Genomic DNA, 71,155 nt, shown 5'->3' with positions numbered 1-71,155 from the left:
AATACGCAAGTCATCAACTACTTCGTTAACAACACTTCTTCCTCATTTCTTTACACCTTAAGCGCGAACGAGTTGCTCGCCAGCGCGTGCAGTAAACTCGAAGCAGCCGGCGGAAGTGACGAACGGTGTCCGGAAGAAAACATCCCAGGTCAAAACTTGGGTTTGATCATCGGCTGTTCGGTCGGGGGAGTTGTGTTGTTGGCTTTAATAGCAGGGGGGGCGTGGTACTTTTCGCAAAAGTCAAGTTCGGCGGGAAAAGTGTTCCCGGGGGGTGGTGAGAGCAATGGTCGGGTCCACTCTGTAGCGAGTTCGCGCAGCAACGTGGAATCCAGACCAACGTCATCAACCCCGCCCACACCCCCAAGGGTTGCGTACGCATAGTTCGCGGCCCCTTTTTATCTTTTCACGCATTACGATTGCGCTTTGTGGCAGGGTCTTGAAACTTAAGGCGAGGTACAAGCTGTGACGTAATAATGTATCCATCGGAATAAAGCGTGAGCGACAAAATGCTTTTTGGGACCTCTGTTTATACACAGCAATGTATTTGATAACCCTGTCTCCCTTCGCGTTTATTGTTCCAAATTATAAGACGATAAGCACATACCCAGCAATTTTAAATACTTGCATTGCCAACCTTATCATTGTCATCTTCCTAAAAACATACAAATCAGAAACAACCAAGAAAATGCAGCGCCGTTAAAACCTTACTTTATTTCAACACAATATGTGCGTCTGTTTAAGCCTTTTTTCAAGGCACAAATAAAATACTTCAACGTTGAAGATATCAAGCAGACATCTTCCACACATTCTCCACTTTATTTTATTATTTATACGGTCTACTCAGTAACTGTCATCCTTACATACTATTTTTGTGTAAAATGTGTCTGTATTTGTTAAAAGTTTAGTCAGGACAAGCAAATAGACTGACTTTGGTTGTTGCAAACAAACACATATCATAATTTCTGAATCACGTGCTTATATGCTGCTTTTCCATTTATTTCCTTGTACTGTTAATGTGAAAGATATATTTTCTATGTTCGTGTGCAAATACACTGCTTTTGCGTTTATTGTATTGACGATGTGCCGATGTTGGTGCTTTCTTTGATGCTGTCGGCAATAAATGATATGTGGTGCTTCAAAGCTGATTAATAAATTCAATTGACAGAGCATCGAAAATTCAGCTAAGATTTCCCGAGCATATAGATTGTTGCCATTATCATTAACCACGATGTAACGGAAGACAAACGGACATTTGCGCAAAAGTGGATTCTTCAGTTGATCAGGATTTGGAAAACTTATATCGCGTGCGAGACCCGTTCGAAAGACAAGCACGAGTGGAAATTTGCCGACAGCATATCCATGTTATTATCTACTTTGCAGTATTACCCTCCCATAACCGTCCTAGCCCAGAAAAACTTGCCACTACAAAACAATGAGAGCATCCTTGAATTTATGGAATTTGCATATTCGATTTTAATGCCAATTTTGCACCAGACTGACGGCGAAATTAAAACCAGTCTCCGGATTTCCTGAAATCTTACGCGTTGCTGCCATCTTGCGGCTATACTTATATAACACGTTCTTTCAAATTATATGCGCAAAAGAGCCATAATAATCAATGAGAGCTGCAGACAGGGTGTATACACGCACAGTTTCGACCTGTAAGGTCTCATCAGTGCAGCTGTTGAAGTGGCACTGTGCTAGCTGGTAGACTAGCAGGCACACAGATTTCCACTTTGTGGTACCTTTCAGTCAATCGTCGATATGTTGGGTACCAAACTAGGTAACAATCAACACAGACAAACCACGTGGAGCGCAATATGGCCAAAACTACTGTTTGGGATCCAATAGCGCTATCGGCTCGGCTTTCACCCAAATCATATTATATGCGCAAAATACGTTATTTCAATGTTTCAAAAACTATAATCTGGCTTTGTTAAAATCCAGAGGTAGATGTCATGGTTTTAAAATTATCGTATAGTTTTCACTATTTTATTGTTGTAATGATAAAAATCCGATACAGTTAGAATTGAAATTGATTCGTGTTAATGCCAATAGTTTTAATTCTAATATAATTTAAAAACGACAAAAACAGTTGTCCAAGTATATGCCTTCTTATCAGTGCAGCTTGTGACCGACGATGATCATTTGGGCCAACTAGCAAGACAAAGATTATTCCACTTTGCAGTCAGCGTCGATCCGTTAGGTACCAAGGATTGAAGTGATGCATTGTGTTTTTGGTATTAATTATTTGTGTGGAAATATCTACTATAGACAAAACAGGATTTGAAGCTATTTCCGATAAGATTCAAATGTATCGAGCGCTGTTATCTCCCAGGTGACGAACTACTCCTCAGTCTTACGAGTGCCACCTTGCGGATGAATAAATTCACAGAAGAATGCACGTTGAAAACCAATTGATTTATTTCATTGTTGAAAAGCAGAAAAAACTGTGATAAACTACTTGCGACAAGGGTATTTTGGGTCGGTCAGTATCGAAATTTAAACACGTGAAACTCCTGTTTCTGCCAGGCATATTGCAATTTAAAATATACTAATCTTCTGGCATCAATTTACAAGCACTGAATGTTTTAGTGTGGTTTAAGTTTAAATTGGCGGTTATCAATACCTAATAAAGTCTCGCTGAATGGCAGACGAAACGTCGTAACAGTACAGCACGTACAATTTGTACCGGAAGAGCAGTACATTTTAAATTCAAATATGTGATTTTGCATTTGTTTTGGTTTGATTATTCGTCGGTTTATGTGTTTTTCATGTTGCCAAAAACTAATTTAAAAGTGCGATTTTTAGCGTAACGCGGAAAATTAATCGAAAAACAAATTTCAAATATATAATCTGCCAAGAAAAGGCGCTCCCCGTCGGGGAATCGAACCCCGGTCTCCCGCGTGACAGGCGGGGATACTCACCACTATACTAACGAGGACGGTGGCTAAGCGCGTCGAGATTCGGCAGTTATTTATTTATGTTAGGCGTAATTTCACAATTTTTCGCGCCCAATTCTAATAACCCGCTTTTTATTTAATAAGTAGAAGGCGTATATATATTTACTCCATGTACTGCAGTATACAGCGTGAAAGATAAACACATTTAATCGGAAATGAAATAATATTGAATTTAAAAATTAACAGCGCAAAAAATAGGTTGTAAATATATTTACATTGAGTAGAAAACATCATTGTAAACAAAATAACCGGAAATTGCATCTAATTACCCCAAAAGGTTAATTGTTCAGGTTTTCTGATCTCCGTGATATCATTCCCGCTGTCACGCGATCGAACCCACTTTACTACCAAAGCGAAACACGGTAGTCAACCGAGTTCCTCAAACAATAGCAATCATACACGACTACGAAAGCAAAGTGCCAATAAGCTAAGTGTAAATGACCTCCAGGACATCGGGCTCACTATTACGCCCATGTTGCGTGCCACTGGCTTGGCGTGGCCGCACCAGAAACTCAAACTAGCCGTGATAACAATGGCGTGGTCTGCAATTAGCTCCAGTCCGCATCCGCCTATGCGAAGGGCTGGACTTCATGGTTGTGGAGCGGACCCGGTCTGACTAGAACATCTGCATATCGTTATCAAGCCTTGGCACGCAAGGTCTGGCTAATAGTGCGTTTAATAGCCGCTAATAACCACCATAAGCGGGTTCCTTAAACAGGCATTGTCACGCTACACACTGGTGTGAGGACATCACCTTCTGACGTGATGGCTGGTTATCAGCAAACGTGGGAAAAATTAGAGGGCTCAAAGTCTAGCTCTTGGCTATATTTGGCGACAAGACTCGGAATGCAGTGTAAGGCTTAAGAGCTTAATCAAGCAAATTATGCTGCCGGCAAAGATTGATGTGGTTCTGTTTTGTGTGGTTTAATGACATCTGTAGCATGCAACACAAATGCAACTCGTATGTAGCCGTTGCATTGTTTACCATAGGTAAAGGCGTTATTGGAGTTGTGTTTTAAGGTCCTTTTATTTCTATTGTATTGTATCCCAAATAAACATTTTGCTGTAGCATGCAACTGTCAGCACAGTTAACATTCCTTGGCAAATTCGATGACAGCAATAAAGAATGAAGAGCTACAAAGATGAGTATCGCAACCACATTTCCCAATAACATTATTGGAACAAGAAAAGTCATTCCAAAGTCCACGAAGATACAAAATCTACAGGAACCGGTTTGGGCCGATTTCAAAACAACTTCACAAATGAAAGACAAGCGATCAGTTCATGAATCAGATATTTTGCCACTAATTCATGTCTACAATCTCATCCCGGATTCAATAAATGAAGTCAATCGTGTGACGTAATACCAAGAGTTATGCACACGGTACGAAAAGTCGGTTTGCACACGACCTTGCCACCAAAATATGGGAAACAGCTTCCCTAAGGAGGGGTAATTGATGAAACGATGTTTACGGCAAATTAAAGCAACGTGAACAATTAGTAATGAACTACGCAAACTATCGTCGTGTTGCGTTGGTTTCTCGGGGGGCAAAGTTTAGGAAATCACCGTGACTTTGCAATTTAACGTATCGAAACTTTATGTAATTTACTTACGTATCACCCAATAAACCAAAGCCACTGCAATAGCTGTCGAAACTAAAGCATGTGTGCTTGCTTTACTTACCTACTTACATCAGTGCTTTTAATTTCAAATTGCTGTTTGCGGACAATACTTGCAATAACTACGTCGCACAACAAAGATATTCAAAGGCAGAAGTCAATTGCACGACAATTTTTTTCTGTGACTACGGCATTATTGTCTTAAATTTGTTTAAAAATACTTTTTAAATGTTATATAAGAACGCTTAAAGTTCAACACAAGAAGAATCTCTATGCACACATGACGAGTCATCGCTATATCGGTCAGCATAAAAACTCCGAATCCAAAAACAAGGGAGATTCCAGCATTCGTGTGACTAAAGATAAATCCTCGTTCTCAATAGGATTTTAAGGTGATTTCCAACTCTTTACATGAGGTTAAAAGTGACCGAGAAGAGTTCGATATCGCATAAACCTGCCACCAACACGAGGTTGCAGCCAACCACCTAAGCACACAGGCATGCCAGAGAATTGCCACTGGCTCTTTCGTCTGTTCTGCGGTCAACGGAAAGAATGACAATCTCCGTAACATGATTCTCATTACTCGGTTTGGGGTAGGCTTACAACCGTACGAAGAGATATGCGGGTAAATAGATCCGCGATCATTCCAACTATTTTCATGAGCAATACGAATCTACTTCGGGACAAAATAAAAAAAAAGATTTTTAAACATGGTCTTTTTTCAAAAGGAATCTTGGAAATCCTTTTGGATAGAAAGTCAGATAATTCGGTTGATCATTGTGATAAGGTACAATAAAGAAACAAATAATGAAGTGCATTATTTTGCTTGACTGAAAAATAGAAAAATAGTAGCTTTGAAATAATGAGATCTTGCTCAGGGCTTTAATAGAGCCATATGATAGTTTTTGAAATTTTGGAATAATGTGCAGCCGCATGGCCGCAAGATGGCAGCAACGCGCAAAGTTTCGGGAAATCCGGAGACTAGTTTTAATTTCACCATCAGTCTGGTGCAAAATTGGCATTAAAAATCGACTATGCAAATTTCATAAATTCAAGGATGCTGTCATTGTTTTGTAGTGGCAAGTTTTTCTGGGCGAGGACGGTTATGGGACGGTAATGCTAAGTGCAAAGTAGATAATAACATGGATATGCTGTCGGCAAATTTCCACTCGTGCTTGTCTTTCGAACGGGTCTCGCACGCGATTTAAGTTTTCCAAATCCTGATCAACTGAAGAATCTACTTTTGCGCAAATGTCCGTTTGTCTTCGTTGCCATTGTCTTCCGCTTTACCGTGGCAGCTTCTCCAGTCGCGTGACAAACGCTCTCTATGCATCACTTGTGACATCACAATGCCCACTGTTCCATAACAATTGTGGCGGAAAGAATCTCGTTACTGAGGCTTTCAGCGGACGAACTACTTGTCCAAGTCAAGTGTTTTAATTGTCGAGTCTTTTTCTCGCATTGTTGCGTGACAATCGAGTGTATTACGTCACACAGGTGTATCCAACAGGGGGTGGAATTAATTGACAGGATAATTTAACTAATGATTTCAAATTTGTGATTTATAATTTAGCAATAAATTTATGCAGAATCGCTGGGTAACCAAAATATTGGATACGCCAGCAAACCCTGGCGTTATAAATATTTTTGCTTTTGCATTGTTTATTAACTTAAAAATTAAAGAAACTTTAATTAAACAAATTTCTTAAAAAACCACATATAGCTGACTATTTTAGGCGATTTTGTGTTTTTACATAAAGTCCGGTCAATTATCTATTATATTAAATACAAACAATTTCAGACAGGGTTGGTAGCGCATTGCGTAAAAATGAAGCCAAACAACTGGAACAAAAACATCTTTTCAAGAGAAAAGCGAGTGGTGTTACTTCACAACGGTTCGTGTCAGTTTTTAGCGTGTTTGTGTGCAATGGCTCGGGTACGAGTGAAGTTGGACACCGCAGTTGAGAACTGTGTGCGTGAGAATTCAGTTTAAAGAGGGCGATATCGGTAAATTGGAAAATCCTCGCGGAAGACGAAGAAATAATGACCGCCTTCGGCTAGCGAGCGCCGCACGCGATTCTCTGCGGCTTTGTTGTCGAATAAAGAAGTAGCAAGGCATCTTTGTACCGACTCAATTGCCCCGTGAAGCCATAACAGCGCAGGAGCTTGAGCCGTGAACATGTTCGGGGAATGGAAAAAGAGAGTGAATTACGCGGGGATTTTGTGCGTCTATTGCGGTGGAAGTTTATTAAGACTGTCGAAGTGTTTAACAAATGCGCAGAATGTGATTGAAAATTAGGTGTTTGGTTACTGGTTACGTTTAAACCACAAATATAAAAAGTTTATCAACAAAGTTTTGAGATGTAGAAGCAAAGTAGTCTCGCGAAATTTTTAGGTTAATTTAAATGCAGGATTTGGCGAAAAAATAGAAGACGTGCCTTCGATGTAGATAACAAATTTAACTATGTATTGCCCAACACGAAATTTCATATGTTGTTTTAATGGGAAAATTTGTGCTGCAATGACCAGCATAATACCTAATATATTAAAAATTATTAAATCGTCTTCAAAATTTCTCACTGAATTTGCTGCATTTTAAAATTTGTACAAAACCCGTGACTTTACTCAGCATGTTGTTGTTTCCTAAATCAAAAAAGCATTACCATAAATGAGCAGAAAACATAAACAAAATCGCAAATTTCCAGTTAGCTTTAACTCACGTAGGCGGAAAGCTATAGTGAAAGCATTGCGAACGCCTAACTTACTACGCCTACGTAGCAGGGCCAAGTTCGGTGAATGATAACCCGTAATTATATGACGAACACCAATAACTTAACCTTTCGGGCGGCGGGCAGCTTCGCACGCAACGGTGGGCTGAGTAAAAGGCTTATCTCTCGGATCTCGCCCGTCGTTTTTTGCTGTTTGTCAGTCGGGCGCGCTCGCCTTTTGAGACGACAAAGGCGATTGTTTTGTTGCACTTGCTGTTGTCTGCGGGTTGTTTAAGTCATTGACTTGAAAAGCGGATTTGTAAATGAGCAGTTTCGAATGTGATCTGATCAAGGGATTAAAATATAAGTTTCCGGAAAGAGTTTGCAAAGTTATTGTGAATTGTTCAAAAACTTTTATTGTGTTTTTATGTTTTAGAAGTCGGTCTTTCGTAAGAGTTACACAAAGAATTTGCTTGACCGCTTGTACACTAGTGAAACTCTGACGTCACTGTGCGTAAATTGTTACATCATCATCATCTCTCCATCACTAACTCCAACCAGTAACGACGAATCTTCAGCCAACGTGCAAGAAGAGCGAAAAATTTCTACCACTACGTCATCAACGACACCAATGACCATCATGGAGAGTCCTGACGTCACAAGGGAGCAAGAGACCCCCAGTCCGACCCCCTCGAACGAAGACAGCCTTATGACGAAACAAAGCATCGACGCAGGTCACGTGAAGCGACCGATGAACGCATTTATGGTTTGGTCCCGCGGCCAGAGACGAAAAATGGCCCAGGAGAACCCGAAAATGCACAACTCTGAAATTTCCAAGGTGAGGAAATGGTTTTACTTTTGCCTGTACAGTTGCGAGATGCGATGTAAACACATGTGTCAGCAAGCAAGCGCGTGTAATAGGATTAGATTTGACCGCTGAGTTTCGCAAATCGCATTATTTACAATCGACTAATGTCACATTTCTCTCTAACAGAGGCTCGGTGCTTCATGGAAACTTCTCACTGAGTTTGAGAAGCGCCCGTTTATCGACGAAGCAAAGCGACTTCGCGCTCTGCACATGAAGGAGCACCCAGACTACAAGTACAGACCCAGGAGAAAGCCAAAATCCCTGATCAAACCCAAGGATCGCTTTGCTTTTCCCATGTTTCCATCTTCTGGCCTTCCATCGCCAACTCACGACCATTCCGTTGTCATGGCAGCCCATCAAGCAGCCGGTAGGTGTCTTTGTATTCGCATTTTAGCATTGCATCAAAGCTGCATTTAGAAAATATTCGGAAACTGTTTGAAATAGTTGCATATTTCTATGGAAATCAACCCGCTGAGTTTTAAATGCAACCTTTCTGGTGGATTAAGTCGTTACATTGTCACTTCGTGGCGAAAAACAATAGGCGCTTTATTACGCAATAAGACAAATGACAGATTCAATGGATCGTCAATAAACAAATGGCCGCATCGCGCAGTTTCACAGTTTAGATAGATATCCCGAACAAACGAGTAATAACCGGTTGTATTGTTACGTAACAGCCGCACAATTGTCCATCGACTCAATCGTGGTGGAGAAAGCAAGAGCTGCTGCTGCCGCCGCGTTCTACTCGACGTCACAATCCCGAACGACGACTTCCTTTCCAAGTCTGAACCCACTCTCTATGACGTCACAGGCGGATGCGGCCAACCTAAATCTGGCGGCCGCCATCACCCAGAGTAGAATCGCAGCAGCCGTTGCAGCGCGCGACATGACATCATCATACCCCAACTCCCCAACATCTCTATACCCATCACCCACCCACGGTACAGGTGCGTTTACATCACTACTTATGACGTCCAAATTGTTTTACAAGTTAACGCCCATTGAATGTAAAGAATTTTTTTCAAATTATGCAATCAATGTTTTGACAAAGCAATTTCTTTTATAGCGCCCTCCAGCGGCAGTCCTTTTCTCCCATCTCCGTCTTCACCGACCGCAGCCGCTATGGCAGCAGCTGTGATGAACCCCTTCGTTCTGCCCCACTCAAGATCGGGCTCGTGGTCCCCAGCGATCACCCACAGCCCCACTCTACCCAGCCCATTCGCGTACATTTTTGTACCGGGAGCCACGTCGCCCATAGCAACGAGCCCCATCAAATCCGGACTCGACTACCTTTCGCCTCTTCCGCTTCCGGCGATGTGAGGTCGAAACAATCCAGAATTTAATCGAAAGACGACGTCACGAGGAGAGATACTGTGACGTAACCATGTGAGGAAAACATGCAAAGCGCGGAAGAACGCGAGAAAATTCGAGATACAGATTATTCAGAGATTTATTGTTTTTTGTTGTTTTTGCTTTTTCGCCTTACAGCTTATTGTGCGTGTCAGTTCTTAAAAGTTGCCATTAGTCGTAGAGCGAGGGACTTGTTAGCCCTCAAATATTTTTTGACGACCCGCCGCCGATCGCGTGCGGAGAACCGCTGTACTAACAATCATTTCGTCATAATGACCCTCTGTGAGGTCACAAGCGGTGAATTTCAACGACGGCGTCGAGAGCGCCCCGGGATATTATGCTTGCGCGTATGCTGCACAATATCAACTTGTATATTAGGTTTCTAAATTCCAAAACCTCTTCTTAGCGTTGTCAAAGCAAAGCGGCCGCTGCTAGGAAACCGATTGTTCGGCAACAAACGGACTTTCCGAGCACGCGCGCGTTTAATCAAGCCCCGCAATTTTGACTCCCACAATTTCCCGTGAGACAGCATTCCAGCTTCAAGGGTGCAGTAATAAAAAACGCCTTCATTAAGGAAACCCACATAACAACCCTGCGAATATGACGGGGCCCACGTTGCCTTGGCGACAGCGCGGGTCTCTCCTGCATGACTTGTTTGCCTTTATTATTTGTGACGATAGCGAATTTGGTCGCTTAGCGTTTAATGTGTACGTGGTGGCGTTGAATTGACTTCAATTTTTGTTATCTGTGCATGCTCCAAATTGACTTCAGTGTTGTATCGTTGAACTTTGCGACCGCGGGCGCCAATTCGTATCCGTTCGTTTCGCTCCTGGGACACCCCCCAGGCGGGTTTCGAATCCGCCCAAGAAAAAAATACAAGCGGTGAATTTTTTTGACACAAGTAACATTCGACATCGGTGCAAAACTTTATAATGACGCCCTGGAAATATCGAAAACGACTCACCCTTAAGTTGACTTTCGCTTGTTTGTGTCAAAGTCGTATGTCTTTCCACGTGTACTTGCGTATATCTGTCTGTGTGTGTGAAAGAGTGTGTTTGTTTGTTTGCGTGCTGCTGGCATTTTTACCCTTGAGGCCGGATATGTTCGGCAATAAAAAATGAAAACCGGAGTTACGAAGTTTTTTTGCCCGAACTTGGGTAATATTCGTGTTCGAAACTGTATAGATAAAATTAGGTGTCATGGTTAAAACTAATGCAGTTCACGATTATAAATCGCCAATAGTTTGAACAGTTTAAATAGTTATAACCAAAACAAGTTGAACAAAGGAAGTCGTGGAAGGGATTTGTGGTGTATCTCTTTGTAGGAAGCAGTGAAAAGTCATCCTGTGACACAAATTGCGTAAAGCTAATGGCGCTCGCCGTACAATTATACATAAATGGGCCCGACACACCAGAAACGAGCAATTAAAAGATTACATTTGGCCTCGGCCACCCTCCGTTTGACCTTCGTTGTGACCTTGAGGAACCGGTGTGGTCAAGTGGGAACTTAAATTTTAGTTACGTTTGATTGCTAACCTGTTTCCTGAATGGACAACGTGCCGCAGGTGTTAAGTCTTGGTGCAATATTTCGGGTTTAAAACGCATTAAAGGTAATTGTTGTTATTAAAAATGTAATAATTTCAAAAACAAAAAATAAATTATTTTTCTCTTAATAAATCCATCTGAGCTGTCCAAAGATCGCTTTGTTGGGATTTTAATGTACAAAAATAAATCTATAATTTTGTGATGAACAAATTTGACCATTTCTGTACAAATATTTGATTCAAGTAAAATTCTCATTTACGACCTCACAGGATATTAAACCTTAAGGCATTCAAAATCAAAACCTATTATAGATCTATATCCACCACTGCCGAAGATCAGGCGACCAAGTCCATGCCGAAGTCGTGACAGCAAGACTGACAAAGGAACGCGGATTAATCCACCGCTGTGTGCCAGGTATCCACTGTCTCTGACTCCACCAAATACCCGGCACCGGCGCCTGCAAGAGCCACATAAATTGCGAAGGTGCGAGGGCTATCCGGCTTTGTGTGCAATACACAAACACGCCATGGCAAAGGCCATAAGCTTTAAAAAGCTTTGCGCCGGTACGTGATAGGTTGAGCAGCAAAACATTCGCTGTTGGCATTCTGGGGTGTGACAAATGCCATAATGTCACATACCTCAGGTGGAAAACACAAACAAGGTTTGCGTGTTTTGGAATGGCGTTTTCTTCTTAATAAGTTGACCAAGTTAGCACAGCTTGAGATAAACGACCGTAGCTGTTCTAACGCATAGCAAACTTTTTCAATAACTATAATTTCCACATTTTAATATGGTTGAAAATCATAAATAGTGCAGTTTTTTACTTTGCAGGGAAAAGTGGTGTTAGTGGCCAGTAATTATCTAAATATTATCAGTCCAAGCACAGACATTTCTCACAATTGAAAGCTCTACGTTCACATTTGCCTTTTGCCCATAAATCTCGTGTATCAGCGTAAATGGTGACAAGATATCGCTGCCTTTGGTTATGAGAGAATTGTACACCGTTCAGCCCTGAGGCAAACTTTTAGCCATCATGTGACGCGAGCACTACGTTGAAAATGTTTTTATAGCGGCGCATTTTCGTCAAAGGGGCGTATTTCAAATTCGTCATATGTAATTACGAAAATATGTTTGGTGCAAACAAAGTCGGGCTATTAGCAAAAAATGAAAAACGCAGCAAACAAATAAACGAAGGTTGATTGCTTCTCCTATGTAAATTTCTTAATTGGATGTTTGGCAAATCAACTGCATACACATCACTTTAGCCTAACAAAATGTCTTGATCGATCCCATAAATTTTAATGACAAAGAAACGCGCGCTTAGACTACCACACAATGGCAAAACAAAACGTGCAAAAAAATGCAAAGAGGAACAGAGGGAAGTGAAAATTTCGCTCAATACCGAAAGTGCTGGCGCAGAGAAACAGGGGATGCAGAACCAGCAGAGAACAAAAGGAAAGCGAGCGGGGGAGCTGGTGTTTGTTTTCAAGCACTACGCCACACCCCGAAATACTTTTCCTTCGCACGAGGAACACTCTCGCCCCGACTGTGACACTGTAATTCAATTAGGCTTGACTGACTGCATGCATGGCCTCTCAACAATGACTGGTAAACAAGCATTTGGTGCTCCGGCATTCAGGGGGCCCACGCAGCTGTCCATATTTGGTGACACTGGGTTGTGTAAGTGTGATATCGAGAGACTGATCGGATAATTATCAATACAACCATCACCGTGCAGGCATGGTGTAGATTTTGCGATGTATTTGGTCAAAATAGTTTGTAGGTTGGTATATTAAACATGACAAAACTCAAAGTCAAAATTGTTGCGTAACCAATTATTTACATGAGGTTTTTAACGTTGATTTTATTGGTAAAATTCCAAAAAAGATAATTTCGCACGAAACAATCACCCAGCTCCACCGACGAGGCCTAACACATTGATACAGTGCCCCTGCTGTATGCAACTCACTTTAAATATGTTATTGGTTCAATTGCTTGCAAACAAATAATCTTTCTACTGCTATTTCTGCTGCCAGGCATACTAATTAATGTTTCAATAAACAAATATTGTCTGCGGGAATTGTATTTGTTGTGCGTGATAATAATTTGGGGCGAACAAACAAGTTCGAAGATATTTCCCAAACAGTGCGAACTTTAGAACCGCCTTGACGCGTTGTATTAAAATCGCGGCCGGGTGATTCTACTTGGTGACATATTTGCGGCGAATCGTTTGTAAAAAATACTTTATTTATGCAAAATAAAAAATTCCCTCGAGAGAGTTTGTCTTTCTTGGAAACTTTGACCAAACGTTTTTCACAAAAAAATACGCCATCGTTTTAGCTCGGAGCTCAATTCAAAACCCGTACCAGTCAGGCAGCTACGAATTTTAACCTTCCCCGACATTGACGTTGAATCATTTGCGATCGTTATGGCATCACAGCCGTACAAGTTCAAGTGCTAGTTCACCGTGGCCGGAGGGCACGAAGTATTCGAGAATGTGTTTATTTTCCGCGAGGCCGTGCCGCGCCACCCTAGCCCTTCGCACGCGACGACTGGCATCGCGATCTGCTCGCGCTGGACTCTAGAGTTTTAATTACAAGCGCCGCGTTGTACCGCCGTTTCTGTGGCCTTAATCAGGCGCTTTATAAACGCCACCCCGCTCGCACGCGATTCAACGTATCCGAGAATACCTTCCGATCACGTGGTCGTTTTGCGGTGGCGCTGATTGGTGGATTAATTGCTAATTGTCGGCACGTTGTGGGCAATGGCGGCATCGGCTTACGCCCCGATTTCGGTTCCCTCGGCACGCCATCAGGATCTGGCCTACGTGACTGTTGTGTTGCGGTATTATTAAGTACAAATGATCCGTATTTTTGTGCGATTATTTATACTAAAATGACGAGAGAGCAATTTCTGCATCACAGAGCCAACTGAGTGCATACGTAGAAGATAAGAAACAACTGTTTATAAATTATAAATTGTTTGTTTACATAAGAAAAAAAATCATGAAGGATTTTTGATCCAATTTTGCGGCTTCTGTTTTCACCCCAAAGATGAGAAAAGGTGTTTTTCACTTTCAAGTTTACACGCAAATGCGACAAAACAGGCGTTCTATTCATAGAAGGCAATCCGAGAATTCTTCTACAAATCCTACTGCGCCTTTTCCGTATTTAAATGCACATCTGCTCCCCGTAAGTGACTCAGCAAACGGCATGTCACCGAAATCACCGCTTCTTTTTGTCTCGAAGGCGACAATTATGCAAAGGACCAGAGCGCCGTCTCGATCGTGACGTCACAGTGCGCGGCTGGGCGATAGCTGGTGCGGGCTTCGGTTCCAGGCGCTTCGAAGCGATCGCGTGCGAAGCGAAAAACCGCACGAGGCGCTGGCTGGCGGCTAATTGCGCGAACTTGCACTTCACTTTGTCCCAACCTTATCTCGCCCTGAGAAACAATGACCCATTTATGACGAAACAATAGGCCCGCGCGGTTGGATAATTGTTGCGCGTTTGTTATGTCTAAGTGGAAATTATTTTCTCGTCCGATTGGCTATTTAACGAGATTTGTGAGGTTTGATCTGAGCTCTGTTTCCTGTCGCCCAATCAAACAATCATCTGACACAGGAAAACATTTTACACAGGAAATTGTATCGTCGCGATCTGTTTTCGCGTGTTTATATCTTCATGTAATCTAACCAGAAATCTTCAACTTCCATATTCAACCGAACAACAAACAACGGCAGGGATATCAACACCAGACGTGAATTTGTTAAAGGAAACTTGTAATTCGAAAGCAAGTGCGCCAAATTCTCGCCAAGTCTTCGCGCAACTCTCGCCTTACGTCATCGCCACGAGCGAATATATTCTCGAATTACCGCCATCCGAAATCGAGATCGGCGCTGATCGCACGAAGACCCTTCGATATAAGAGATAACGGAAATGCAAATATGAGCACATTTTTTACGAGATATGCTTACTCATGCCACTGGGCTGTTTCTTGCAGGAAGCACTTTGTGAAAAAAACATCCCAAACTGCGCCCGCGGATCCCACAAAAGGTGTAGCCGTATTTAACTTCCGTGTCAACAACCGATGGCAGGTGGTCGCAAAAGGAACATTGTAACCTTGTTCCGAAACCGGACGTCTTCGGTGTCTGCTCAGTTCTCAGGGTGGGTTCTCAGGGCTTAGTGATCTTGGCAAGCGGATAACGGATTGTGGGCGGATAATTGGCGCTTTTCGTGTTGCGAGTGACTTTTACTGGCTGTCAAAATCTTCGCGGTGAGACGCTTATGGATGCCACCAATCCTATTTTTGGCCGGCAATTTAATATCACGCCAATGACTTAGCATTACGACCGTGCGGTCTCGTAGCGAATGCCCCTGTCGTTCCTTATTGCACGTTTGGGGAGTTTGACTTATGTTTTGAACTTTTCCTAATCGGATTTTCACGTGAGAACAAGTGTTGATCCCATATAAGCACACAAAGTGCGCGATTATTTGGTGACGGAGTTTTTGGTATTTTCGGAATATATTTGAAGATGTATTCTCTCTTTTGCAAAGGCCAACAAGAGTAATTAATCAACTTGCAGTAAATATAAATAGTGCTTGTTTCAGATTGTTTACGTAATAAATTGAACAAATCAATCATATACGTAACAAATTGAAATTTTGGGATTACATAAGTGTCTTAATTAGCTTTTTGTACAATATTGTAAAACACAAAACTATACAACAGCAATTTAAATTTTCAATTATAGCCAGTGCAAAACAATATAAAAACAAGCACTACTGTTTTTACCTGTCGCAATTCATAATTTTGGATAAAACAATAAAATCAAGACTTAAAATAACATATTATCAGTGAATGCAAGAAAGTTTGCAAATTTTGGTTGCATTTTGTCAATCGAACATCCTTGAATGCAAGCATGGCACAAACTCTACATACGATCCTTGTGGTTTGGTTGTAAATTACACGGGAAGAATGTGTACCATTTATAGAAGATACTGCATTTGTGTGTACGAAAAATAGATCATCCCCCTAAACTTAGTTTGTTTACCAGCAGAGAAGGTCACACGCGAACGCGGCTATGCCCAGAATCCGGGGGGAAAGAACAAAGCTTCATTTCTTCGAAGGTTCACAATAAGAAATGAAAAAACGCGCCACATGCATCGCTATTGTTGCAAGACGATAACAATCTACAGCCAGATCAACTTTCGCGCGCCTTCCCCGGCCATTGTTGGCCAACAAACGATTGCGAACTTTGCAACAATGGAGTCCATTCATTAGAAGAGTGCATCGGCATTGTTTGGGGACAATCGCCGTTGTGGCGAATTCACCATGTGCAGCGCGGACTATCAACCGGACGGGGATTAGAAATAGGATCAAACGCTCCAATAGGAAAGTGGCCGTTTTTTTCAAAAGTTTTTGTCTTTTCAGACGAAAATTCCAGACGAAATGCCAGTATATTGTCAATTCAAAACCAACAAAATTCCAACGCAACAATGTCGAAAATCCAATAATTGTTTGATATATTGACTACTTTTCATTATTCAAAATGTTAGGTTTTATATAGACCAGGAAATCAGTAGAAGTTCGAAACCCATTTATCAACACTAAATTTCAAAACGCGTTCTGTTGTGAAACAGTTTGCTATTTGTTATCTTAACATCCCAACTGAAAGGTAAAATTCCGTTCAGCGCATTGTCAACGTTTAATGTGAATCGCTCAAGCAATGGAAACACAGAGAAAAATAACAAACTGGCCAAGTTGAATCAACAGCAATTGTTTCTTTGACACATGCCCTTTGTTGCATCATGATGACTGGAACGTGTCTTCTATTGTTAGTGCGCCTATCAACACATCTCGATTGTGACGTAACAATGGTCATGTCATCGATCTGTGTCTCGTATTGTATTCGACATATTGTCGCTCATTGTGGGCGTAACAATTGATACGTTCCAATATCTTTCGACACAAGTGTTTTTTTGAAAGATATACCAAAGTATTAGTTTTATATAAAGTCGTTAAGGCGTTTAAAGCAAAAAAATATTACGTAAGTAATCATAACCTAATCATTTAAAGTACTGGCGGACTGTACGTTGGACATCACCTCAGTTATCCATGGACGTAACGTGTAGCATTGAAAGCTAGTTACAAATTGATGTAAACAAAACATGCTTTTTTAACTTTCAGAGTATCTTTTGACTCGTGTGCGTGATAAAAGTTTGACTCAACCACACAACAACCACGTATAAGCATTCCACATCTGTATGGATCTTTGAAATACGCGTAACGGCGAATGCCTTTTGTTTTGGTACATTTTGATCTGCTTGTTTCATTCACATACGATTCTTATGAATTAAGTAAATGATACCAATTTATCCGAGCCAGCAACACGGAAACGATCGTTTCAAACGCAACTGTTTACATATAGGATTAGTGGGGCTGAGGGGCAAATGGGGACAACCGAACACCACAGAGCGCCAAATATACGTGGGGCAATGTGGAAAACAACCCACTACCCAAACTTGAAGTAGGCTCAGCCCTCCCGGAGCACCCAAAACACTGAACGAACAAACAAAAGTCACAATACAGTCGTCAAAGAATATGGAGCCGAACGAATGGAGGCTTCCACTTGGTCCCGCAAGTGCGCCTGAAAATAGAACAGGACCGAAATAGTGACCCATTGAGCACTGCGACTTCTTTGTTCTAAAACAAAGGATTTGACACGGTAAAGAGCTCTTGCCTTGTTGTCTCATTGTTGCGTCGACAATGGGGTAGATTATGATGCAATAACACTCCGTGGAAGTTCGTTAACTGGCACTTCAACGAGGAATTTTGGTGTCGGTCATGGTGATATTGTCATTATATTTCAGTATCGGTTTCAAATGTTAATTGCATTTTGTGAAATAACACGATCTTCACATTATTCTAAAAATGACTTTATGGATTTTTCCCCAACCGATGCTTAAATGCCGATGTTTAGTATTAATACACTTGCTTCATACCAGATAATTGTTTGAAAATGTTTAATATTATTTTTTTCGAGAATCCATGTTTTTTAATTTGCAAAAAAGCTCCAAAATCGTCTTCAACTTGACAACAAGAACAAGCATAAAATATAAAATCTTGTTTTCACTTTCACATGGAACGCTGCCAAGCATCCACGTGGCCTTGTTTACCTTCAAATCTTTTCCAACCGCTCATAATCTAAGTAATTGTAGCCAAGTGTGACGCGTCAGCCCCGTTTGTCACGTCACAACGGTCTCGTTATTGCGTCGCAAAGTGCGATTAAAATAGAATTCTGGTTCCCCTGTACATGATTACACTTTCCCGTGAATGTTCAAGTACTCATGACAATGACTTTATAATTAATGTCGAAATGTCGCCTCAATTTAAGAGTACGATAACCTCTTGATTGTTCAAAAGTCACGCCTGTATTGTCCAAACGCTGTGTGATAAACCCACTAAACCTAGAACGTACATAGTTTAATTGTAACAAGATTTTTTTGGGGGGGGGGTGAATTTAAGAAACTTTTTTTAATTTAAAAGTGCTGAACTGCACCTTTAGCATTCGTCCAAGTGTAATTGGGGAGCAGTTTTGATGTTGTACTCACAAGCTAATACTATGTACGTGAAACAACGCTTTAACATTAAAGTGCCACAACACATGAGGTTTTCAAACAAATGCGAATTCCTAGGTGTACCATGTGTCATTTTTTTCCATCAGATCAAACCAAAGCGGAATTCCTGTTGGGCGCGACTGTCTTACACGCCTTCGAAGCCATTCTTCAACGCGCGAGACGCACGCGATGCGGCGTGATAATCAGAACTTTCGACCCAAACAATTTGCCGGGGGAGAGTGGGCGCCGCCTGTAGGTCGCATTCCGATGAAACCAGCTGCAGATTACTGCGCTTTCCGCGGACAGAACCGGGAGTAATTACAGGGCCGGTAGCGGCGACATGCGAAAACACCGTTGTTTGTTTGGGACGCGCGAGCTTAGGCCGCCGCGTTCGAGAAGGCCACGGTCAGTGTTTTGCATTACACCGCGTCTGTTCACACGGGCATTAGCTGCAGAGCAACAATAAACGTCGAATATTTCGGACAGCACTCCGAATCGACCGCTGCCTTGTCATGTGGTCACTGCGTGATCTTGATTTGAGTGAGGCATTACACGTGTAACTGGTGGTTGTATGATACAAACACCCGTCAAATCACTTTCAACGAATCGCCAATTTTTTTTATTAAATAGGAAAGGTATAATAAAACCCTCTTATCTTCTTACAGGAAATTAAAAATAAAAATATCTTACATGGAATTAAAAATACAAATTTTTCCGTCACAATGCTTTTCTTTGATAGACGTTCGCATTCTTGAAATATTGTACACATACATAGAGGAACAAAGAATAACGGTTGATTTTTTTCACCTTTCGGCAACCTTGAAGCCACTCCTTTATTATCTTGATGGAGAATTTTGCAGGATAAAAACAAGGCAATGACAAGCACATTTTTTTTTGCTTTTCTTTGCATGTCGTAACCCATAATTAAGGAAATCCCATGCAAAACTCAACAATCTATTTCCGCATATTTGCGGCATCAAGTAATTGAGTACTTCGTATGTTTTATATGTTTTTGAAAGAAATGGAAAATTAATTTAAAAAAAATATATATTATTTTTAATTAAATGCTGTATTTTTATTGTTATTGTAATATTTTCCCTACAGAGTACCAAATTAAATGTATCGAGCATTATCTTGGACATGTGAATGTGGAATTTCGGCAATAGGCCGCTTTTTTACACGAATACAAAGCTGATATTATACGCTTTAACCATAATTCCCTTTCCGGGTTTTGGGCGATGCAGACCGCCCATGGTTTCACTCAACAAACAGGACCGCTCGGTTTTACGAAGAAGAAATTCCTTTTCCTATTCCGTGTATTGTTAATCCCCTTGAGGCACCACAAACAGAAGGTGAAGAGGTGACGCCAATATTTATAAAGTGATGTCATTATTAAAAAGGACAACTATAGGCCATTTTACCCAATAACATTGCAATTATGTTTCAATATAAGCAGCTGGCTTGTCCTGTGTTATTGCATGTTCTCGTCTTTAGGGATTTAAAAAGAGCTGTCACCCTTGGTAGCACCGTGCCGTGACAGACACAGCTGGGAGGGCTAAAACCTTATGTGAACTTTATTGATGTCAATAATCGTAATTTGGAAATATTCTTGAAATAAAACATCCTTGTTTTTATTCTAGCAACAATGAAGAACTGGTGAGTTAAAGTTGTTATTTGGTTGCGTAAAAACGACCGAATAGTAAAATCATAACCTTTGCCTACAAGAATTTTTGTGTAAATATTGTGCACACGTCGGTCGGCGTTGTTTACCAAATGCTGTATTTATACCACAAGCAAATCAAGTGGAAAATAGTACGGCTCCAGGATATGGCTTGTAAACATGTCAAAGACGAAAAAATTCGCAACATTAGAAGGAGAATGGATTGGTTGCGCAACATTTACCGTTAAGTTGTAACTCGCGTATCTGCTATTTTACACAAATATGTTGCAATATTGAGACGTGCATTTCCAAGCCACATTATTTGTGTGTTTTATTGTTTCCATAAGATTGCATTGAATGTATTTATTTTGCAATACAAGAACGATTATGAATGTTTTTATACCTTCGAATACAACATTGTATTTTCCTGCACAAAAAGAAAGGTGTCTTGTGCGTGCATTTAATAAACACAATGACTCGAGAACGCTCGATTATTTTACTTTATACCATCCAAAAAATGTTGTACTGCAATGAATTTCCTTGTTACTAGGGATGTGCCGAACCGAATCAGAGACACATGTACCGACCGAATCCGATAATTGACTTCGTATCGCGCATTCAATGTAATTATTTAACCTAAATTTTGCAGTTATGTGGAATCGAGCATTGCCGTTGGAATTTTGCACAAAAAATGGATTTTCAGAAATAATCACTGGCAAAATTAGCGCAATAACTACATTAGAATGGAATTATGTCGTCACAGTAAAATTCAAGTGTGTGTGATTTTTAACGAGCAATATGTGAATTTTCACATCAATAAATATTTTGACTCGTCAAACATTAGCGGTAGGCATTCTCCTAATTCTTAATATTTTCTGTGTTGTCACAATCCTACTTATCTGCATCAGTTAAAAAAAATAGTGAAATTAAATGAGCAGGGCGATGTGTTTAAGAAGCTGTATATCCGCCATTTTTGTTTCGTCAACACACAGCACCCGAACTTATGAGTTACGCAAATCCCCGACCGACGCGGCTTGTCATATCAAAAGCTTTATTAAAGACCTCTGTCCCAATAGCGCTTACAGTGCACACGGATAAAGCAGATTAACTGTGTGCCATAAAGGGGTGTGCCAAACAAAGCTGCCTAAGTGACATCACATAACCGTCCTTGTTACGGGTTAATCGCAACGTCACCTTGTATTTTACATGTTTTGTGTTAAAAGATGACGTGGACATGCATGTGTGGATTAAGATGTGCCTAAGTACAACACAAAAGAGGTCTACCATTACTTTGTACATGGCTGGAATGCTCGGCTCAAGATTTGGGAATAAATTACGTACCTACTGTTAAAAAACAACCACGCAAGTAGCACAAAGTGTTACAAGACGTCAAAGTAAATGTGAGCAAACTCCTGTTTAACAGCAATCCTAAAAACGCCCTTCTCGAATGCAAGTCGACTATTCGTTCATTAACCGAAGTAGTTTTGGATGCTGGCATTTCGACCGCACATGCACATTAAGCAGCAGATTAAGAGCATCGAAATATCCAGTCCTCGCACGCTATGTATGATTCACAATCCTGGATTATAGTTCATTAATCGACGTTCAAACGAGTATTTCTAGACTGATAGGCGATTAAAACAGTGTATCTTCTGCTGTGGTGCGTGCTTAAAATAGGTGGTGGAGCGCAGGTCCTTACCAAACCTTTTCTGCATTGGGACAGGTTTTTCCGTGCATTGTGACCTATAGGAGAATCGACTGCTAAGCAAGGTTTTTCAGATAAGCGCATTTTGCACACGGACGAGACCTTTACTGCACTGGAAAACACCGTGTTTACCACAAAATTACCAGCAAACCGTGATTCACTTGATGCCGTTAGGGTGCGTGATTTCATAGAGCATAAGACCAAAGCGGTAACGCCTTCGCGCACCGTAAATAAACAGTAAATCATCATTACAGTTACGGGCCTTGTGCTTAATGCTAACCGGTTTACGGCTGGCAATGCAGCGTTTCTCAGATATGCCTACTGCCTCATGGAACGTTTCAGGTGTTTCAATACAGTAAGTGGAGAAGATATGCTGGCGTTTGGTGGATCAGCCAAAAGAAGTTTCAAAATGCATTGTGAGTATAAGGCCTAGGCGTTTATGGCGACAAGATATGTGTCAAAATACACAATTAAAAAAAAATGTGTTTTCATAATAACAACAACATCCAGCAAGATCCAGTCATTGGCAAATTTAAACATATGCGTGCTAAAAAGGCTAGAAAACAAAAATCAAATTGGCGAAGCGTTAATGGTTCTCTATTGTTGAAACCAAGCAACGACACAATGATTTTGGCCATATTTCTTTGTTTGATCACAATAATTAATCAAACTAAGCACCTCGCGAAATTGCTGATTAAATGCTTGACTGGGCGTTTATTGGGCGAATCCATGCCTAATTCGGTTAAAAAACACACAACGCACTATTTAACACCCGTCGTTACAACGATGTTGAAGTATTCCTTTGTCCAAGCACATAATGCGGAAAGGTAATTTTCTATGTGTTCAATAAAAGTGATTGGTGCTTTGCTGAACAAAAAGCGCAGCTAATATGGCTCGTTGATTCAATTTAACCAAGCTCAAAGGGCACGGAAATGCCTGGAGTTACGATCGAGTTGACGCTCTGCCGGTCAACAAAGGGAAGTTATTGGCAAGCTAAAGCTCACGGAATGCCACAAATAAAATCATCCATGGAAAGCCAACCAAGCTTGACCAGTCGTTTCCAAAGCAAGGTACCTATTTAGGCGTTGGGAACAATACCTTCCAGGGGCGGCTTTTGGGGGTAAGTGGGGCGTTGCCTTCGAATCTGGAGAGGGGGTGAGTGGGGCCAGGCACACCCCCAAGCGGCGTTGTGGGTAAACAGGCGCACAACGGCCCAGGGTGCTGAGCGACATAGTTTAAGTAAACTAAGTTTGGCAGCTTCACTGAGCGTGTCAAAACTTAGCTTACGGGTTCAGTGGGGCTTAAGCATCAGTTTAAGCCAACTGAGAATCGATTGCTCACGTTTTAAGATGATAGACCGGTAATTCTGCTAAATAAAAGTTTCGTCGGTAAATTAGTCTCTTACATTTTCTGTTCATTCCAATTAAAGGTATGAGACAAAACAAAAATACAAAACCTGTAATTTATGTATTGAATGAAAACATTATCAGAATTAATCACGGCAATTATATGTATGAAGTGTTTGTTTCAAATTGCAACATCTACATCGTATACATAACCCATATGCTTTATTTTGCAAACACACAAATCCTTGTCCCTTTTTCGTTCGATCAAAAGTTTTCGCAGTATTAACGAGAATGTGGATGAAAAACAAGTTCCTTGTTTTAAATGCAAGTTAGCGGATGTAAGAGTAATTACAGGGAATCAACACCAGTAAAGAATTGAAAACCGAAAATAACAAAATTGTGTATGTTTTATAAACACAGCAGTTATTGCTATGCTTACCGACCACCAGATTACAAATGCTGCTTTTAAACCACCGAATAATATTTAAGGAAGTTTAAATATCCAGGATTGACAGGTATGTTTACGGGTACGTTGTAACACGCCTCCAAGTTGTCAGTTGCAGATGCAACATCGCATGCTTAAAGGACACTAGCTGTTAACTTGGAAAGAGGAACCACTCAGTAGATTGCGATTTAAATGGGGAGCAAGGCCCGTGACACTGCAGAATTGGAAAGATATCGAAACAGCCATCAGATTTCAAAAACACCATAGCTAATAAAAGCTCGAGATGCGTGCACGATGCGTAGAGCAGATTAAACAGCACTCTTCCACGCAAAACACCCGAACCAGATGGGGTTAAAGGAAGACATACGGCCGACCCTACGCAGAGTGCAAGTAATCCTTTGCCAACTTCCTCTTAGTGATCGCTTTATCAGCTCTGGAAGTCAATCGCGGCAACTACATTTCAGAGTCTTCCACCGCGAACCAACTTACCCAACGTGGTTTGATTGACAGGTGTCGCTGCAGCGCACGGCAAGTCACAACGAGCCGGCTATCTTACGACAGGCGTGACGTCAAGCCAACAAGTAAAGTGTATGAGGTTTAGAAAAAAGAGTGGCGCTTCGGAGCAATGGTTGTTTGGGTCACTTTTTCAAACATTGGTTGGTGATTTAAACACATATGTACGAAACAAATTGGAACACACCGTAGAAGAAATAACTTAACACAAGAGCATAGAGAATGATACAAAAACCTTGTAGCTCCGAAACTAAAACAGATTGGAAGAACAGAGTACATTTATTCGGATACCAAGAAATACAACAAATTTGTTATACAACACTTCGCAATCATACGATCATAACTTATAAGTTGTTTTGAAATAGAATTCGGGCGTGCAATATTGTGTTTTTGTTGTAAGTTTGGAATCTAATTTACTGAATTCAGAATTATCCCGTTTATCAACTACTTAATTTGGCAGTTTCGGCATTACACTGTACAATTGCAATCAACGGCGGGCTTTGTAAATGAATTGTTGCTCGCTACCGCCCACGTACGGATCTGTAAAACCAATTAACACACCGATGAGTAGCGCCCGTATTAAGCAACTCTTGTCACAAATTGTCCAAGTACAATCTATACGCAGAAAATCAACACTTTATTGATTTCGACTTATGAATGCGTTCCGAAAAATGGATGTCGATAAGCAGTTTACAGGGACTTCAGCAAGTATGACCTGAATTACAACTGGTGGAAATATCGTATACTGTTGCTGCCAGTTTCTCTACACACTGTCCAGAGAACACTGTCACGTGTAGCTTAATTCTCAAGACATTCTTGGGCAATGCTATTTTTTATTATCCCACGCTACTAAGGCACCAATGTATCTTCATACGCTACAGAAGGATTAAAAACACGCAAACTGAACGAAAAAACACGAAAGGCCATTCAAATTCATTGGGAATTGCACATTAAATGTAAAGTAAAGTGGACAGTTCCATTGACGATGTATATACATGCAGTATATGTACACAATTCTTATTTACGAACAGTAGAAGTATGAAAAAACAGCCGGTACTTGAGCATATTTGGTAGTGCATTGTTTCGTATATTCGAACCAAACACATTGAAATTTGAAGAGCAAAAAGACCTGAAATAGTGAAAGCTCCGACTCGGGGTGTGCAGAGTAACCGTTAGGTGCCACTACAGCATTGGGATGTGGTGTTGGGAAGATGGAAGACAATGACGTAACACTCACGGTTAATACTATAAAGCATGCATAGGGAAATGTGTGTTTGGTGGAGTTGGTTTGTTCTTCGTCGCACGGTTACATGAAATATTGGAATAATGCGGAAGTACAACTTGATGATGGAAATGTCAACGAGGGTGTGGTTGCTGTTTAGCAAAAAGCACAGGAGTAGAAACAATTTGAAAGTTTAAGGAAAGAAAGACGACGTTGCTCTTTATCGTGGCTTACTTTTGATCAATCTCGATGTCCGATCTCGTAAATGGAATGCGTTACTTGCCTTAAACTTTTAAGAACGGAGTAAAGCAATTTCACTTTGGAAAACTCAAGTGGAAGAGAAAAAAATATTTATGGTGGCGTTCATGCATCTTTTTTGAAGACTAAACAAACAAATAAAAAGAAACACACAAAATGGGCATACCAAGTCACACGTCAAAGTGGACACGAAACAAAAATCGAAACGTGGCGGTCTTCTACTAAAATGGCACGTTTGCTTGGAAGGCACGTACTATCGGTAGAGGTTACTCTTCTCAACAAAACAAACTCAGACACGGGGAAAAAAACAAATCGCAGAAAAAATGACGTCACCCGGAAAAGAAGGTTTACTGCAGGTCAACTCGCACTAGATGAAACTATGGCGTCACAATGGCCATTGTCACGCTACTACAAAATCTAAAGCTACAATGCGGAAGTGATTAACTGTATAGTACGTTTTGAACTCCCATAAGGACGTTGAACGTGTATTATATTAGAGCATTGCATCCTTAGATCAACTGAATTGGATTCTGTACGGATCAGTGGCACATGAAAAAGTATAGCGGCGGAAAGCCATGAAATCCGGGCCTTAAATTGCTCAGTGGTCTTCTCTGTGTACTGGATACTATGTATAAAAATATTTCCATTAAATAACTAATTACAAAGCAATGAACCGCAAAATTTGAACATGTAAGCCCGGTCATACAGCTTCCGCCACTGACTAAATCATGCGCCAAGGTTGGGCAACAAGGGGTCGTTATATCGGAAGTAGCGGTAGAAGGTGTAGAGGCAATGGATCAAAGATATTACTGTGAAAATCAAGAACGTCAGCCCCAATGGATCGAAGATGATCTCGAGCGTTTCGACCTGGAAAGGCGCTTGCTGTGCCAAGTTTAAAAGGTTCGATTGTCTGGAAGTCGGCCGGTGGATGCGGTTATTTGAAGAGGTAAGAATTAAGGGATCAGATGGACGAAATATTGCTCTGCCAAAAAAATAAATGTTATTGTGTAAGCTGCAAACAGATGGCCACTGTTTTGACTTATAAGGTCTCATCAGTGCAGCTGGTATGACTATCAGATGACTTTGCTGACCAAACGGCCAAGTTTCAAGTTATGCCTGATATCTTGTCAATGTCCTTTAAAAAAATGAATCCTACTGTTAGTTTACCTCAGTACTGATGTGATCTTCGAAAATTTAAAAGCAGTGTCGAACACAAAAGTTTAAAGCAGAGGTTTCGAACCTATACTCACTGGTAATTCTGATGCGAGTTGTTGCTGCACAAACCTTCTTTCCCGTCCTCATGTCACGTGACCGCCGTGCCAACCAACTCGTGCAGTTGGCGAAAATAGCCTCGGCGCAGCGGCAGCGAAAAGGTTCTTTCGCGGTCGACCTTGTCACAATGACGCTGTGAGGTCACAAATAAGAGTCGGTTAGACACAAGTTTTTACATCGTGTGAACAACAGGAATTTTGTTCAACGTTCTTTAAAAACAGAAGAACTATAGTGTTTCATATTTTCCATTCAACAGACCACCGAAAATAAATACGTACATGATAATTTTCTGTTGTTTTGTAACAATTCTAAAAAACGGACAATTATGACAGAGGTAATAAGAACTAGTACTATGTATTTAAAAAGCTTTCATTCCTTCCAATAAAACAACGTATGTACAGAAGAGTGAACGTCTATCCAACCTTGACATGGGTGATTGTTCTGTTTCGAACATTGCTCTTTGTTTGGTGACAATAATCAAATTCCTCTTCCCAAGGTTTACTGAGGTTGACAGGCAGTAGATGACCTTCCGTGGTGAACACTTTTTCCATGGAGGTTTGGTGGTGAATTGGATTCTCAAAGTCAAATAACTGGGACACAATTAAACACAGGTTGCACAGAATTACTTTGTTGTACCTTAAACATATAACATGCAAATCTTAACTATTTAAACCATCATAAAAAATTAAACTTTTAAAGGCAAACCTACATCTAACAACAGATTTAAAGGATAAAACAGCAGCAATAAATGTTTTATTACCATTTAAAAACTTATACTTTTGCAATTTACCTCTGCAATAAACTTAGCTGGGAGAGTAATTTTTAGATGCAGTTCGAGAAACTTGCGAGGTCACAAAACTTTAGACTTACCAAGTAGAGATATTTGCATGTTTCGCTGAGGAAAAATGATTCCATTCGATCCTCTTGTGACTTGTCAACTACGTTGTGCAGTGATGCATAACCACATGAAGTTTTAGAGTGAAGCTCGAAAGAATCCAAAATTTCACGTCCCACATGAAGGTAGAATGGGTTCTTTGTGGCCTAATGAATAATAGGCAAACACTAAAGAACTGATTCATTATATAGTACTTTCACTTAAAATTGTACTTGTTAAACATACTGGTATAACAATAATCAGAAAAATAACTTTCACAGATAGATTTGACAACATTCTAATGAAGGTTCAGCATAAACAAATTTTTGTTGACAAACAAGTTTGTTCGAACACATGCGAAATCTTTTACATTTTCAAATGTTGCAGAGCATCAGTATGTTAAAATTTGTGAATGAATAAGGAAACAAAATCGATATCTTTTAGTTGAAAACCACTTTGAACTAAGAGATGACCCTTACTCTGTACAATAAGTAAGTGCTCTCGATAAGTTCTGGTCGCAGTGGATAAAACTGAACATCAGGAAGTTTCAAATGCCAGTTAAATCTTTCTGGTAAGGCATCGAACTTCTTCCAGATAGTGTAGTACAATGCATGGCAGCAAATGGCCTCTTCTATGTCACCATTAAGAACCTGTTTGAATAAGACATTAATTTTGCATATGATTATCTTTATGCAAGCAATACATAACAAAATAATTGGATATAAAGATGTTGGCCTTGGTTTTTACTTTAGTAAATTCAAAAAACATTCATTCATTCAAAGTTCAAATTTGTATACAGTAAAACCTTATTAAGCTGAACACCACACATGGAATGTTTTTTTTTGTTATTATTTACTATTCACTACCCCAGACACGCAGCTACCTACATTTTTTGACAAAACAAAGTCATCCATATCAATAAGGTCGGTCTGTACTCAGTAAATTGATAAAAGTCACAGTTTGGTGATAAATATCCTGTAAACAACAGCTCAGACATACCAGCAAACCTGCAAGAAATGCTTGCAGTGAATCCACCCAGGTGTTAATGATGTTGCCACTGGAAAGATCGACATTAACATAGATTGGAGGGTCTCCTATACCACTGTTGCAGTGGGTTCTCCTGCAGAAAATAAACATATCGTCATACTGCTGACAAACAACCCATATTTACAACAAACAAAACAGTTGAAACAATGCACTTTGTACATTTAAGACAGGAAAAGCATTTTTATCTGAAATATTCATAAATATGCTGAGAGAAATACATATGATACACTAAAAAAAGCAGTAACTCTTTACTGCAGGATCAGTCTGGCTTATAATTAGGAATATATATTTCGCCCCATGGGCATCTTCAGTTCCTTGCAGTAAACACAATAAACGATTTTAAAAACGTCTGTTGAAAACAACAACAGTAAAAAACGGCTAGTGATAAAAAACAACAACAACCTCTTGCAATGCTACTGTGCCAAGGCAAAACACTAAGTTGCCAGCCTTGCATGAAAAGGTAAAAGAATTAAGCACACTGTAAAGAAACAACATCAGATGTTATTACGAAAGTTACATCACTAGGCCTGCATCTGCAGTTTTGGTTGGATCCCAATATTTCAATTTTTGAAGTACATATGATACAGTTATTAAAGCTTTTGAAACTCTTCAATGGATGTCAGCTTTATTTACAGACTGATACAAAGTTAATCAGACTGAACATGTAATTTAAGTAATGTTAAACTAGAGTTGGAGTCATGTTTAATAATACAAGGGACTGAAATATTACGTAACTGCAGACTTGTGTTGGTTGTGGTTTAAAGCTATTTATACTGCTATGCAATATTCAAGGTCAAAATATTCAAGGCTTTGTTGTTTTTTGAGTATATTTATATATATACATGTACATAACTTTTGGTTTCCTAACTTTGTCATCTTACACAGCAACAATCAAGGTATATATGTAAACCAAAAATCACAAATAATCATACCCTCTCCTAAGGTGGTCTTTTATGCTTTGGAGGGCTTCATTAAACATTTCCAAGTCCCTCTCCTCACCAAAAAGAATGTAGGCCTGCAAGAAACACACTAAATGAATATTCATACAGAAACATACAGCTAAGCAAGTTCTACATTACCTTGAGCAAATATTCAAAAAAGGAATCCACTCCAGCACCCAAGCCACTTTGTTTTCCCATCCACTTTCCAGTGTTTACATCAATTGCGATGCCTACAAAATATTCTTGCTATAAATTCAAATGAAATACCATGACAAAACAAATCTACAATAACCACTGGCTAGAAAGTTGTCAACAAGAACTAATACAATGGCAATTGTGCTGGTTTTTTAAACTACACTTCAATTCAATAATTTGACCAAACAACTTTTAAAAACCATCCTTTTTTTTAGATCCTACTAGTTCAAAAATTGCAGTTTGTTACTTCATAAATTATATAAAAAGCAGGCTTATAAATGCACATGGAATTTTGAAATATATATACTTAATATTAAACTGCATTGGTAAAAAATACAAAGTTGCATTCTTTACCTAATAGTCCAGTCTTTTCATTACGACGACCCCATATTTCATCAACAGATCTTCGTGCTGCATTTTCAAATGTTGGGTCTCCCATCAACCGACTTAAGGTCCCAAATTCAAGCAATAAAGAACCAGCACCGGCAGTAGCTGTGTGGGTGAGTGTGTTATTTGGCACACCATGACGCAAGTTCACCTAAAAAGTGATTGCAAGTTTCATGTGTATATTTCATTTGCTGGTCGTGTCTACTACAGCAACACTATCAAAACTTTTAGCAAAATTTAGAAATTATCTTTGATACAACAAGATGACCACCAATACCAATATCATGGTGACACAAAAACACAGCATTACATACCCTTGGAAATGGAATTCCATTTTTAGTATTTTCGAAGGCAGGTAGCAGTCTCACAGCCAAGTCGTGGGCCATATAAAGTAAGTCATTGTCATATTGAGCTGGTTGCATATCACCAAATGGTTGTTTTGGGTCAACAATGATTAAATGTGCAGCTAACAATGAACCAAGGACTCTGAAATAAATGTTTTTTAAGGATTTTGATAATTTACGCTTTGCTTAATACTAGGTTTGCAGCCCAGGCATTGCAGCCTAGCTGGATCAGCCACTTTTTCCTGACAAGTCGGAGCAAGATTTGAAAAATCAAGCTCCCGGTGAGGTTTGAACTCACGACCCTGGGCTAACCAGGCCCAATGCTCTACCAACTGAGCTACAGGAGCTCAGTGGTTTCACGGGGTATAATGTGGCCAAGGTACACTGGTGCGCAGGCACACAACTTGCCAGGCAACCTTCACATATACGTAGGGGATCTCTACCACCGTATCAGATTTCATGCAATGAAATATTACTGCGTTGCTTAATGCTAGGTTCAAGTTTCAAACAGTTTACATAACAGACCTACACACTATATTTTTTGCTTGGGATAATGTCATAGACAACTTTTTCATATTTATAACTTCGCTTACCGTATGTTTGTTTCAAACACTTGAACAGTAGAATTGAGGTCAAAGGTTACATTGTCAATCACAATCTGCACCGCTCGTTTGAACTCTGTAGCATTCCCAAGCACCTATAAATTGTTTTTAAATATTAGTACAGAAAAACACAGCGTATCAACAGATGCAACTTACTGCCAAGGAGTCAAGTGAGTCAACCAGGGTCAGAGAGAAGTTGCCAAGAACATCATTGATGTTTAAGTTAGATCTGCACAAATATTCAATATGTTTTGTTTTAATTCACACAACTATTTTGAATAACTAATAAAATTACACAAGCTGAATTGTTAAATATTGAATGTAAATTGTACATGCCAAAGATACTTCGTAACTGAGCATTTACTTACGGGTTAAGATAATCAGGCCCCCGACCAGTGCAATCAATTGGATTCAGTTCATCTTGTGGAAAAGCATATTTCATGTAACTGTCGTAACCGAAATAAAACATGTTACGTGCATCTTCTTTGCTTTGAAGCCGTTCAGCTTCGGAAAAGTATCTGTACTTTTCACCATAATAGTTGCCCCAAAATTCATTCAAAAACAAATTTTCATTGTTTGTAATATTTGAAGTTACTCCAATGTTGTTGTGGATTTCGCAACATATCAAATGAAGGGTGGCAGCTAGCCACAAGAAATAATAAACACACATATGTCAATCTTAGTTGAACTTATCATTGTAACATTATTTTTACATCAATTTGAGGCCTATCATGAACAAAAGAATAACATTTTGACAAATTTAAACACACAAAAAAATAGTTTGTTTAATAAACATTCCAACAATATCAAGATCCCCAAAGCAGCGAGGAAATTACTTTAAATTAAGCTCACTTCGTATTCGTACGTTTCCTTTCAGAAAACCAATACCTTTTCGCTTCGTGTGAAATTTCTAATTGTTTACGTCACATAGAAGAGATACGATGACGTCAAAGGTGGTAAAATTTCTATTTGTTATCCAGTTGACAGAACATTTTGACAATAAGTTTTAAAGACAGTAACTTATAAAAAAATCCTATTTTTGTTATCAAACATAATTACACTTCTATAAAAATATAAATAATGCCATGTAAAAAAGAAATTGTAGAGCGTTTGTTTAGGGGAAATTCCCTTTTTGCAAAAATGCCCTGCTGACATAAAAGCAAAAATTTTTGCATGCAAGTGGCGTCGCAATGCTGTAGGTGGGTTCCTCTAAATATACCGGATTGTCCGGGTTGTGCGGGTCGGCATGGTTGACAGGGTTAACAGGGAAATGCAAGATTTCCGCGTACCTCTAAATATGACGGGTCGGCAGGGTTGGCAGGATGGTCCGGGTTGGCAGGGTTCACTTGACAAACGAAAATTATTTACTTATCTACACTGCAAACACCACTAACACTACCTACAACCTTCAACCCTGTCAGCTCCGAAAAGGATGCCCTGCATACCGTATTCCCTGGCCAACCCTGCCAACCCGGACAACCCTGTCGACCCAAACAACCCTGCCAACCCGGTATATTTAGAGGAACCGGCTGTGGGTAACGATTTTCGGAAAATAGTTTATATAGAAGTTCATCAATAAAACACGTTTACCGTAGTGATAACTCGTTTTTTAGGAAAATATCATGTTTAGATAAAGCAGAAATAGTCGAGGAATATGTGTATAATCAGTGTAACAAGGAACATAAACAACAATTTACACGTAGGCGTGTGAAATTTGCGCCGACGAGCAAGTCTAACGGATGCATGGCTTTGAGGTGCTCTTTTACTGCCTCGTTGGTAGGGAAAGTCGTAGCTTGGGAATCAAAATGCACAAAATCAAATAATAAACATACTAGCTTACTTCTTTAGGTGGGTTTAGAAATCCTGCAAATTATGTTAATATTTATGAATTTGTATTGGTTTTAGTTGTATGCATGGACAAAACATCACTACAGATAAACTTAGTGTCATCTACTGTTATTTTCATGTGATCAAGTATTAATCTCCACAGCAAAAGCGCACACCAAAGCCAAGTAGCTACCAGACACGCTAAATAATTTCTGTTAATTCCACATGTTTTTCTTCCCCTAAATGTAAATTTTTTTACCTGGTACTTATACTCGATGACAATTTCCGCTTTGCCTAAATGTAAAATTTGTCCCACAAAAGGATTCATACATTTTATTACGAAACTCGTATCTGCACCAGTGTATTTTCAGCCAATCCTCACCTTCAGCATTGTGATGTAAGACCTATTGTTGATGCAAAGTCGGAATCATGAATTGTCTGCTAAAATTATAAATTGTAATGTAGCTGTTTGAAAATACCTAAATGCATTTTGTCACACAGCCCCTTTAGTAATACTGGATGTGAAGTCTATGGAAAATTAAACAGAATTGTAAAATGTCAAATTTATCTGCTATATCATTTGTTGTGAATGGGAAAAGTTACAAAGGTACAAGATATTTTCATAATATTTGTATTCTGATATTTGAATCTCCTCTCTTTGGACTATTTTTTTCTCAATAGTATTGTTCTTTTGGCAATAACTCACATAAATTGATTTAAATTGACAACCAGCCTGAAAAAATGCAATATTTTTAAAAATTTAAATAAAACAAAGTGCTGATAATGAAATAATACATTGTAAATGTAAAATGTTGAATGGTCTGCACAAGTTTTAACGACCAAAAAAAATAAAAAATCTGCACACAAATGAGTAAAACTTTCAAATCTGGCAACACAGCATGTGACTTACTGTTATAGTGCAGCTGTGTGAACGTTATGTCCAACAGAAACAATAACAATCCAAAGAAAATCTTGTTATATGTACTGTGTAGTCCATGATGTGGATCCATCTATAAAGTTGAACACATGGCTGCGGTCACAACCTGGACTGACAGGAACAAAAGTGATGTGCCAGGAAGGAGGATGTGGATGTTGTGTTGTTGCTATGGAAACAGCATCTGGGCATGTTAAAGCCATAAATTCGGTAAAAACTGTTTGCAGGTATAGTTGTATGCTGAGTTTATTCAACTGTGAATTGCGAAAATTTTATTTTATTCAAAATAACATTTTTAATGAACTAACATTGCGTTTGGATTACATTCATAGAGAATTAAAATGTAAAACTTTTTTAGTGCCTAGTAATGCTTGGTTACATCGATGGTTGCAAAATTACAACCACTGAAGGAATTGGTTCAAGACGAGATGGATTTCACCAAATTCAGAAACGTTTGGCTGATTTTGGAGGTTCACAGTGTGGTTACTGCACCCCAGGATTTGTTATGAATATGTACAGGTAACCTATACAACTGCTATAAGACAAAGAGACAAATTCAGTTGAACATTAACTTGATTTAAAATTTGAAAGATTTTGTGAAACTGGTGTAAATGCAAGAATGTAGCATTGTCTCTGTTTTTAAACACTACGCCAAGTTCTTGATCAAAAAAATAGTTTTGTTGTAAATATTATTGTGAAAACACATATATACATATTCATTCAATATCAAGGAACTTTACATGCACATGTGTTTTATATCCTGGGTATATATTTTCTGCATATGCATACAAATACTTTCAATTTTTGAAGTGTTAAAAAATTCCCCCTAATATCTGAAATGTAGTAATTCTTTTGTTCTAACTGTCTTACTCAACTTATATATAGTCTGCTGTCTATGAAGCCATCGGTAACTCAACAAGAAATCGAGGACAATTTTGATGGCAACATCTGTCGTTGCACTGGTTACCTGCCTATTCTGGATGCTATGAAGTCTTTTGCTTGTGACGCTGACCCGGAACTGAAACAAAAATGCTCAGACATTGAGGTTTGCATACATTTTGTAAATAAGTTTGTAACGAATTAAAACTATTTTATGTGGTGCAAAAACTGTACAATAGCAAACTAAACTATAAATAAGATAAAAAAATTTTGACTGATAATTGGTTTATCAATATTTCATTTACCTAGAAATGAAATTATGTCTGACAGAAACAGTAGCATTGTTTACCTGTATTGATATGTTAAATTACCTCGGGATATGTAAACATATTAGACAATTTATTCTTCAGGTTAATTAAAAACTCAGAAGAAAATAAAAAATGTGCAAATTTAGTTGCATGACTTACAAACTTTCATTTATCCTTCACTTTTGCATTTACATTTTAGGTGATATTATTTTAAATTTCATATTGTAAACTAGGATTTGGGCAAATCATGCATGGGAAATGGTTGCTGCAATGGTGGAACCAAACTTTTGAAATGCCTGAAGATGGAACATGAAACGACTTGGATTCGACCAGCTTCACTTGACGAACTGAAAAATATAATCAAGACCAACTCAGAAGTGGAATTGGTCTGTGGAAACACAGCATCAGGTAGCAAGACCGAAAAAAAGGTCGTCAAACATTTAATGTACAATGCGGTTCCTTCTCCATGTCTTCTATGCTGAGTTTTCCTGAAAAAGAAACACTATTAACTTGTTATTAGGGGTCTACAAAAGGATGGAAAACCCAAAAACGTTTGTGGATTTGTCCAAGTTGGAAAGCATGTTGACAATTAAACAGACGAACTGCTACTACACTTTTGGCGCCTCCGTCTCTTTGTCACAAATTATAGAGACACTTTCTGCTGATGAAACTTCAGGTTTGTTCAATCAAGTTGCTGAACACATGAAGAAAATTGCCAGTGTACCAGTAAGAAATGTGAGTGGGTGCAATCTTTTTGTTGGAGTGTTTATAGCTTGGGCACATTTTTGTTTTAATTCAAAAAACTTCTTTCTTTACTGATTTGTGTATTTTGCTCATGCACAGTATCATGATTTTTTTTGAACTTTAAAGCAGTCTTGGAGTTTGTCATCCCTTTTGCATCTTTCTAAGCTCAACAAAGACAAGCCTAGCAACATACAGTGTCCTCAAATCAATTTAGCTTTTAGATCGAAGTGGTAATAGTAGTACACTCATATAAATACTTGTGTTTTACAGCTCGGATCATGGGCTGGAAATCTAATGATAAAATTTCATCATCACGAGTTTCAATCAGACATGTTTGTCTTGCTTGAGTGCCTACAAGCTAAAATTGAAGTAGTTGATGCCATTAAAGACAGAATCATTAATTGCTCAGCCAATGAACTTATGAACGTGGACATGCACAAAAAGGTAAGCTACACATATTGCATGCCATTCTTGGATGGTTTTGGTTAAATACCTTGCAGAAAATCCCTTATGTTGTACTTTCTGTTGTTGGAAAGCTTTTTTTTGGAATAAATGGGTTGCCAGGCTTTGGTTTCCTCTTCCTATTTTCTGTATATTTTCAATACGGCCGCTTGTATATGGTGTCATGTTGCATCAGAGTAACTTCATATGATTATTTCGTTTAGGTTATTCTACAAATGACCATAGAAAGAGATATGGATGCAAAGTTCAAGTCCTATAAGATTATGCCTCGCTCACAGGTGATTCATTTAAACACATTGGATGTAATTCTGTTTAACAAACACCAACACATTCCAATGAGTGGTTGATAAACACCTTAACCTACTGCAAGGTGCAATTGATTATTATTACTATGGGAAAAATATGTAAACGTTATTTTTAAAGCTCAGCTAAAGACCATATCTAATGTATAGTTATGCAAAACTATAAATTCTTTTAAATAAATGCATGAAAATCTATTAGACCTTCTATTTCTAGAATGCACATGCACTTGTCAATGCGGCATTTAAGGCAGAAGTTTCTGAGGATGGAAAGTTCTTTAAACAAACTCCATCTTTGGTTTTCGGTGGAATCAACCATGAATTTGTTCATGCACAAGAGACAGAGGAGTTTTTAAACAACAAACCAATAAATTCTTCAACTTTTTCAGGTAACTGCCCAAACACATAAATTACAACACCAAGGAATCAAACCTTTTCATTGGATCTTGCTCCTTAAAAGGTCTTTTGGAGCATCTAAACACATTTGAATAGTGATGGTAGAGTCAATCAGTTGAGTGTAGCTAATGACACAAATTCAGGGATTTTCAAGAAAGTATGTTAACCCAAAATAAGGTTGCAGAGGGGCCAGAGGTTAATAGATAGAAATGACTGGGGCAGATGATGTCATGAAATGTACAACTAAGTATTAGGAATAACAAAAGACCAACTAATTTAGTTGCATAGAGTCTGGTCCAAAAATAAAACACTGCACCAATGCGATTGATGACAAATTGGATTCTGCCGTTTTTATATGTGTTGGATGTGTATCCAGTTTTGTTTAGGAGGAAGTAATTAAATATTGGTTATACAGATATTCCACATAACTTTTGGACTTTTTGCCAATATGTTTGCAGTGTATGATAATAATTTTTCTTTCCATTGCAGTGAATTTTTACAAAAGTTAATCCATTTTTTAAAACTCTAAAATGAATTTGAGTGATTGAAACCTTTACCATAATGCACTACATGGCTTACTATAAAAATGCAAGCTGGTTTTAGGGAAAAACTTTTTGGAATTTAATTTCAAGCTTATATATAAGTTGAAGAACCCAAGAAAAAGCTTGGAAACTATCTATCTTCCCAATTTTTAAAGTTTCAGCTAAGACTGTTTGCCCTTAAAGATGACAATGCATGTATTGAAAACATTGCTGTGGTAATATTTCTTGTATTTTTCACATAAAGATTGCTATTAATGTTCACACTTGGTTTGATAACAGAACTGAAGTTACTTTTTTGTTGCAGAATCATTGTCGACATTAGCTGCTGAGTTACAGCCAGTCCAATATGATGCAGTTGATGCAAGTGTTCAATATAAACATGACCTGGCTCTCAGTCTCTATTATAAGGTATATTAAAAACCCAATGGGTAACATAAAAAAAGTTGTAAATTAATTCTTGTGGAAGCAGTTATTATATTTGAAGCATTGCATGCTGTGTTTGTTTCATTACACAATAGGCCATCACACCAATTTTGTTCAAGTACTTGCGCTTTTGTAAGTGTCATTGGTAAATATGCTGTCAAGGGCACTCATACCAACAAGCACCGCAGATGTATACTTAACAGGCTACTGTGCACAGATGAGTTGGTTGCGCTGTTTCAACTGTTATGTTGCAGAAACAAAACAAATATGTGATCGCATAATACACAAGCACATATATGCAAAAGTGCCACAAAATCATTGAGAGCTGCAGACAATAGTGCACTTTTTTAAACCTATTGGGTCTCATGGTTCGTCTGCTTTGTCTCTGCGGTTTTTGGGTGATCGACCAACTGAAACGTACAACAAAGTGGAAATTTCAATGTCTGCTAGTTTAACAGCTAGTCCAGTGCCACACTCACCAGCTGCACAGGTGAAGCCTGATAGGTCGTAACATTGTGCGCCACGATTTGCAGCTCACACTGATTTTGTGGCTCTATTGCATACATGCACTCGTGTATTATGCAATCTCATCTTTTTTACGACTTTCGACTTCTACAGTTTTATCTGTCCCTGTGTGACCCGAACGAATTGAGTTCTTGCATCGGGAGCGGAATGACCACCCTGGAACGTCCCGTTTCATCTGGAACTCAGACGTTTGATGACGACCCAGATACGTTTCCTGTCTCGCAAGCAATTCCCAAACTTGCATCAAGATATCAGGTGCGGTGCGACATCGCTTGTTAGTTTTTTTCTCAAAATTTTTTCAGGCATTAGTACCAAACCATGTTGTTAATGGCTGGAGACGCCCTAGCATACTTTACTGCCAAGATGAATAAAACTTTTCGCCTTGTGTTTTAAGTCCTTCCGAAGCACCGGTGAAACGCAATATGTTGGTTTCAGGCATCAGGCGAGGCCGTCTTTATTACCGATAAAATCCCATCACCCGAGGAACTCCATTGTGCGTTTGTAACTGCTGATGTTGGAAATGCTGACATCGGTGAAATCGTTGACGACAATGTGTCGGAAATGCCGGGATTCGTTCAACTGATCACAGGTTTTGGTTCCATTTTTCCTCGTTTGTGTCAGACATACATGACTTCAGACCTATAGTCAATTCACACCCCGTTAGTCCGGATTCACCGCTACACAGACATCATGTGACAAATGCAAGTGATCCGAAAAAAAGGTCTGTTGTCTTTACTCAGGGTTCACATCCCGTGTTCACAGATTTATGCTCATTTTCACAAGCGGTGTCTTACCAAATGAATTGTGCTTGTTTAAAGGAAACTCGCTTATTTTGGACTTGCGTGTTTGACGTTCCTTGGTTTTCGCCTCCAAGCCTCCAAGTCAATATGCATTAACTCGCGAAAAACGTGTATGGGACAAGTGGCAAGCAAACAAGTTGACGTAAATGTATTTTGTTTAGGTTCCAACATGCCATCAGACGTGTTCAACACTTACCTCTACCCATACGACGTCACACAACCTCTGTTAGCAAAAAATCACGTGGAATTTGCTGGACAACCGATTGCTATTGTTGTTGCTGGTAATGTTCATTTTCAACTCTTTTAGCTTTTCCGCAAGTTTTAAGTGTTTCTTTCAATTAAATAACACATTGAGACCATACAAATACTTTCATTGGTGATTAGTGTAAAATTTCCTTTACCCCTTGGTGCATAAATTATTTTCGTAAAGGAAAACGTTCTATGTCACCGTATGCGCATAAGTACTTTGTAGATACTTTTCACCGACTTTATTTCAATGTGAATGCCTCATGATATCTAATTTACCGTAGGGTTTCTGAGACACATATCAGCGCGACAAACGCCGATTCTTTTTTTGTTTTTCACTAATAGAGTTCGTTTATTGTAGAAAAAAGTGATCACTAGACATCATTAGTATTCTATTTGAATAAGAATGATGCCGTATAGGCGAAAGTATCTTGGGTGATTCTGTAGTAATCTTGGTCAGTCCTAGTATTAACATTTCGCAAGACTTTCAGTGACACGATCCAAGGACCAATGAAAGTTGTCAGTGGGATATCTATGCTTTATATATTAACATTTCTTTATTGTAGAAACATGCGAGCAGGCAAGGGAAATAGCAAAGTCAGTGAAGGTCACTTACAAGAACCACAAGAAACCTCTTCTGACTGTGAAAGATGCGATTGAAGCAAAATCCTTTTTCGAGTTTGGAAATCCCATCACAGAAACTGGAGACGCAACTCAAGCCTTGGCGAACGCCAAACACCAAGTAAACGATATTTTATACAAACGAAATATTTAAATCGGAGAAGAAGAAGACTTCGTCAATTACAAATGCATTTACATTTCAATATTGAAACCATTTGAAAACCCTTCATTAAATTCAGATTTGTGATTTCTTTGGCGTGAAGGAAGTTATACCATTGTTATTTACTTATTACAGTCCAAGCAGGCAAGACGAAGTCCACATACCTTTTTCTATTCATTGATACTTTTAATCACATTTTGAATGCGATAAAACTGGTTCCTCAGTAGCAGCAGAAACTAGCCCTCAATTGAGCATTTCCTTCATACCAGTGACGACAATGTGTTTAGATGAAAATAAATTAGCTGACTTCAATGTGAACCATTTTGTTTTAAAGAATCAAATGCGACAATCATTAGGTTTACAAGCTTCGCGGCCCAGGCATTGTAACCCAGCTGGATCAGCCACTTTTGCTTTTGCCTAGGCTGCGAATCCTGTAAACCTAACGATCTCGATACGATAGCTGTGATCGACAAGTAACGACCTGCGCAGTGGGGCGATCCTGCCAATCTTGCCGTTGCATGCAACATTACTGCGTTGACGAAAGCTACAATATAAGGAAATGTGACTGCAAGTATTTTTTAGCGTGAATTAACGCTTTGTTGCGAAGGTATCTGGTGAGTTGCATCTCGGACACCAATATCACTTCTACATGGAAACTCAAGTCGCCAGAGCAGAACCAACAGAAGAAGGTGGCTTTAAAGTGGATGTCGGCACACAGATGCAGAAACTGCTTCAGGATTTGATCGCGTTTGCATTTAAAACAACAGCAAACAAGTATGTTGATATGGACATTCTATTGGTGGTTTTAAAGTGACTTCCTGCATATTATTTGTCAACATATGCAGGCAGCGATCATATCTTAGACAGCCATGTTGATGTTTACAGTGCTACTAATACTTTGTATCCACCGGCACTCAGAGTGCACGACTTTTTTCATCCAATGCCGTCAAGCATTCCAACGAAACCGTTGCAGCAAAGTTAAACCTGCGGTCGTTTTCCTAAGGGTTGAAATCAATACGAAACGAATGGGAGGTGCTTACGGCGGAAAGGCGACGAACTCAATGATTGTTGGCATGGCGGCCGCTCTTGCGTCACACTGCGCACGCAGACCCGTATGTTTCCATGCCGACCTGAAGACATGCATGACGGCGCTTGGGACGCGCACGCCGTTCAGTGTATACTACACAGTAGGTGAGTTAAGTTCGTCCAATATGGTGATTTTCACTGATAATGCATCTAATCGTGCAAATTGCAGAACGAAACCTATCAGTCTACCAATAAGTTTCTATATTTGTTAAGACTTTAATGAAAATTTCTAGTATGATAAAAATTTACCAAAATTTTAACTGGAATAAAATTTCGTAGGTAACACAGCATATTTATATGGAGTGAAAAAAGCTCTGGCCACCATGTATACGTTTTGTTCTGAGTAGCTTTACGACAACTTTGTCATGCAACAACCACTTCATGTTGAGCAATATTTACTCTGTATATCATAACTTTATATTATGAAGTATAGTGGCTAGGTTTCCACTACTGAAACGATCTGTGCCAAACAGTCGAAATACTGTGTTTGTTCTTGTTAAGGTTTTGATGACGACGGAATGCTGGAGGCGATAGATTGTGATTTGTATACTAACAGTGGACCCACTTACCATGATGGCGAAGCTGACGATTCAGGGTTGTTTAACAACTTTGGCGATTCAGGTGTCTTGTTTGTGCTGCAATTAAAAAATTCTCTTTTTCTTATCCCAAACTGTGCGTTGATACGGTCGTAGGTCTAAGTTATAAGCTTGCTTGTCATCCATGGTTAGCTGCAATATATTTAAACGTTTTTTTAAGACAGTGTGTTACTATGACATTTGTGTTAAAAACTTCTAACTATATAACTGGAACAATATTTATTGTGTTATCGGTAGTCTTACGGTACAGAACCTTGTACAGTGTATGATCGAAATTTTCAGCTTTCAACAAGACAAGGAATCAGCCATGTGGATTACCATTCCTTTATTATATTTTAGCTTATCGCTGCAAAAACAGAAGATACCGGAACTTCATGTGCAAAACCAACGTACCTTCGTCCACTTGGTGTCGCTCTCCAGGTCTGCCTGTTGTAATATCTGACTCTAAACCTAAACTTGGGTGATTTGCAGCATTGCTCAAGCGCCCGACCCATATAGCAGAAAACCTGATTCGTGGTTAGGATATCCTGGGTTCGAATCCTGATGTGGTCAAAATAAAACAAAAAATACCCTAAACTTGTCTAAATTGAGCAAATATAACTCACATAACAACGTAATTTTGCAGGAAGCCTTCAGTTGACTGGGTTTGTGGACCAGATGCTGGAACATGTTGCGAGTTACCTCGGCAAAGATCCGATCAAAGTTAAGGAGTCCAACTTTTACAAAGACGGTGACGAGGCGTTCTGTGGTCAGATACTGAAGGACTGTAACATACATAGAGTGCACGAGAGTAAGCGTTCACCATAGGTTTTGCATGTGTTCAAAAAAACTCACTTCTTCGCATTAAATAGACCAAACCAATATGAGTAAGTAGAAATAATAATAAAATATTTATAACATGTGGTGACAATAATTTTTGTTTTTACCAAATTTACCAAAAAGTTCCTTGAAAATAATTTAAATTTTTCTTTGTTTGTTGAAAAGTCGTTTCTGTTTATGTCTCAAAAACATTAAGAACCAAAACAACACCGACCTGCACAGGTTGATTCCTTTAATCATTCTTGATATTTTCTCTTGGAACTAGAACAAAATATTTTAGTGACGTGTTAAAAATAGCGTTACCAACCTTGGTGGCGCCGAATGTTTTTTCTGGGGTTAAGTCGAACCTTATCATTGGCTGCATCGTCTAATTATCAAGTTTGATTTAGGATTAATGGAAGGTGGAAAGATATTCCAACGCCAGCTTCAAGTTGAAGAATTCAACGAGAAAAATAAATTCAAAAAACGCGGAATCGCAGTTTCTTCGATGAGATACCGGTGACCAATCAAAAACTAAAAACAAAACAGTTTTTTCAAAATGTCTAATTTTTACGTTTTTTTACTAGGCTTGATGCCACGTGGGGAAAATACACTGTGCTCGTATCGATTTGTGCCGATGACGGGTCCGTTATTGTGTCACACGGCGGTATTGAAAGTGGACAAGGAATCCATACGGAGGTGAATGGGGACTAACGGAGAAACTTTCGCACTGTAATATAATTCCGGGTTGGTGATTAGCTGAAAAAAAAAGCCTAAATTCATAGTTCTCGCTTTAAAACTTAACGCCTTTTTTAAGATGTTGATGTACGTAAGTGCAGAACCGTGTCAATTTTCGGAGTAGATTTCACCGCCCACGGACCTAGTCTAACCAGTTGGTTCTTTAAATTTGGCCATTACATGAATTAGTGTCACTCAGAAAATTGTTTTTACTGTCGCTTATAGGGTAATTTTTGCACGCTTATTTCTTTTTCGGGTTCAGTGTTTAAACGTTAAATTATGTAAATAGTGGTTCATTCAATGGCATGGTAATTAGGTTTAGTAAACCTAATGTAAATAGGTTTGGTCATAATATGTAGTTAAACATTCTTTTGTACAACTTTACTCAGGTAGTTCTTTGGCTTGTCTGTTAAATTATTGACAATTCCTGGCCCGCGAGTAAAAAAAGTGTTGCCCACCCCTGCATCAAATACACGCTTACTTGCTTAAAGTTTACACAAATAATTATTATGTCTCGCCCTGAGGAAGTCTCGCCGGATGGCAGACGTCGGTATCAAATAAACACTTTAGAAACTTAAGTGCCAGAAGAACAATTCTGATTAATTAGTATACCTGGCAGCAAAAAAAATATCAGTAAATAAATATTATGTCTGCAGCGTTTTTGAAACAGCTTTTTAATGTTTAGGTGGCCCAAGTAGCAGCGTACACTTTGGGAATTTCGATCAATGACGTCATGTTGCAACGTACGAGCTCCATTACGTCATCAAATAGCGAAAATACGGGTGGAAGCATTACAAGCGAAGTGGTGTGCAAGGTAAAGTAAAACATTTTTTTTTTGGATAAAATATCCCCAGTGTACAGTTGTAATTTGCACCTAAACCTTTAATTTTTGCAAACGTGGGGCAGAATATGTATGCAGTTGGAAAAAATTCAATCCAGTATTTCCGAAACCTCAAATCGTCGTTCTTTGTTTCTTCTTTTTCTACCTTTGCTTCTTAGTTTATAGGCGTTGACAAATGTTGATATTTAAAAATATTATTGCCAGAAGGGCCTTTTGTATTGATGTTCAAACGGCGTATTGGCAAAACTTACTTAAATGACCTAACTGCTCATTTCTGGCTATATTGGCACTGTTAAAGATTTAAGACTAATCTAATAATTTCTTTTTAAACACGAGCTTTCGCCGTTTACAAGACTTCATCAAGTGTGAATATGCTGATAAAAGCGCTAAAAAGACACAAAAGAAGGCAAAAATTGTAAACCGTTGGTCTAATTGGTTTACTGATTTGTTATAGTTGTCATACGTGAATAATCTTTTGCAGAAGATGATTGGAGATAGTAAACACGTTTTAAATGCCCAATGCTATACAAGTGAACTTTCGCGTATTTCAAAATGGTAGCAGCAGTGTGATTTGTGTCCAGACCACTTCGGAGTGTTGCAAGATTCTAAATTCCCGAATTGATCCGATCAGAGCAAAGATGGACAAATCTTCACGTTGGAGAGATGTCATTGCAAGATGTTACCGTGAAAATGTCGACCTACAGGCCTCTCATTTGTAAGTTTTTTAAAACAATCTACTCCTAGAAAGCGAAATTTGCTCGGCTCTGCGTGACTTTATGTCTATGGATGAAGATCTCTATTTTGTTTTACTTTTATGTTTTAACGTCATTTATCAACGCTAAATGACGTCACTCTCACGTGAGCCCTATCTAGCTAATGGTGACGTCAGCTTCGTATAACGTGGAGCTTAGACCGCCATTTTATTAAATTGAAGGTGGTTGGAGTTGTTGCCTCAAACAAATAGAACATGTCTATGTTATTTACAATATGGCCCGAGTCCTTTTGTTTTCGTAACTTCAAATTTCGCGTTGACAATTGCAGGTGGATACCCTCACCCGAAACATCTTGTTACAGTATTTATGGTTCCACTGCTGCTGAAGTTGAACTTGATGTGTTGACTGGGGAATATCTCATCAAACAAGTCGACTTGGTGTTTGACTGCGGCATTAGGTAGACATACTGTGACACCTGTTTACATTAATCACGTGCAGAAAATGCTTTCTTTCGTCCTGATAACGTGTTGATTTTTATAACTGATCCGACAAAAACTTCGTGAATGTTACGTAAACCTTTCATAATTCCTCATCTTGCACGACTATTCTCACCATTTACAACAATAAGTGCTTGATGTTGTTGCGCTACAGGGCGGGACCGTCTTAGAAATGTTCCGAATCCGAGTATTCTGAATAGTAGGCATATTTTAATGATCGGGCGAATCAGAATATTAACAGCTATTCCTACATTCAGTATGCTTCATATAGAGAAACACTGTAAAAGGGCGAATTATGTCGCAACGTCGTATCTATAAATTGTGTGGTAAAGTACGTGTTTTTATAACGTCATTGTAAAAATTAATGACGTCATTTAATATTTAGTTTCGGCCGAATGTTGGCTCAATATTCGGATTCGGCCAAAACCGAATCGTTCCTACGTTGGCACATTCCTAGATCGCCTCATTGCCCTTACTTTGCGATTACAGCTATCGCAAAAAGTGACTTTAATCTAATTTGGCTGTGATGCCGATCAACCCAATAATTCTTACTCTTGTCAACCTTAGTTTGAATCCGAGTATCGATATTGGTCAAGTGGAAGGTTCGTTTGTGATGGGACTTGGTTACTGGCTGTGGGAGAAATACGTATTGGACGAGGAGAGTGGTCGATTGCTGAACGATGGGACTTGGGAGTATGATGTTCCCACTTCCAAGGTAAGCTGTGTTCATCACTTTCAACTCTGCCTGAATTACGTCTGTGAGTCAAGAAAATATATCTGAAAAACGAAATATCTGGGTAAAATATTTTGTGTTAAGGTAAATATTTTGTGTGATTAGCATGAATGCTGAGAAAGTTCAAACAATATTTAAGCACCTAATTTGGTGCCCAACGGATGACGGTGATTGTATATTCACAACAAAGTAAAAGTCTCTTCCTGGCCGTTAGGCGGGCAAGATTGTCACAATAGTCGCACCAAGCTGCATTGACGAGACTTAATAAGTTGAAATAGTTGCCATCTGCCCATAGCTTACATAAGTTCAGACAGCGTTTGGGATATATGCCTTAACCCCCGAAAAGGCATTTAAGCAACAGAAATGTCTTCCATATAAAACATGCTATTGTTTAGGCAAATTCTCAACAAATTACATTTGGGTTCTCGATTCGTTTTACGAGTAACCCGTGTACATGTATCCTGTATCATTTTTATTTTCCCATGAAAAACCCAAAAACAAACATGTTGGTTTTGTGACAGATCAGTCCAATCCTTACAACGGTCGTTTTTTATGCGACACAAAACTTAACAATGGGACAATGGTAGCAAATTTAACTTTGTCGATTGACAAATTGTCCATTTATGACGTCATATTTGCAGGACATTCCCATAAAGTGGAATATTGAGTTGTTGAAAAACGCCCCCAACCCAGTCGGCGTTTTGAGAAGCAAAGCCTGCGGGGAACCCCCCATGTGCATGTCGATCAGCGTTTTGAACGCACTCAAGCGTGCCGTGGAGTCATCGAGGCGCGATCGCAATATGCATGAATTCTTCCAAATGCGTGAGTGCCTATACCGGGCAACCGTTCAGTTTAAACCAATTTGACTGAATCACCTTTTTTCACAACATTACATTATTGAAAAATTCAGATTTAAACCATAGGCTACAGATGCTGGCCTTGCGATCACCGTCCGTAATGGCAATATACATACAAAGCACTAGGTTTTGAAAACAGGATCAGCCTGGTTGTTGCTTGGAATATATACTTTGCCTTGTGGGCATCTGCATCCCCTTGCATTTAAATAGGACGATCAACTTGTGTTTACTGTAACTAAGGAACTAAAGATGCCCATGGGGCGAAATATGTATTACAAACAGCAACCAGGCTGATCGTGTTGTCAAAACCTAGTGCTTTGCGTGCATATTCACATTACTTTTGTCGCTAGCGTTGCATGTGTTTAAGCAGACGAATTTAGTTACTTAACCGAACATGTCTGTTTAATCATCTGTACAGCAATCCCGGCCACGGTGGAAGAGCTTCGTCTTGCTGTTGGTCTTAACCCAGCAAAAGATTTCCAGATCTGCTAAACCGACAATTGAAAATTACAAGTTTAAAATGGAAAGCGTGCTTTTTGTGCTTCTGTTTTACCGTGAAAGGTGCTGTTTCTGTTAAAGGTACTTGCGATGATATTCAAGTGGCCCAAATAAGTGTGTTTCTATAATTTCGACGGTGTTATTTTCTTATTTCTTTCAATTCACCTCAACGTATGGTTGCTATTAATTTTGCGCGTATCAGTGCAGGTTTATTTGTGTATATTGCTTGTTGAAATATCTCTTTTTGCAAAGAGGCTTCTCAGATTTTTTGACGCGTTCATATAATTTTGAGGGATTTTTTGAGTTCATCGTTTTTGTTGGGCAACCAACGCGCCATAGAATAAAATGGAAATATATAGCTTGTTTAACGTGCAACAAATTCAAGACAGACTTGAATCACCACTGATGTCTTTGAAATTGAGATTTTAGCAGATTTTGAGTCTACCTCTGTACTTCGAGGCACAATAGTTTGCAGCAGTGGTTCCTAACCGATTATACGCGAAACACCTGTGGCACACGAAAGGCATCTAGGTGGCACGCTAGAACGTTTGACAGAAGTATTTGGTGCCGTCAGCCTAACCTTTACAATTAAAACTAAAAATTAAACGGCTTAAAGGTATTTTTAACACGAAGTGCCATTACGGACTGATATTAGTATTTATGGTACGTAGGCATACAAATTTATTTCGTGTTTTATATTTCCACAAAATGGCAAAAACAGAATTTAGGCCTACATTGAATCGGCCGCTTCAATGTCCACTAACGTGAAGTAGATTTAATTACTGCCTTACAAGTATGTTATAGGAATGTAAACATTTAGCTTGTTTCCATTCAGATTTATATGCATGAAAATATTTAAGTTTGATTATGGAAAAGCTCCCATGTAAATATTCAAACAAAAGTAAAAACCAGTCAACAGGTTGCTTTACATCTGCTTACGCGAAGTACTGAATTCATTAAACTTTCCCAATCAAACTTTTATGTGGAACTACGAAATGAACCTTTTTATGTATAACTACATTTTAAAAAAGAAACTGTTGCAACCTTCCAATAAAACCTTTAATACGCCTACTAGAAATTTAAGTTTGTTTCCGTAAGTTGGTGTTTCAGAACGATCTTTGTTTGAGTTTTACAATTTTTTAAACAACAAGTCGACTTTTACAGCTCGTGTCCTTATGCTGCTTGGTTTAGTCATAAGACATAGGAAGGAAACACTTTTGCAGGAACATAGAACAGATGGAGCTTTTCTTCTCATAAAAATAACGACCCTTACTATATGCTTACTGCTGAAGTTAACAGCGTGTCACAAAGTGATTGAAACAAAGTCGACAAGTTCGAGATTTGATCAAGGTATAAAATGACATAAACAATATGTTTTTGCTAATGAGATTTTGTATTTCTTCAGATGAACAAACTTTTGCTCATTGCTCTGCTGTTGGGTCTCGTCCTTCTCGCATCCGAAAGCGTTGAAGGACGCAGGTTTAGAAGGGGAAGAAGGCGACCAAGAAGACCATGGCATTGGAGACGACCTGGTGACAATCTTGAAGGTATAGTTTGTAATTTAAACTTTGAATTAATCAGCTTTTCTCAAAATTATCACTAATTAGATCACGATGTGTATGGAATGTTCCAAGATATAATGGAAGAAATGGTGCGTTCGCAGGATTAAGGGGTGGTAGGTATTTCAGCACAGTAGTTCATTGAATTTTTTTTTTAAACGATAAACTAAATCTGGTTTTGTTCTTTCCAGAATCTGCAAAGGTGTCAGAATACAAATTGCAATTTATTTGTACTTTAATGACGCCAGAAACATACAATAAATCTTAAAATGCACTTGGATGTGGTGATTTTTTTGAGTTGTCAAGTGTTTGCAGTAGCGTGCAAATTGCTTCAAAAATACACTTCTATATTTAGGCGCATTTTTTGGTAAAGTTTAAAGTAGTTTGTGAGCAAGCAGATTGTGCAAGCCAGACTATTAAGCCCACGTTAAAGAAACACTCGGCTTGTAACAACACCATCCCAAAACTTATTGGTCACCAATACAGGAAGGAAATATCTTTCCTGGATAATGAGGGTTAACACGCGATGTTTTGCTCGCCCGAAGCAGCTGTCGTTTCTTACAACGAGAAAGAATATTCTCTTAGGCACTGTTTCAAATTTGCATTGCTGCAAAAAACACAAGGCATTTTTATGATTCTACTGCCGCAAGCGAAACACCAATGTATAATTAATCTGCAAACAATCCAAACGTTAGTTTGGTGCAAAGAGGTATTTATATTATCGCCAATTTAAACGCTTTTGGATGTATCGGAAATTTCAGTACAAGTGACAAATATCATGTGTTTGTAGGTGACTTAAAATATCATTCTAGTTTCAAAATATCATGTGACATACTTATTGACTACATACAACGGTTTTCTGTAACATAGCAACCTATTTAAGATTCCAGATCTGATAAACAGCCAATAAAAATGTAGAAATTTAGTCATAGCTTTCAAAACCGACGACATCTTTTCAATGCTGTACATCCGCTATTTCGTAAAATAATGCATTTTATTTTGAAGTAAACTGCGATGATAATCACGTGATCTAATTATATTTACAGAAGGTGTTTGTTTTATTTTGAGTGTGTTCATATGTGGTTGTGTTGTTTCATTATTTCTCCAATTAATAATGAGTTCAGCTTGGGGTTAGTGTTGCTTTTGTGTGTGCTGTCGTAAGCTGTAAGTTGATATTTTTGGGATTCCTCTGTTAGAAAATGCGGTATGACCCTCACGAAACACGTGACCTATAAACGGTATTAATTATTATCACACTTATTGCCGCTCTTATATGAATACATGAAACTTAAATATCTGCAACTTTTATGAGGTATTCTCCTTATTTAATCCCCGAAAATATCAAAACAGCTTTAAAGTTGGAATTATTTAATTTTTTCCCCACACCGACTTTTCTGCTTGGCCTACTAATTACATTTTAATATTTCATTTACTTTGCCGTAATATAATTTTTATTGCAATTTAACACTAGACCCGTCAATATGCTCTATGGGAATTGAAGATTGCATGTGAAAGTCTAAAAATTGGCGTTTTAGAAAAATCTTTTGAAGTTTGACAGTTTTGTAAACAACAAGTCGCATTTCGCAGCCCGTGTCCGTCCGTATGCTTCGTATAGTCATAAGATACAGAAAGGAAACACTTTTCCAGGAACATGGAACAGATGGAGCTTTTCTTCTCATGAAAATAACAACTATCGACTTTACTATATACTTACCGTACAAGTTGGTGAAATGTCGCAAAGTGATTGAACAATAATTTAAAATATATGCAATTACATCAGTCATGAACGATTACTTTTGCCAACAAAGTTGTTTTCATTATATTTTCCTGCGTAAATTGCTTTAAAAATACACTTTCTATATTTAAGCACATTTTTTGGTAAAGTTTCAAGTAGTTTGTGAGAAAGCAGATTGTGCAAGCCAGACTATTAAACCCACGTTAAAGAAAACACTCGGCTTGTAACAACAACATGCCAATAAACTTATTGGTCACCAATACAGGAAGGAAATATCTTTCCTGGATAATGAGAGTTAACTCGTGATGTTTTGCTCGCCCGAAGCAGCTGTCATTTCTTACAACGAGAAAGAATATTCTCTTAGGCACTGTTTCAAATTTGCATTGCTGCAAAAAACACAAGGCATTTTTGTGATTCTACTGCCGGAATCGAAACACCATTCTATAATTAAACTGCAAACAAGCCAAACGTTAGTTTGGTGCAAATAGGTATTTATATTATCGCCAATTTAGACACTTTTGAAAAGGAAATTAAGTCATAGCTTTCAAAATCGACGTCATCTTTTCAATGCTGTATGGCCGCTATATAGTAAAATTTTATTTTGAAGTAAACTACGATGCTAATCACGTGATCTAATTATATTTACAGAAGGTGTTTGTTTTATTTTGAGTGTGTTTATATGTGGTTATGTTGTTTCATTATTTCTCCAATTAATAATAAGTTAAGCTTGTGGTTAGTGTTGCTTTTGTTTGTGCTGTCGTAAGCTGTAAGTTGATATTTTTGGGATTCCGCTGTTAGAAAATGCGGTATGCCCCACACGAAACACGTGACCTATAAACGGTATAAATTATTTTCACACTTATTGCCGCTCTTATATGAATACATGAAACTTAAATATCTGCAACTTTTATGAGGTATTCCCCTTATTTAATTCCTGAAAATATCAAAACAGCTTTCAAGTTGGAATTATTCAATTTTTTTCCCACATCGACTTTTCTGCTTGGCCTACAAATTAAATTTTAATATTTCATTTTGCTTTGCCGTAATAGAATTTTTATTGCAATTTAACACTAAACCCGTCAATATGCTCTATGGGAATTGAAGATTGCATGTGAAAGTCTAAAAATTGGCGTTTTAGAAAAATCTTTTGAAGTTTGACAGTTTTGTAAACAACAAGTCGCATTTTGCAGCCCGTGTAAGTCCGTATGCTTCGTATAGTCATAAGATACAGGAAGGAAACACTTTTCCAGGAACTTAGAAAAGATGGAGCTTTTCTTCTCATGAAAATAACAACTATCGACTTTACCATATACTTACCGTACAAGTTGGTGAAATGTCGCAAAGTGATTGAACAATAATTTAAAAAATATGCAATTACATCAGTCATGAACAATTACTTTTGCCAACAAAGTTGTTTTCATTATATTTTCCTGCGTAAATTGCTTCAACATACACTTTCTATATTTAAGCACATTTTTTGGTAAAGTTTAAAGTAGTTTGTGAGCAAGCAGATTGTGCAAGCCAGACTATTAAACTCACGTTAAACAAAACACTCGGCTTACAACAACAACATGCCAAAACTTATTGGTCACCAATACAGGAAGGAAATATCTTTCCTGGATAATGAGAGTTAACTCGTGATGTTTTGCTCGCCCGAAGCAGCTGTCGTTTCTTACAACGAGAAAGAATATTCTCTTAGGCACTGTTTCAAATTTGCATTGCTGCAAAAAACACAAGGCATTTTTGTGATTCTACTGCCGGAATCGAAACACCATTCTATAATTAAACTGCAAACAAGCCAAACGTTAGTTTGGTGCAAATAGGTATTTATATTATCGCCAATTTAGACACTTTTGAAAAGGAAATTAAGTCATAGCTTTCAAAGTCGACGTCATCTATTCAATGCTGTATGGCCGCTATATAGTAAAATTTTATTTTGAAGTAAACTACGATGCTAATCACGTGATCTAATTATATTTACAGAAGGTGTTTGTTTTATTTTGAGTGTGTTTATATGTGGTTATGTTGTTTCATTATTTCTCCAATTAATAATAAGTTAAGCTTGTGGTTAGTGTTGCTTTTGTTTGTGCTGTCGTAAGCTGTAAGTTGATATTTTTGGGATTCCGCTGTTAGAAAATGCGGTATGCCCCACACGAAACACGTGACCTATAAACGGTATAAATTATTTTCACACTTATTGCCGCTCTTATATGAATACATGAAACTTAAATATCTGCAACTTTTATGAGGTATTCCCCTTATTTAATTCCAGAAAATATCAAAACAGCTTTCAAGTTGGAATTATTCAATTTTTTTCCCACATCGACTTTTCTGCTTGGCCTACAAATTAAATTTTAATATTTCATTTTACTTTGCCGTAATAGAATTTTTATTGCAATTTAGCACTAAACCCGTCAATATGCTCTATGGGAATTGAAGATTGCATGTGAAAGTCTAAAAATTGGCGTTTTAGAAAAATCTTTTGAAGTTTGACAGTTTTGTAAACAACAAGTCGCATTTTGCAGCCCGTGTAAGTCCGTATGCTTCGTATAGTCATAAGATACAGGAAGGAAACACTTTTCCAGGAACTTAGAAAAGATGGAGCTTTTCTTCTCATGAAAATAACAACTATCGACTTTACCATATACTTACCGTACAAGTTGGTGAAATGTCGCAAAGTGATTGAACAATAATATAAAAAAATATGCAATTACATCAGTCATGAACGATTACTTTTGCCAACAAAGTTGTTTTCATTATATTTTCCTGCGTAAATTGCTTCAAAATACACTTTCTATATTTAAGCACATTTTTTGGTAAAGTTTCAAGTAGTTTGTGAGCAAGCAGATTCTGCAAGCCAGACTATTAAACTCACGTTAAACAAAACACTCGGCTTACAACAACAACATGCCAAAACTTATTGGTCACCAATACAGGAAGGAAATATCTTTCCTGGATAATGAGAGTTAACTCGTGATGTTTTGCTCGCCCGAAGCAGCTGTCATTTCTTACAACGAGAAAGAATATTCTCTTAGGCACTGTTTCAAATTTGCATTGCTGCAAAAAACACAAGGCATTTTTGTGATTCTACTGCCGGAATCGAAACACCATTCTATAATTAAACTGCAAACAAGCCAAACGTTAGTTTGGTGCAAATAGGTATTTATATTATCGCCAATTTAGACACTTTTGAAAAGGAAATTAAGTCATAGCTTTCAAAATCGACGTCATCTTTTCAATGCTGTATGGCCGCTATATAGTAAAATTTTATTTTGAAGTAAACTACGATGCTAATCACGTGATCTAATTATATTTACAGAAGGTGTTTGTTTTATTTTGAGTGTGTTTATATGTGGTTGTGTTGCTTCATTATTTCTCCAATTATTAATGAGTTCAGCTTGCGGTTAGTGTTGATTTTGAGTGTGCTGTCGTAAGCTGTAAGTTGATACGACCCACACGAAACACGTGACCTAAGACGGCTGCAATTATTCTCACACTTATTGACGCTCCTTCATAAATATTACAAACACAAAATCTGCACCTTTTGCGAATAGCAAAAGGGCTATTGAGTTTCAATATATTATTTGTAACTGCTCTCACATAACGTACAGCTAACTTCTACCCAAAGACTTGTATTCATAGCCTACCAATCGTACTTTTAATATTTTATTCACTTTGTCGTGAAGGAAACTGTATTGCAACTTTTCACTAAAACCGTGAATACACCGATTGGAATTAAAATTTGCGTGTAACATACGTCAGAGAAACCAGTACTTGTATTGCGTAATGTTTTGCGTGCAGCTTTGCACAAGTATTGCATAATCCCATAATGAGACACAAATGATTTAGCTATCGAATGTTCTCATGTAAAGTGATTTATTAAACAACTTTTTACCTGTTTACCACATTGCTTCAAGCGCCTCATGATATCACGTGACATTATTGACCAATCAGCGCTCAGTATGGAGAGCTAAAAAAGCTTGCTTCTACTCGATTATACTACATTCTATTCTATTCGCTTGCATTCTATCATCATTCTATTGAAGAGTTGTAATGTACCGTTTTAATTAATCCGATAACAGTTATTGATACAATCGTTATCCAGAGAATTATCCAAGGTCTGATTACTTTGCAAGACGAGGTAGAAGAAATTATTACAACTCAAGAGACTCATCACGCGCTAGCGCCATTGAGACACTGTTAAAAATCTTTAAGATAATTAGAGTTATTTAGACGTTGATAAGTTTAAAAGTTGGTGATTTAGAAAAATCTTTTAAATATTTACAACCTTGTGAACAACAAGGCGGCTTAAACAGCCCGTGTCCGTGTCCTTATGCTTCGTTTAGTCATAAGACAGAGGAAGGAAACACTTTTCCAGGAACATAGAACAGATGGAGCATTTCTTCTCATGAAAATAACAACCACACCAACTTCACTATATACTTAACTGCTGAAGTTAGCAGCGTGTCACAAACTGATTGAAACAAAGCAGACAACTTAGAGATTTGATCAAGGTATACTATAAAAGAATTCATCAATTATATCTGTCATAAACAATTATGATAAGCAAATAAGCAAAACAGTGGACACCTGTCTGCAGCTTGCACAATAAACAATTATGTTTGCCAATAAAGATTTTTTCATTATGATTTCTTGTCTTGTTTCAGATGAACAAACTTTTGCTAATTGCTCTTCTGCTGGGTCTCGTGCTTCTCGCATCCGAAAGCGGTGAAGCAATATTCAGACGTAGAAGAAGAAGAACTCTTGTTTGGTGGGGTCAAGGTGACAATCTTAGTGGTAAGTTTCCAGATTAGATATGTGTATTGATTAGATCAGTAAATAAGCCCGATATTTCAGATGAGAAATTACAAGAAATGCTGGAAAACATTGTGGATGATTTGTTCGATCCTTCCCAGGATTAAATGGAACTGAATCCATAGGTTTGATGACTTTATCAACGATTTTGTTGCCAGACTTGAAATAACGTTCAAACTTTTTTTCAGAACTCTAAAGGCGTCAGAATGCTGGAAAACAATTTGTACTGACGTCAAAACGATATTACAATAAATTGGTCGAACACGTTTGTTAGTGTTTTTGTGGCTGCCAGGCATATTGTAAATTAATAATCTGTTCTTCTGGCATATATAAAAACGTAACTTTATTCACCAGCGTTTCGCCTGTTATTCAACAAGGCTTCCTCAGGGTAATGAGACAGGTACAGCACACAACTAACGCCAAAAAACGTGCCAACACGAAAAAGGGGATAACGCTAACACCGCTTGTGAAATCATGTGATGTATAAAAATGGGCGGGAAAACTACAGTTACAGTAAGTTGTTATAGAGCGGGAAGTAAACGCACTGTTCCCTATCATTAACACAGCGATTGTTCTTGTGGATGTGGAGCGCTTCTAGGAAGAGGCGCTTTGTATGATCCACCTCCTTTTCCAAAACCTTAGCCTTGTCAAAGGCAATCTGATGACCTTTTAAGGCAGCTAAGCATGCTGGTTTGCAGTAGCAAAGTATATAATATAAGGTTGATCAGTACGCTTCTTTTCGTCGCTAAATGCGCGGAATGGACACCCGGTCTGTATAAAACCAACGTAAAAATCTTATATTTGTGTCATTTATTGCAATTTGAGAATATCTACTAAAAATATTCAAACAATTTATTTATTTTTCTTATTTTGCATTCGCACATCAATTCAAGAAAAAAAATATATTGTTGTAAAAAAAACTTTTAAAAGAGATGTGACTGTAAATATGCGTTGTTACGTGCTGCTTATCTATCTTGCTTTGTAATATGGGGAAAAGAATATTAACAAGTGGCAGCGCATTGTACAAATCCTCAAAACACACTTGTTATTCATGTTGACGAGGGCAGAAAAAGCCTTACAACGCAAGTTGTGTGATTGCAGATATGCAGTAGTGTTTCACTACTTAGTGAATCAAGTGGAAACCATGGTAAAATAGGATATGTAGGAAAAAAAACAAAAAATGGAGAAGCTCAACAACAATAAATATTCGCTATGCGATAAAAGATTCCAGCGAGAAGAATTCCAATCTGTTTTGAAGTAAAATCAAAGTAATGTAGCAGAGTTTTACCTTTTTGACTGAAAAACATTTTCAATGCTGCCCCAAAATGTTGTTGATGTTTCACTTTTTACAAAATTCTTTATAAATGCTGTATGCTCGTGACTTGAAATTAGCAAAATCTCATAACTTGTAACCAACGTGCGGTATATCCAGCTATAGTCATATCACAAAGGAAGGAAGGACTCTTTATGAAAAATATAATCATTGTTTACATCAAGGGAAATAGGTGCAATGAGTGTTACTGCAAGACGGATTTTGCAAGTCTGCGTGTATGTGATATTTTACCGAAATTTGAGCATAATGTGGCTTTGCCGAACTGCCACAGTGTTCGTATACAGGCGAAAATACATAGAAATCTGTAGTTGTCACGTTGAACTTATTTTTTTTATTTAAATTTCACGATTGTGTTTATTTACCTATTTTAATTAAACGCTTATGTGATTAATTGTTGGATGTGATTTTCCATTGCCGAAGTTTCACCGTCGTTTACTGCTTGTTAAACAGTGATTGCAACTGACATATTTCGGTTAAAACAAAAATTATGCAGTGGCGATTTTTATGCCATCGAGACTATATCATACACATTTTAACCGCTGGTAACAAAAACTAGGCAAAAGTCCTTTACTTGTAAATATTGAGCGCTCATGTAATTGTTGTAGTCATAACATTCAGGAAGGAAGAAGGACATTTCCTCTAAAGTTTGAAATAAGTAACATTCCCTCTGAAGCAAAACAGCAGTTAACTTTACTATACACTGACCAAAGGTAGTTACAAAATTGCCCGATTTCGCAAAACGGACTGAAGACGTGCTTGTAGCCAATTAAAAAGGTGTGTATTAATAACGAATACCAATATCAAAATAGATGAATTGACAACAAAATCGGTGTAATTATACTTATTCTGGACGACTGTATGTTTTGTGATGGTGTTTGTTTTGTTTCAGATGAACAAACTTTTGCTAATTGCTCTTATTCTGAGCCTCGTGCTTCTCGCATCCGAAACCGTTGAGGGAGGAAGCAGGAGAAGTAGGGGATGGTGGGATCAAGGAGACAACGGTGATGGTAAGTTGATACGAAGATGTTTGCAATGATTAGCGCAATTACTAAACTCATCTTTCAGATAAGCAGTTTAATGAAGATTTGCAAATCGTGATTGACGAATTGCTCGATTTTTCGCATGATTAGAAAGAAAGAAACATAGGTTCGTTCATGTTATAACCGATTTTATTAGTAATTTTCAGAAAATAACTACTTGTGAAATAACCTGGTGCCTAGTAATGTTTTTTCAGAATCTTCAAAGGCGTCCGAATAAAAGAAAATCTTTTGAATTTTACTGACGTCAGAAACATGTAACAATAAATTCCAAAAACACGTGTTTTGGTGTCGAATCCGTTCCGTAATACAAAATAGGATACAGCAATCTAAACAATTAAATAAGCAAAGGGCAGTAATATTAATGGAATGAGTCTCTTTTTAAATTTTTAGTAGCTGGGCAAATGCAAAAACTGCATTGATAGGATTGTTCATTATTTGTCATGACATACGTAAATACACAAAATAATGGGAGGCCAGATTTCTGATTGCAATTGGCTGAATTGTGACCGCTACCTTGTAAGATGGCTGAGTTACCGCGTCCAAAATTTTCTTAACTGGCGTTTTTTTGTCAAATTGGACCCGTTGTTATTTTTCTCCCATAAGTTAATACAAGGCAACTCGAAAAAAGCGTATTCTGGTGTAATACATCCGCTGATAAACTGATACTTTCCATGCTAATTTCTAGGTAATTTTGTGAAACAGTTGGCGCGATCAGTTTGAGTTTGTAACCACTAATCCCCAACACTTAAACATTTGTAATTATAGAATACGTTTTACAAAGTAAACATGCAACATGGTTAAATAACACGAAACAACGTTACAGAAAACATCATTGTACTCGTAACCACGTATCGCAGTATGTCCGTAAGTGATAGATAGGAAGGAAAGTGCATTCCTGGAAAGAGAAATTTATGCGCTGCAATGAGCACGATCAGAACAGCTGCCCCCTTTACCACACATCCTGAACAGGCTTTTTAAACACGCGCTGCACATCGATTGTTTGATAGTCGTACGAAGCCGTGTTGTACATTTAAAGGTATGTGTTTTTTCCCCAAAAACCTGGTTTGATTGAAGTTGTTGGACTGAAATTTCTATAATATTACCGCTATTCATCCTTACGTGTAGTTTTTTCAGATGGACAAACGTTTGCTTGTCGTTGTTCTGGTTGGATTTTTGCTCCTGGCATCTAAAAACGTTGACGGAAAATGGAACGGTATAAGACGTCGACGCCGGGGAAAGGGAGATACTTTTATTAGTAAGAAATCTCTACGTTGTTTGGTTTTACGTTGGAATGTTTTATATTATTGCACACTAAGGCAGGATCGTCCCATTGCGCAGGTCCTCACTTCTCAGCTTTATTATATTTTATTAATATGATTTAGAAGAGAATGATGTAATTGAACTGGAGGAAGAAATCATTATGGACATGATGGAGAATTCTCCTCGGTAGAAGGAACAAAGATAACACCGACGCATGTTTGGCAAAGTGGAGAGTTTTTACTTGCCTGAACAAATAAACTTTATCGTGAAAAAAACCCATAAATCTAATAACTTACTGCGAAACCGGAATCCTAAACGGCCGTTCTAATTTCACATGCGTTCTTGGTTGACCTACAAAATGCACAGCGTTGATCAGCAAAACATAGCAAAACTACTTTCCAACGCAGATCCAATTTGTTTAAATATAAAATGCATCGCATTACAAACGACCACACTGTAGCGCGATGGTAATTTTGCGTGGTTGGACTCGTTAGGTTCTGACGCAGGGTGGAAATAAGATATTGGTGATATATCGTCTGGTGTTGTGATCGTTTACCTCAGAGGACCATACAAAGTAGAATTATTTAAGGTTATGCATTTGTTTTGAAGGTCGGACATCTGTACTGATATTGATAAATGCCAATCATGTTTTAAATAGTTTTGTTGACTATAATCAGAACACACATGAAAAGTACCACAAACAATTAAAATTAAAACGAACAAATAAGATTTGTCGCCTGGTTCAGATCCAGAAGTCATTTTCCCTCATGCTTGTCGTACATAGTTGTGATTAGGCGCGGTAGGTATTGCAGCGTACCAAAAGTTTCCGGCCTGCTGCTATAACTGAAGCTAAGTCTGCTTGCGTGTTCTTGCTGTTAATACTTTTTTCGACACCGAGTGCTGACTTATTTATTAATGGAAACACACGTTTGCAAAATCTGGCGGCGTAAAGAAACTGATACAAACGACACAAAACATTAAATGATAACAAAAGTCAAAGAAGTCATAAGATTTGGGAAATTATTGGTATCATGGTACCTTAATTCGTTGCTGGTGTTGCCATATGCTGTATTCCTATAAGACGGCACCTTTGGCAAAAATAGCTAACAATTGACCTCGATGTGTATTTTAGCACATTTCGGTAAATTCTGATGTAGGCTGCTGCACACTAATCGACACGTTGAAAGTAACAACTGAAGATCCATCTTATAGTAAGGTAACTTTTTTTTAAAAAAACAAGTTTCTAAATAAACAAATGCAGTTGGAAAAGTACATAAGCCTGGAATAAAGTAGCTGGACTTTATCCCATCCACATTACGCAACATTCATGAGCGAAATTATATTGCTGATGTCACTCTCGTGTGACATTTACAAATATTTACTTAAACAGCTCAAATCAAATCAAATCATGTTTATTTTGCGAAAAAAAAGCAACTACGAAAAGAACAATATAAAAGGAAATGAAATGGCATGGGCACCGATGAAACCACAAAGGTTATCGAGTCAGGCGCCCATGTAAAGGTGATTTCCTCACGGAGAATCACCGTCTGTCGTAGGATCGCAGCCAGTTGTACTGGGTTGTGATGGGTTGCGACAAGCTGCATGTGACGAAAGGTGGCCACCCGGCCGTGCTGGCCAAAGCAAAACCCATCGAAACGCAAACGCCAACTCGGTTCTCAGAACGTTTCCTTTGATCCACATCGACAGACCTTAACGTCCCGAGGACAGTCCAAACGTGGTGGTTTTGGTTGGAGATGGTCGGGATCGTATGGAGGTTGCGCTTGTTGAATCATCGTAGGTCTTGCTGATGGTCAATCGCACGTTGTGATGTTGTTGTGCAACGATCCTAGGTCTGAAACAACAACGGATCATACGGCAGTAAATTGTTCATTTAGGCGTAGAGTGTACAGTGGAGTACAAATAAAAACACAAGAAAACACCAGAAAAAAAGGACAGGAAAAACGCAATAAACGACAAGAGGACTACAAAGAAAAAGGGAAAAACGGACTGCTAACAGGGTGGATGAAAATGATGTTAATACTGAGCTGTGAAAGATATTCTGTGTTTTCTTTATTATTAACATATTTAGATTCACCCCCTCAATGGTAAGTTTCCTGCATAATTACTTTCAGTAGTTTGGGAATGTTTTGTAAACAAGTAAACACGACTCGTTTTGAGCGCTTGCAAATGGCGTTGTGTGCACGTATGAATCGTCATATTAATTCAAACTACTGTATTACATTTCGGAAATTAATTTTGAAACTTTGTTGAAAAATTTGTGATTTAATGTGCGAAACGTGTCATATAGACAACAAAAGTTAAAATTTTCCCTTAGATCAAAAAATAAGTTCGAATGTCGAATATAAATGACAAGCGTATAAAGTGGTTAGATTAACTCAACTCGAAACCTCCAATGACTAAACGATTTGTCACATTCGTTTCCGTCTTTCTTCAACCAACCTAAGGGTACTTAGCGTATGCTGCACCGCACGACGTTCAATACACTAAAGCACGAAGCAGCAAACCTTCTATACAGTAGTTGCGTGATTAAAGCTGCACTTAATTCTAACCTCCAACTACACTTGCTGTCTTCCGGATTTGTGCTGTGATTTACATAGGGGTCATTCCACACATTCTTATTTATATTTAGTTTTATAGCTGTAACAGCGACAATGCATGTGGGTTTAATTTAAGCGGTAACATAAGAAAACCACATTTAAGCAAGTTTTTTGTACACAAACACTTCGGTTTCTCCGACATCTTTATGCCAACTCTGCATGCATCTTTCCACCAGCGATATCTTGCCAGATTTGATGAAATCTTCGATAGTTTTATTTAGCAGCATGTCGTATGCTTTGGACCGTGTCTTTCGCAAATTCCACACGAGGAAGCCGCCTACTTTTGCGGCATGAACCATGTACTGCAGTAAATGTAAGTTAATTTGAAGCAAACCGTATTGCATTTTTGCAAACGGTAATAAAATAATAACGTGAGTTTTTATTCTTTTTTTGCTTACATAAAAGTGTGGAAAGAATTTCTTACATCAATGGTTACAGGCTGGCAATTATTTGGGATAAATGCTCCAATGCAAAAAACAGCATCATACGAATTATTCTTCAACGGAAACTCGCCCTCCAGGCCATGCCGAATTATATTCCTATATGTAAGAATTATGAAGATAGTTCGCAGTCTCAATGTTAAATTATTGATTACAACCTGAACTTAAAGTTCTTTTTGCTTGCTATGTAAAGCATTTCCATGTTGGCATCCAATATGTCAATTTCACCACCAAAGCCCCCGACGCGCAAACTATGCCCGACTGCCCCGGTGCCTTTAAAGTACAAACAAAAGTGTAAATTAAACTTCATACACGAGGAATGGGAAAAACGTCATTCAGACAACAGGAATCAGCCTGTTTGCTATGGGTAGTACCGACGGATCAGACCTGTCTTGTAAGGTATCCAAAATAACTCAAAAAGAGTGAGCGTCAGATCGTCCATCACGCTTTATGGTTTATTTTGCATACAAGGAATGTTTATAATATGTTTATTTCTGCATGTTCAGTGAAGTGAATTCTATTTTCATGCAGTTAAGTTGAATTGGTGAAATTATGAACACACACTTTGCATTTTTGCACACAAAGCACTAGCTTTTGACAACAGGATCAGCCTGGTTGTTGTTTGGAATATATTTCTCCCTGTGGGCGTCTACAGTTCCTGAATTACAGTAAACACAATAAGAAATGATTCAAAAACCAGGCTGATCCTGTTGGTAAAAGCTTGTGCTTTGTGTACATATTGCCATTACAGGAGTTCTACTGTGGCCAGTATTTGTAGTCTTTGGTTTTGATCTCAATTTTTTAATATTTGAAGTACTTCGTCTTTATGTCTGTAACTGCCATTACACTTGTCAAAACAAACCTGCGGCAATGTCCAAAACCAAAGCGTGCTTCTCAATATACTTCAAACACATTTCGGCTGCAACTTTTGGGATAGTGTAACCAGTTGCTGATGTGTCTTTGTCATAATTCTTGCTCCATTTGTCGTAAACCAACTGCGAGTCCACAGGGGTATCACAATTTAATTCCTCGGAATGCGTTACAGACCAGGACTTCCATTGAGGTGTAGTTTGCTCTGCCATGTTTACTGTATAGCACACAAATCATTGTAGTTGACTTAAATGCAATTAAAACACTTGTTACGTGTTTAACACACGTCTTCGTGAGTTCATTGTTCGCTTATATTTGGCAAACTAAGAATGATTCTAAAACTTCCTTTCACACAAAACTAACCTCACAAAACTGTTTTACAAACTATTTTCTTACTACGTTATGCAACACCGCCAATGTATTTACAGTGTCTCAAACCAAGTTTCGTCGATAAACGCAAGTTGTTTTTACGAAACAAAGTGACACAATTTATCACATATCTTGATCTGAGTTTTGACTCACTCTCTCTGCCCAACGCATTGACGACGGCAGATTATGAAGGCAGCGCAATGACGCATGAAAATATCGACAAGACTTCTGTCACGCGAAATGCAGCAAAACTTGGCACGAAAAGATTTCAATTTCAGGATGTGTGGTTTTGAAATTGTGTACCACTTTAAATTGCATGCTTATGACAAAGCTCTCACGAAATTAAAGTCAGAAAATTAGTTATAAAATATACGAATTAAGCATGACTTAAACTTTCAGTCAGTACGTAACAACACTAACCCACAATATTTTTTTTGATAACGGATCCAATAAATATGGATATTATGCCCAATTATTGTAAGCAAACTAATGAGTAACCGTTTTAAACTCTCCCTTACGGCAGTGAGAAACACACAAGGCCAACTTGGTCATGGACAACTATTGTGTTGCCAATCGTAGAACATTACGTACACCAGGGGTTTTGCAGCGTGAGCCGCATTTCAGAGTTTTATTTGCGCGAGCAAGAATTATTTTGGTACCAAATGCCACAGCATACACCTTGAGAATTGTAAGAACTGCACTAAATATTGCTTCAGTCTACTGGAACGTGCAACCCTCATCTTCAAGCTAATTTAAAAAACAGTAATTTTCCGTTACACCAATGTTATGTTTCCTGAACAAACAGGCGCAAAACCGTCCGCGTTTCCAGGCGTATGTATTTTGTGGAAAATACGCACAGCTGTCTTGCTGCGTATTGGACCTAAAAACTCTAAACAAAGGGTCCCGTGGCACATTAATCACATTAAAAACAAAGCTCAAAACAGATGCACGTACATTACAGATTCCATCATAATTGTACCCAATGTTTTAAAGAAACAAATCTGATATTGCTGTGATTTCGACAGTTTTATGGAATAGCCGCAGTAAACAATAACAAATGTTCTATATTTATATATTTTTACTTGGGAGTTCTGTCAAAGCACTTTATGTGCATTTTCAGTGATGGCCAAGCATCTTCATGTGTCTGCATAAACTTTAATTATTTACTGGCCACTTTGGCTAATACATTGCCGGATACAGAGAATATTATCAAAATGTATAAATGCTAACAAGTGAAGAACATGGTGGTTCGTGCAGAATATGATTTCAATAACCCTCCCTTCAAATACAACCTGGTTTCGAAACATTCAAGCCAGTAGCTTCGTGGCAATTAATACCCACAATATTGGCAAAAGAATTACATCAGAAATAATTAGTCAAATCATTGCAACATCAACAAAACCAAAATCGTTCGAGCCTGGTAAAGGCTATCAGACAACCCCTTCTGGACCGCTTGACCGATCGGCAGTTCAGGCGCAGTGCAGCACTTCGTTTAACTACGTCACATCAATGCGCCTGAAGAGTGTCCACGTAAATGTAGCAAAAGATAAAGCAAATCGACAATTCGTGATCGCATAGTTACAAACTTTGCAGACTTTGTCAACGGCTTTCTAAAGTTTGGAATCGTTCCTTATATTTCCGACTTCGCGTCAACTATTGGTCTGACGTCACAATGCTGCGGTAAAATTGGCGGAAAATACATTGTTTTAGACAGAATTTCTACAATAAAACGAATGTGGTGCTGCGGAAAATTTTTTATTGGGGCAAAGCAGAAATTGTCGAAGATTGGGGAGTTTGAGAAAAGAAAATCGTCTGGAATTAACCGCAATTAACGCGCCTGGCAGCAGTTACATTGCGTTGATGAGTGCGTTTACTGTCTCGTCAGTGGGGAATATCGCAGCATGCGAAACAAAAGACTAAATTAAATGATAAACGTGCTCTCATAATCGTCCAAGTCGCTTCGGAAAGTTTTACAAATTTTCTCAACTTAATTGTACGCACCAACAAAAACATAACAGATAAGCTTTAGTGTCCGTCTGCTGACAAATCTCGATGCAATCAAGACTTTCGCCTCAGTAAAAACACACAACAGTCAAGTTGCTGCCATGTGCGTAAGTTGCGTTAATTCGAGACGCTTTTTTCGCCAATCGTAAATTTTTACTTTGATGCTAGGTAATTATAATCTTTGGTCTGCTTTATCTGAACGTAAATAGTGGTTGCGCCACATAAAGGCCAATCGTTTTGACGCCTTTATGTCGCAAACCGAGCATAAAATCATATTCCGGGTCGTATTTTGGGTACCTCTGACGCATACCCAACTTTCTTTTCTGCACAATATGATGCATTTTTGTACTGAGCGGTTAAAATTTTAGGCCTATGTCGTACCTGGCTTTTCAGGTCAGGTTCGTGCTTATGGTTAAATTATTCTTTTTCAGGCCTGGCTTGGGTTTCTCAAAAATATTTGGGTTCGAGCGTACAATGTTGGGCCCGAGTACAACTTACTTTGTATGTAGAATATAGGGCGGTTTGCTTAAAACAACCGCCGAAGAAAACTGACAGAAATTTAAGCTAAAAAGTGCTTTACGCATCCAAAATGTTTAATGTATTGTGCTGTTCGACCTGATTGTTGGTATAAGTTATGTACATTCTGGGATGATAAAAAATACCACCATTTAATGTACGGAATAAAATTCCGTGCCACAAAAAGTGCGGACAGTCTGCAAACAGGTTGAAAAGAGCTGCGGTGCACAACATATCAATATAACCCACATACTTAAAACATGACGAGACGTTATACAAAACAATAGTAGACAACATCAAGCAAGTTAACTTATTTTGCTCACAACATAACAAAATCAACAAATAAGGAATGGGAAACTAACAGTTTTTCCACTTTTTTCGTGACATATAACCATTCGGGGATGTAAATTAATTCTCGTTGCAGCTTCCCCAGTGAACAGACACGCGTCGTTTATAGCATGTGTAAGTAAGAATACGTTGCACGATTTGTCACATCCGACGTTTCCGTCGTTTATCAACCGACCTGCCTAAGGGTACTTTGCGTATGGTGCAAAACCAGCACTGTCAAAACAATAAAGCACGAAACAGCAAACCGTGCTCGTACAGTAGCTGCGTGGTTGAAGTTACACAAGACTCTATCCCCCAACTACACTTGCTGTTTTCCGGGATTTGTGCTACGATTTACTGATGGGGTCATTCTACGCAATCTTGTTTATATTTTGTTAATAGCTGTAACAGCGACAACGCATGTAGGTTTAATTTAAGCGGTAACATTATAAAACCACAATTACGCAAGTTTTTAGTTAACAAACACCTCGGTTTTTCCAACATCCTTATGCCAACTCTGCATGCATCTTTCCACCAGTGATATCTTGCCAGTAAGGCGTTTTGCTGCTTTCTTGCATTACCAAGTTAAAGACTGACTCCACGTATCACCAGCAAAAGAAAAAGGCGGCGAAAGAATGCAATTAATCCGCTTCGTTACAATGGTCGACGGCTAATTGACATTTGGCTACGTTGATGACCAGACCATGCCCTGCCAACCGTGTAAATAGTCGTTTTAATGGTTTTGGTGATCGGCAGGTATTTTGCTTGCTACTAATATGTCATTAAGCGTTAACATGATTGCGAGGCATTTTTTAACCCGAATGACATACACAGTAATTCAAACAGACTGAAAGGTGTAATTACCGCTGTTTTGGCAACATCCGGGAGGGCAACTGAAACTTGATGGTAGCCCAAGGTCGATTCTGGAAAATACAGTAGATCCTGCCAAACTTGCTGAAAAATCCTAAATGTGAGTAGGTACCTTTAATCGTCTGTAGTTTGCATTTTGACACAGTTCGGCTTGGCCTTGTCAATGGCAACGTAATCTATAGCAGTGTGTTTATTATCGTTCCTTCAGTCACGCTGTTCTTCCTCAGTTATGCGATGCACATCCGGACTTGGAAATTGACGAATGGATGTTGTAAAAGGGACCCTCTTGCTTCGAGAGGTTACCTCGCAGGATGCGGCACTTTGTAGGAGATTTTGATGCAGGTAATGATACATATTGACATTTTAAATCACGACTTGTGAGCAAACTACATGTATTGATGTTTTATTGAAAAAAAGGAGGGGTGAATGTTTCCACCCGACAAACCTCTCGCAAGTCCATTGGAGACTTTCGCAAGTGAAAGAGAATAACGCAGTGTGAGCGCAGCTTCAAAGCCAAGTTCGAAATAATTGCAATAAACAGATACTGTCGACAGACAGAAGCTTTTAGGTGCAATTGATAGGGGTTGGAAAAATGTTTTCTTTGCTATGATTTTCGATTTTGTAGTCATTGGTGGCACTCTGTGCTTCGACTTCAATCGCGTTTCTTGACGGCAGGTACTACGCAAACGCTACGACTTTTAATGTAGATTTTATTTGTTTCTACGCTAATTCTTGTTTTTTGATCGGTTTAATTAGGTAAATGCCAAAAAAATAACACAGCAACGCAAAGAAAGGCAAATTTATTGTTAAATGCAAATTAAGAAGGTTGTCAAAACGAGTCAGCCGCGTGGAACAAACGTTGAAGAGTTTACGAGTTATTTCCCCAGGAAAACATTTTGCTTCAGATCATACAGTGGTAGCTAAATCTGTTGTGTTCCTGGCAACAAAACACCTCTAACATTGTAATTTTTGATGACGTGAATTTGTCACCTATCGCTCGAACACGTGGTTGTGAACCAGTTATTATACAAGACCAAAGAGAAGACCAGAAGATACAGAAAAACACGCAACTTCATGTGCCCTCAGCAACGTTAATATGACATTTCGTTACTGGTCCTTAGCCATGTGATGTAGAGTCTTCTCTAGCGGCAACAAAATTTAGAAAGATCGATCTCGGTTTTTATGCAGTAAACCTTGCATAAAAGTGCAAGACAGTGTGGATCTGGGACGTTTCGGACGTTTGCAGGATGCTGAACAACATTCAAATCTTGCAGCAGGTCTGTCAAAGTGGCATTGTTCGATTACTGGAATCTGAAGGAGGTAAATACTATAGTTTTTCGATCTTCCGGTGAAAAACCAACAAAGACCTTCTAACAGATTGTATTTTTCTGTCGTTTTGCCTGTATAAACACTGTAGCGAATGCAAAGGCAAAGAAATTAGGCTACGAGCATGAACAAAAGGGAGCAACAACTAAAATATAGCCGGACATAAATCAATAGAAAGCATCAATCGGCAAAACATGGGAAACAAAAGTCAAGAATGGTTACAAACAAAACCACGGAACACAGGCGAACGTACTTTTCCATCATTACGATTTAACACATTAGGTAGAGAATTAATATCATAATTTTTCACGACCAAACCGTTTTGCTAAAAAAATGCGCTTTATTTAGCCAATATAAACAGTGTTGCAATAATGACAAGGTATTTGGTAAACTGCATCTGTCAATATGTCGTATGTACAAAGTTGCTTTTATCCAAAAATTTTCCAAATATTGAATTTTGTTTGTTTGTGTGTTCGTTGTCTATAATACTTGCCGCAAGGTGTCACTGCACTATCACCGAGCGCTGACAGAATATTGAAAATATCGACGTCTCTGTGTTGATTTCTCGTCTGTATGAATTGTTGCCTTTCTTATTTTCTGCAATTCACCCTTTATCGTTAATTTTTTTAACAAAGAGGTTCAAAAACACTTAAAAAAGGAAATATCGGCCAAGCGCCCGACTCACCAAAAAGGAAACCAGATTAGGATTTGTGGCCAGCAGGATATCCTGGGTTCGAATATCGGTGTGACAAAAAAAATCTGCTTACTTTTGAAACAAACTTATAGTTAATTCGTGTGACGAAAAACACGCAAATAAAGTTTACACAGTGTTTACTAGCACAAGCTATTGTTAAGTTGTTATTGTGATTAGATTTGCGCTGTATCGTTTTCATCTAATTGCACAAAACCATAACGAAAAAGTTCTTTTGCAATGTTAACATCCGGTACATTATTTTCTGTGCTCTTTCAAACAAATGACGTTTTAAGCAATGTGGAGCCAATAATATGAATTGTGTATAAGCTGCAGACAGATGGCCACTGTTTCGACCTAAAAGGTCTCATCAGTGCAGCTGGTGTGACTATAAGACGACTTTGACGTTTTGTTCTTTCTTGACGTTAGGCGGGATTACCAACGACGTGAAACCGAAAATACCTCGAGCCTAGTATTTTTAGATCTTGTTACGACTTGTCGGGAAATGTGGCTGATCCATCTTGGCTGCAATGTCTTTGCTGCAATGCCAGCGAACCTTAAAACCGAAAAATAAGGACGATTGGAAAGGAATGTAATTAAATGATGCTACAATTTCAGCGTGACCTTTTTGTATTCGCGATGTGAGAATAGTGAAGATATGTTAACTAAAAACGAAAAAAAGGTCTGTACTTAAAGTTTTGTGGGAGAAAGGTTTATAAAAAAAGGATCCTCAAAGGCACCCAGTCACAAATACAGGTAATATTAAAAATCAAGACACTTATATTTTCTATTTTCACCCAAAAACATCTCGGCCAAAACAGTTTCACTAACGTTTCCCAAAAACATTTCACCCAACGCAGTAATGTTTTATGCAACGGCAAGATTGGCAGGATCGCCCTGCGCAGGTCCTTACTTGGCGATCACAGCTAGCGTATCGACAGACTTCGCAGCCCAGGCATTGTAACTTAGCTGAATCAGCCATCCCAGCCATGATTTGTTCAGCTTTTGTAAAATTCCCCTCTCGAGCGACATGGCGATCGTTCTAAAACTGTACACATTCCTGCGTGACTTGCAAAGAGTCGAAATAGCTTCGAGCATTAGTTTGACCACGTGAGCTGCATCAGGTTTGACGTTTTCTAAATGCAATTGGACCAAGTTGTTTGCGGCTAGAAAGCAAGAAGACCAAAATAACATCAACTGCGCAACAGTTATTTGTCAAAAGTACAATTACAAGGCAACACAAAATAAAATTTAAGAATGTGGTTCATAATTTTAAAAAATATGAGCAATTTTCCCAAAACCGTCCGAGCTATCCCCGGTCTCCCCTAAATGTTAGCAAAGAAACACCGAAATAACTCGTAAGTTTGAGAGTCAAGCGC

General features: G+C 38.5%; 6 protein-coding genes and 1 non-coding gene across 8 annotated transcripts in view; 4 read left to right on the top strand and 3 right to left on the bottom strand.

Annotated features, from left to right (window-relative positions):
- LOC145902566 (uncharacterized) overlaps nt 1-1,134 on the top strand; it is an 8,109-nt gene extending 6,975 nt beyond the window's left edge. The window contains exon 7 of the mRNA XM_082990588.1: nt 1-1,134. This exon is cut by the window's left edge and continues 153 nt beyond it. Coding sequence (XP_082846714.1) covers nt 1-381 — 381 coding nt within the window. The 3' untranslated portion in view covers nt 382-1,134.
- Nucleotides 1,135-2,872: 1,738 nt separating this feature from the next.
- On the bottom strand, nt 2,873-2,944 carry Trnad-guc (transfer RNA aspartic acid (anticodon GUC)). The gene has a single exon. It is a non-coding gene; the product is annotated as a tRNA-Asp (tRNA).
- Nucleotides 2,945-7,731: 4,787 nt separating this feature from the next.
- LOC145902008 (uncharacterized) lies at nt 7,732-10,638 on the top strand. 2 transcript variants are annotated; one of them, XM_082989843.1, is made up of 4 exons: nt 7,732-8,129; nt 8,286-8,526; nt 8,837-9,100; nt 9,226-10,638. In XM_082989843.1, exons 1-4 carry the CDS (start codon nt 7,923-7,925, stop codon nt 9,477-9,479), a joined length of 966 nt encoding a protein of 321 aa, XP_082845969.1. In that variant the 5' UTR covers nt 7,732-7,922; the 3' UTR covers nt 9,480-10,638. The 2 variants fall into 2 exon arrangements, with proteins under 2 accessions (XP_082845969.1, XP_082845968.1); XM_082989842.1 differs by having other exon boundaries at nt 8,837-9,106.
- A 14,522-nt stretch (nt 10,639-25,160) lies between these two features.
- LOC145901391 (ER degradation-enhancing alpha-mannosidase-like protein 1) lies at nt 25,161-32,202 on the bottom strand. The gene is made up of 13 exons (XM_082989050.1): nt 31,849-32,202; nt 31,637-31,709; nt 31,472-31,575; nt 30,849-31,020; nt 30,502-30,685; nt 30,091-30,182; nt 29,944-30,026; nt 28,964-29,084; nt 28,444-28,614; nt 27,961-28,131; nt 27,513-27,680; nt 27,069-27,223; nt 25,161-26,800 (listed from the first exon to the last, which is right to left on the bottom strand). Exons 1-12 carry the CDS (start codon nt 32,148-32,150, stop codon nt 27,122-27,124), a joined length of 1,743 nt encoding a protein of 580 aa, XP_082845176.1. The 5' UTR covers nt 32,151-32,202; the 3' UTR covers nt 25,161-26,800; nt 27,069-27,121.
- Nucleotides 32,203-33,806: 1,604 nt separating this feature from the next.
- Nucleotides 33,807-48,366, top strand: LOC145901985 (uncharacterized). The gene is made up of 27 exons (XM_082989816.1): nt 33,807-33,914; nt 34,300-34,451; nt 34,600-34,760; nt 35,127-35,286; nt 35,662-35,836; nt 35,949-36,163; nt 36,443-36,616; nt 36,838-36,912; nt 37,151-37,322; nt 38,176-38,279; nt 38,913-39,074; nt 39,255-39,408; nt 39,781-39,900; nt 40,432-40,607; nt 41,254-41,420; nt 41,650-41,837; nt 42,234-42,353; nt 42,668-42,748; nt 42,954-43,118; nt 43,537-43,645; nt 43,714-43,825; nt 44,550-44,678; nt 45,287-45,420; nt 45,747-45,875; nt 46,483-46,630; nt 47,290-47,470; nt 47,924-48,366. The coding sequence occupies exons 1-27, from the start codon at nt 33,863-33,865 to the stop codon at nt 47,995-47,997; spliced, it is 3,789 nt and encodes a 1,262-aa protein (XP_082845942.1). The 5' UTR covers nt 33,807-33,862; the 3' UTR covers nt 47,998-48,366.
- Nucleotides 48,367-53,837: 5,471 nt separating this feature from the next.
- LOC145903035 (uncharacterized) lies at nt 53,838-56,237 on the top strand. The gene is made up of 3 exons (XM_082991124.1): nt 53,838-53,975; nt 55,965-56,094; nt 56,155-56,237. The coding sequence occupies exons 1-3, from the start codon at nt 53,838-53,840 to the stop codon at nt 56,217-56,219; spliced, it is 333 nt and encodes a 110-aa protein (XP_082847250.1). The 3' UTR covers nt 56,220-56,237.
- Nucleotides 56,238-62,429: 6,192 nt separating this feature from the next.
- On the bottom strand, nt 62,430-63,885 carry LOC145903735 (methyltransferase-like protein 27). The gene is made up of 4 exons (XM_082991860.1): nt 63,666-63,885; nt 62,962-63,076; nt 62,788-62,902; nt 62,430-62,665 (listed from the first exon to the last, which is right to left on the bottom strand). The coding sequence occupies exons 1-4, from the start codon at nt 63,883-63,885 to the stop codon at nt 62,462-62,464; spliced, it is 654 nt and encodes a 217-aa protein (XP_082847986.1). The 3' UTR covers nt 62,430-62,461.
- Nucleotides 63,886-71,155: the final 7,270 nt, after the last annotated feature.

The sequence above is a fragment of the Ascidia mentula genome, chromosome 5 (assembly GCF_947561715.1).
Source record: "Ascidia mentula chromosome 5, kaAscMent1.1, whole genome shotgun sequence".
NCBI classification, from domain to species: Eukaryota; Metazoa; Chordata; class Ascidiacea; order Phlebobranchia; family Ascidiidae; genus Ascidia; species Ascidia mentula.
This window is presented reverse-complemented; position numbering and strand designations above follow the sequence as displayed.

Coding starts and splice junctions, on each gene's coding strand:
- LOC145902008 (XM_082989842.1), top strand. CDS start 7,923: ATGACCATCATGGAGAGTCCTGACGTCACAAGGGAGCAAGAGACCCCC. Junction 8,130..8,285: donor ACAACTCTGAAATTTCCAAG/GTGAGGAAATGG, acceptor TCTCTCTAACAG/AGGCTCGGTGCTTCATGGAA. Junction 8,527..8,836: donor GGCAGCCCATCAAGCAGCCG/GTAGGTGTCTTT, acceptor GTTACGTAACAG/CCGCACAATTGTCCATCGAC.
- LOC145901391 (XM_082989050.1), bottom strand. CDS start 32,150: ATGTGTGTTTATTATTTCTTGTGGCTAGCTGCCACCCTTCATTTGATA. Junction 30,183..30,501: donor TGAAAAGACTGGACTATTAG/GTAAAGAATGCA, acceptor AATATTTTGTAG/GCATCGCAATTGATGTAAAC. Junction 28,615..28,963: donor CATTTCTTGCAGGTTTGCTG/GTATGTCTGAGC, acceptor TTATTCAAACAG/GTTCTTAATGGTGACATAGA.
- LOC145901985 (XM_082989816.1), top strand. CDS start 33,863: ATGTCAAATTTATCTGCTATATCATTTGTTGTGAATGGGAAAAGTTAC. Junction 34,452..34,599: donor ATGTTAAAGCCATAAATTCG/GTAAAAACTGTT, acceptor AAACTTTTTTAG/TGCCTAGTAATGCTTGGTTA. Junction 36,617..36,837: donor ACGTGGACATGCACAAAAAG/GTAAGCTACACA, acceptor TATTTCGTTTAG/GTTATTCTACAAATGACCAT.
- LOC145903035 (XM_082991124.1), top strand. CDS start 53,838: ATGCTTCGTATAGTCATAAGATACAGGAAGGAAACACTTTTCCAGGAA. Junction 53,976..55,964: donor AGTTGGTGAAATGTCGCAAA/GTGATTGAACAA, acceptor GTCTTGTTTCAG/ATGAACAAACTTTTGCTAAT. Junction 56,095..56,154: donor TCAAGGTGACAATCTTAGTG/GTAAGTTTCCAG, acceptor CCGATATTTCAG/ATGAGAAATTACAAGAAATG.
- LOC145903735 (XM_082991860.1), bottom strand. CDS start 63,885: ATGGCAGAGCAAACTACACCTCAATGGAAGTCCTGGTCTGTAACGCAT. Junction 63,077..63,665: donor GGTTTTGGACATTGCCGCAG/GTTTGTTTTGAC, acceptor TGTACTTTAAAG/GCACCGGGGCAGTCGGGCAT. Junction 62,666..62,787: donor GCCAGCCTGTAACCATTGAT/GTAAGAAATTCT, acceptor CATTTACTGCAG/TACATGGTTCATGCCGCAAA.